Source organism: Gavia stellata, chromosome 14 (assembly GCF_030936135.1).
Source record: "Gavia stellata isolate bGavSte3 chromosome 14, bGavSte3.hap2, whole genome shotgun sequence".
In the NCBI taxonomy this organism is placed as follows: Eukaryota; Metazoa; Chordata; class Aves; order Gaviiformes; family Gaviidae; genus Gavia; species Gavia stellata.
The window spans coordinates 8,240,432-8,312,520 of record NC_082607.1 but is presented as its reverse complement, the minus strand read 5'-3'; positions in this window follow the sequence as shown (position 1 = coordinate 8,312,520).

The following is a 72,089-nucleotide window of genomic DNA, read 5'->3' as shown; positions in this document are numbered from 1 at the left end:
TACCTCAGATGTGGTCTCCTGGTGATTCACTATCACCTGATCTTCCCCAGCAATGAGGGTTTGTCCTATCCTTTGCCCTTACCCCCCAAAGGGTGTGCTATTTGGGCAAAACCCAGGCAACTGCTGTCAAGCCTCAAGCACCAAGTTGTTGTACCATCTGAAACAGAGCTACAGCAAAGCTCCTTTTAGTAATGTGAATTCCTGCTGACCTTGGCAGTAATATCTTATGTCTTGCATGCTTGAGGTGGCTTGGGTAAGTATCCAGTAGGGAAGGCTGTATGTCTTCACAAAGCTTTTTGTCTCAAATCTGAGAGCCAAATACAGAATCTAATATGATCTGGTGTGTCCACTAATGATTCCTGGAGGATTGCTAGAGAGATAACAAACCATTAATGGGCTGCTCTTAATTGTCTCTAACTTGTATAGTCTTCACTTAATAGATGTCTTTTTGTCTGTGCTTAACAGTAGAAAAATATTACGCAATTTAAATGTCTGGTGAGAAAAATAAGCTCCAAAAGAAGCTGCAGCTAAATGGCAATGCATATGTGACGGTAGATAAAATACATATGCTAATAGACCACTGCCAGGCCGTGTAGTATTTCTGCCTTGTAATGCCAAGAAATAGATAATGGCTTTGAGGCAAAGCATTCTGTCTCTGTTTTTTTCAGGTTGCTAAAGCTGAGCACGGTCAGGCTCTGACTCTTGCTGTTTCACGATACAATGCTGACTGCATTGGCTAAATTGGCATATTATCTATATTATCATATAATGGCATGATATCTGGCAGCCTAATGACTGGGAAACCTGTGCTGGCTTAGCTGCCTGACCAGCTTATGGTGTGAAGAGTGCTTCTTGTGTGGTGTGGTACACGGACTGAACATGGGCTGTGGAGCATGATCGCTCTGAATGGGAAAACCTGCTTCTTGTTGGCTCGGGACAGCAAGCTGATAGTGGGCTGCCCTCTGACAGCAGTGCTGGAGCTCAGATTTTGGTGACATGTTTAAAAGCATTGCTGTTTGGGCTTGTGCCTTCTGTAGAAGGGATCATTTTGCTTAACAGTTCTGGTGGCGCCTTTTTGCAAATAAGGAGTTAATGACTAGAGTGGAAAATACTTTAAATTCTTTTTGATAACTTCAAAAATGTTTTCAGTAGCAGCTGAGTTGTCAGAAAATATTTACATAAGTGCATCTGTGAACCTCGCTACAATATCTTAAGATCTGCAGCAGCTTTGTCACTTCCTTACAAATAGCTGTGAGCGATCTATTATGTAAAAAGGTTCAGTTTAATTTACAGGAAGCCTTACATTTTTCTCCAAGTACTATGTTTAGTTTATCTTTTTTTAAACTACTGTGGCTTTTTTTAATGCTTCTCTACAGAAGTCTGAATGATTTGTAGGGAAATGTAATACCTTTTTATTAGGCTGGCTGACTTGGGGAGGGAGGAGAGAAGTGAGCAATCCTTGTGTAGGTGAGCTGTTCTCAAAGCCTCCCTTGGCATTCCTGGCCCAATACTGAAGCGATACTGGCAGCTGGTTAACTCAAAGTTAAAACTTCTGCTGATGAGCTCTGTGGTGATACCAACATCAGCAATGCCCAGAGGAGTGCATGTTTCACCCCGCTCGGTGGAAGCCTTTGGGGCTGCCGATGACTGCTCCTGCTCAGCACCTGGTACAGGCACTTCTGGCTGCTCTGCTGGAAAGAGCAACAACCTGGCAAATTCCTGCTAACTTCAGTGCAGCTTTTGGAGGTTTATTTTATCCAAAAACCTTTAGGTCTTTGTGCAGTGACTTTTTTAAAAGTAATACGAAGTATCTTTGTTCAAAGGCCTGATGTTCATGCCAGCTTAATGCTGTTTTCTAAAACTGCTCTTCCTACTTGAAGTCTGTGTGTGTTTTGATTCTGAAACAAATGGCTGATGTTAATGTAAATTGGCTATTTACATTAGCTAAGCTGACTTTTAATCTCTCCCCCGCTCTTTTAACTTGAAAGATAAAGCTGCCCCTTGGTTGAACTGGTCCGAGACAACAAAATTGTCTTAAACTTGCACCTTACATTGTTCTGAATGTAAGTTTTATATAGACCCAAACCGTTCGATATCTTTAATTGTGTTATGTAAATTTGACCTACCCAACTTGCAAAGCTTCCCTAAACAACTAGAGGCTTGTTGGCATATGTCCTTAATCAGCCAAAAACAATCAGGGACACTTCCTGAGGTTGCTTTGTTCTTCTCCACTGTAATGTGTATTGTGTGTGGTCACGTTCTCTAAGTGTGTGAAGACTTGCTCACACTGTGGGAATTTCTTCTCTATCTATCTGCATTGCTGATGTAACCAGCTATTCAGACATATTTCTCCCTTAAGTGTAAAGCTAGAGACAATTATAATAATGGGACCAATTATTTTTTCCTAGTGTAGTGTCCCAGATCTGACTTTTCCTGAGAGAATACAATGTTTCTCTCTTATTTTATTTTTTCCTCCCAAACACTGGATGATATATCTTACCAAGGAGAAGATTGAGAGAGATGAGTGATCTTTCTCTCAAACTTAGTAATGAAAGAATTACATGTTGCTATCCAGATAATAACTGAGGTAACACAGCAATGAAGGCAGACTTTGAGCTGGTGAAGCATTCCCTGGAGAAAGGGAACGTATTGGCAGAAGTTTCTGTTAATTTTCATGTGTACTTTCATTCAGTGGAGGATTAAGATCACTATATGGCGATGCTGGTACTGGATAGAAGTTTGCATAGGAAGAGTGAGATTTCCAGAACTACTCTCTAGAGTTACTTGAAATTTCTCAGAAAAATGTTTGCTAGTATTTGAAGCCATTTAACAGGAAAATGTTCTATTCTTTGAGGAGGAGAATACAAACCTATATTAGAGGTTGTTTTTTTTTTAATTAAAAAAAAAAAAAGGCCTGTCCAAAGAAAAACTCTGCAAACTTAATTTTCTGAGGTAGTGTTTGAAAATATTTGTTTTAGGGTTTCTTTCTGAAAAGCCAGAAAGCTGTCAGAACTGACCAAGTTGAAATGTCAGACATTAACAGGGAAATTTTCCTGTACAGCTTCAGTAATCCAACATAGTTTTACTCTTCCCAATTTGCCAAATACAGTGTCTGGCACCATTATGTAGCCCTATGTATTTTTTTCTTCCTAAAACCCAAAACTAAATGCACTCTTTCAAGACAGAGAGGCCGTAGGAGTAAATAGAACTCAGTGATTTAAAACTCAGTGATCACAACTGGGCTAGGACAATGACTTAATGCCACCAGTGAAAAAGAGCAGTCCACTTATGTGCACTTTCAAAATGTTCAGTGTAATCTCAGTTTCTGGTGTTGCTTTATTTGGCTCTTACACCACTAGGTCCCAAGAGCTGCAGTGGGAGGCACTTTCCAGTCTGCTCCAGAGGGATGAATAAAAATCAGGTCTCTAAAGAGTTGAATCCAGTGTTTTCTCAAACATGGTTAGCTTTTTGCTCTGATCACTATGGTGACCTCTAGGTTAATGCAGTAGCAGTCTGGTCTGCTGTGAGAACCCTGCTCCCTCCTCCTATACTTCTGACCTTTTATGACTAGTTCTCTTAAAACATGGCCAAAATCGAATCTCTGATTGCATATTGAGAACAAATCAAATTTGATTGCTGTCTCATGAAGGTATGTAAAGCCCATTGGATGGGAGTAAAATTCAGTCTGCAAGTGTTTGCTTTAAAATCATTGGAAGAACTTGCTGCAATTCAGGCAACTCTTGGATTGTGCGAAAGACTGTTTTCCAGCCTAGTAGAGCCATCCAGTTTGGCGAGACTGTATTGCTCTCCCCCCGTCCCAAAGTGTCTGAACTTCATTATGAGTTTTCATTTTCTTTGTCCTGCACAAACTTCATGGTTCCCCAGGGTGCAGCTTCCTGTCTAGCCTTGTTGCTGTGCAAATCTCTTCTTCCACCTCAGTTTTTCTGTTAGGCCCAGGGTTAACTCTTCTAAAGGTCGCAGTTTCAGTGTACATCTCTTCAGCTGCTCTACATTAGTGAGTTTGCTCTCGTGTTACATTTAGGTTTAGAAATTCTAATATCGTTCTGTGCATGTCCACAGAACTTGTATCCCTCCTCACTCTGTTTTAAGTCTTAGAGTACTTTTGTCTCTAATTTCCCAAGAGAAAAAAAACATTTTCAGGACTCTTGAAATATGATTTGGGTTCAGATATTAAATGAACAAATATTTAGGTAGCTTATTAAATGTGTGATTTTACAACTTGTTTCATACTGTGAAATGAAGCAGGAATTTGAAGCTACTGGCTGGGATAGCCATTAGGTTGGGTTTTTTTAGGTACCAAACTTATACTGCCTTGATTTCTCAGAAAACTTTGAGCAACTCAGTTCTTACTGTCACGCTCCTGGGCAACATAATAGTTGCTCCTGTTCTATTTCCAATGGTTGTAGTAATTTTTTTCTAAGTTGTGACCACCTGTGAAGCATAATACTGCTGCTGCATGCACTTGCATGTAATGTTGTTTTTTAAGTGCCTGTTTAAAGATAGATGTCAGTGCTCTCTGAATTTGAATATGTAAGTAATTTGCTTTTAGTAGGCCAGGCCTTTGATTCATCTTTCTCTTTAGCAAAGCCGCCTTTTTTGGGCACACTCATTTCTTGGTGTAGTACGTGCTGTGTAGTCCCGGTCCAGTTCTGTGTGCACTACCAGCATTTTTGCTTGTCCTCACAGCCAGATTGCTTTTGAGCTTTCCTGCCTTAAATAACTTTTCAAATAGTAACACAGAAGTAGAAGCTTTTGTATTTCCTCATCAGGGCTGTCCCGAGACACCCGGCCCCATTGTAGTCCATTATTCTTTACAATTTAGCCTTTCGTTTGGACTCTTCTGGAGAGGGATTCTTTCTCCTTTTGACAGTAATTACATGGTAATAGACAATTAAACCTGGACTTATGGAATGTAAATTATCAACAAGAACTTTCAAGTACTTGTATCCTCGCTTCCCATGCCTTACAAAGCTCAGACCAGGCCTGCTCTGCTCTGCTCTCCTCTCCTCTTCCTCCTGAAGCTGCTGTTGACTGTCCTTTGGGTCTTCTTTCCATCTTCTTTCTCCTTATCCTCCATACCTCTTGCAGTAACTTCCCTTCCGTCACCTATCAAACATCTTCAGATGCTGTTTTGCATTATTTTTTAATCTGCGATATTTTTGAGCCTTCTCCCCTCTTCTCTGTTCCATCAGCTAGAAGCTCTTGCAGTGTCTTATAACCGTGTCCCATGTTTAGAAACAGCATCTTTTCAAAGTAATCCTTTGCACTGGCCTACAAAATTAAATACGAAGGTAGGGCTGAAGTATTCCACTTATGAATGGACTCAGTGTGTCATAGGAATTGACTGTGAAGTGAATACAAATGATTTCTTTGTGGCTGTGTGGCATCTTTTGGACATATACTTAAATATAAATCTTACAGGAATCTAAAATGAATGGGGAAATGAACAATAGATCAAGTATTTTGCTTTCCCATTAAATAAGTAGAAATAATCATGGGTACCATTTTGAAGCTTAGATGTTGCTGCTTAACTAAAAGTGATTTTGAGCAATGATGTGTGGATTAAATCATGGGATGCAGACTTAAATCTGGGTTCAATTCCCAGATCTGCCGTTTCATTGAGTAGCTTGTTCGAGTCACTGAATCTTCTGGTGTCCCACTTCCCCTTTTTATAAAAAGGGGACAACAATACTGCTTTTATCTTAGGTTATGAGGCCTCTGGGGCAGGAACTGCCTGTTACTTTGAGCGTGTGTAGTATTTAGCACAATGGGGTCCTCCTCTTGGAGATAATAACAACAACATGTGCAACATTCACATAACGCAATTTATCTTTCATCTTCCAATGCACTGGAGTTCCCAGATTGCCATAGCATTTTCTTTTTTAGATGCGAGAGATCTTTTTTTTTGTCTTGTAAGAACACAGACATGCTTTTTGTCTTTCTGTCATCTTGCCATCTGAGAGGAGGGAGGTGTGTGGGATAAACATGGCGGTATAGTGCACATTTTTCTGAAAGGTCTCCCTGAGTAGGTGGTCAAGATGACTTACCAGTTTAAAAAAATCCATCAAAGTAAGGGAAAGTACTTGTGATATACAGGGAGAAAAGCTTCTGGATTTCATGCCTTATGATGCACCATATGGTGAAAAGCAATCCAGAAAGAATATCTTCAGCATTGCTGTACTCCAAGGTAAACTACTGAGGTTAGATATAATTTTTTTTCCAGTGTTAGGGACAGCCTCAGAAGATAAAAGGCTTTACAATGAGGAGAAAGAAATGTTTGTCAAAAATCATTCAAACCCAGGAGACTAGTATCTACAGAGTAATATGGCTGTGCAGAGGTGCGATGGGGGGAAATGCCTATTTATTATAAATGGCATTGGGTGGACTGTCAGGAAGAAAAATAATTGTTTAAAAAAAATACTAAATGGCAAAAAGCTGTTCTGGCTATCTGTTATGCTCACAAGAAGTGAGAAGCTTCTTGTGGCATAGCTGACTTGCAAAAAATATTTGGGTTTGTAAGTATCTCACAGTAGGAAGCTGAACTGAGCATTAAAGACTGGGAAATTCAGCTGGTCTGTAGATGTACAACTTCTTTCCACACCCAAATCATGGACCAGCACGTCTAAAGGTTGCAGACAGGCAAAGATCCCTTTCAGTACATCTATTCGTTGCGCTATACAGACTTGTGCTTTGAAACTAAACTCAGCGGACTATGAAAACATCAATGATTTTGTTCTGCATCTCTGCAGGACAATGTAAAATTGTTAGCTTCTCCTTGAAGCTGAAAAGCTTCTCTGAGCATAAGCAAGTGAAGCTTTTGTAAACTCCATGTTTTGAACTGTTTTAGCAACTTATTCCGAGTCATAGGATGACTTCAGATAAGGAAAATGCCAACTGTGTCAAGGAAAGATTCTTCTTAAAGATCTTTCATAGAGGATCAAATGGGAAATGTTTAATTGCTGTGCTAGACCAGGTCTAAGTTGCCACTAGCCAAATGCCTTGTTTCTAGCACTGTCCATTTGAAAGTGCTTCTGAAGCAGATGGAAAACCCCCCGAAAGTTGTGGGGATACTGTCCCTATTTGAGCATCTTCTGTGTTTCAAGTAGTGACAGCACAGTGTGAACTTAAAAACATGAGACGACTTAGTTTTTCAGAATACTTGGTTATATAGGGGTAGAACTGCTTAACATATACATGTTGATCTGTCCTGGAAAACCAGAAGTCACCATTCTGTAGGATGAGAGAATATTGTTAAATATACTCCAAAGAGGAATCTCTCAGATATATTGCTTAACTTCTCTGACTGTTCTCAGAAATTTCTTTGACTAAACTTACTAGCTGTTCTTAAGCTATCCTCTAGATTTGTACCCTGGCTGCTCACAAACAAAGCTGCTGGACTCCTAACTTCTGGAGCAGTGTGTACAAATGGAGATGCCGTGCCTGCATCCTCTTTGAAAACATAGCTGGCATCTGTATGATTTCAGCCCGTGATGAACAATGTGCCACTGTTGAGGTACAACCGCCCTGAGAGATGTGCCTTTGTGCAATATTACTGGAAATGGCTGCAGCAAATACAGACTGTGATGTATTTGTACCATGGCAAAGCAGCGTGGTGTTTTCATGCAGAAAGACAGATTCCATCACAGTCCCAGACCGCAGTCAGCAAGCGTTAGACAGTGTGTTGCTATTGGGTAGAGTCGTTCTAGCCAAGATGCAAGATTTAGCAGATGTTTAGCAAAAGGTTCCATTCTTCTTGCCACAGACACATGTGGAGCTGTCAAGAGCCTAGTAAAGATTTTACAAGTTTTATAAGTCATAGTTTATTGAGCTTGGGAAAGAATTTAATATGGCATTGTGATCTTGGAAGCTGTTTTTTTCTGAAATAATATATTTTAATTTGTTATTTTAAAAGGTAAGCTCTACTTTTGTGATAACTAGTAAGAGGCAGGCTAAGTAGATTTTTTTTAAATGTTGCTTTTCTTCTTCTTTGGAGTGTCCTCCTGTAGTATCTTCTTAGGTTACACAATTGTGTTTTCCTCTGAGCGATAAACTACCAGCAAGCTGAATCAGCATTTTGAAGCAGCTTATATCTGGCTTAACTTTGCTCTGGAGAAAGTTCTTTACCAAGTCTCATAATAACTGTGGAATGGTACAAATAAAGGGAACACAATTTATCAACCATGGTTGGCTATGGAGAGTGATATATTTATATTAGCAGTTTATGTAAGTGAAGGACTTCTTAGGACACAAAACAGTGCTGCACATCACAGGAGGCATTTGTTGGGAGGGATCCACTTTGGGCAGGGAGATGCAGCCATGGAAGTCAGTGCTGTTTCTATCTACTGAGCACCGAGCCTACTAATAAAAGTGAAAAATTAAGTGTGATAATTTTATAATAGCTTGTGAGGTTCAGGCTGTAACTTACGCTACTATTTAAAGCATAGCAACTCTGAAGTGTCTCGCTTCCCATTGAAATTCTGTTGATTTGATTAAGCCCTGGGAAGTTTTCTGCTGGTCTTGCTTGCTGGGGAGAGAGTGCTCTCCATCAGACTCACTGATGTGAGCTGGAGGCACAGGCATTTGGGTGTGAAATAAAAGCAAGGGACTGGAGAGGCATTGTGAGGGATATGAAAAAAGGCCTAGTGTAGATACACAAGGATAACAAGCACTTCTGCTTTTTAAATGCCCTTCAGAAAGACTGGCTACCTTCTTGGCACTCCTCTAAGGGATTGAGAAGTAGTGCAGGTGCTGTTTTGGAGGTTGAAACACCAACGAAAAACGTTTCCTTCCCAACAGGAAAACTGGGTATGGAGCTCAAAGCCCCTGAAGCTACTCCTCTGCTCCAACAGTGACACTACCATCTTCCTCCTCTTGGAGCTCCTGCTGAATTATAAGCAGGAATGAGGCTTGTATAGTACATGGAAATACATTTTCCTCACTGGCATGGCTGAGAACAGCGGTTTGTTCAGTAGTCTACAGTTGTGATGGGGCTGAAGAGATGGAAAAGGAGGGGTTAAGATACCTGCTAGTACTGTCTCAGTGTGATATGGCTGCCACACTTGTGTGGAAAAGCATTAGCACTTCTGCTCTCCTTTGCATATGTCAGTTCTGAAGGCACTAAGACTGCAGAGGAACAGTGACTGATTGACATAACCCTAACAGAAACTGCTGGCAAAACCAGCTAGCTGCAGTGCTGTATTTGTTAGTGGGCACAAAATTTGGAAAGGTCCAAAGTAAAAACTACAATCTAAGAATCTGGATCTGATCTGCTAATTTGAATTTGAGAAACAGGATCCCCAGTAAGTGATGCTCACTCACTCCCAATGTGGAGGGAGTGTGGGTTTGCCTGGTGTAACCCAGAGCAAGACTAGCTCCCAGCTGAGTTGGAGACAGGTGTGCTGTTGAGGAGCATGATGAGCAGCACCACTGCAATGTTTCATAAGGAGTTGGAGGAGCAGTAAGTGGTGAGAAATGCTGAGAATCAGGCATGGCAGTTCAGTGGCTGAATCCTCCTTGATTTAGGGTCTGCCTTTGTTACATTTCAGTTGTTTCCCCAGACAAGGTACGATGAATGCTGAGATTCTCAAGAGATCTACTGTCCATCCTGTATATGTGAGTAGCTCTCATTAATGTTAATGGAAGTTGCATGTGCTCAAAAACTGAAGACTCCCTTGTGATGCCTAGAGAAGGAAGACTAATATCTAAATGATGTGTAATTATTTGTGCAAATGGTGTAATATGTGATGTCTTTGTTAGGTCATTGCTGCTCAAAGAATTGTCCCGATAAATTTTTCTTTAGAAAAATGGCCACACACAAAAAGTAACAGACTGTATTAATTTCTGCTTTGTTTTACTTAAACTCTGTGTGCTCCTTTCTTGTTTTCTAAACAAAAATTAGTGTTCCTGTAGTTCCCCTCCCCCAGCAAAGTATCTTTGAAAATTAGTGTTTGTTAGAGAAGAGTGAAGTGTCTATGTCCTGAACTGCTGGCCTTCAGGGGCTGATTAAGGAAACTGGGAGCTGTGGTGTGTACCTGAGCACAGACTTTAAAGGACAAGATTAATACTTTTTCTGACCTGAGCACTGCAAACAACTACTGAAGTCAGCAGGAGCTGGGGAGGTTCGGGATCATGATTATACTTCTTCCACCTGATGCCTGATAGGAGGAGCACCTTGTTTGTAACCCACTGTGTTACTGGGAAGAGGAGCCAGAGGAAGAGGGAAGGGTCTCTTCTCTGACTTTGTTTTGCTCAGCACAGTGGTGCTCTGCACGTAGCCTATAGCACTGTGGACTTTGAGAGTATGAATGGTAAGTAATTGCGGTTAACATCTGTGTAAATTGGAAAAACAACCTTTGGAAGTTGTATCTTGTGAAAGTACCAAGAAAGACATGAAGAACTTTGCATGGAAGAGGCAGTTTGGTTTTTGAGTATGTAAAATCTTAAAAACATCTGAAGCAAAGGCATGAACTGAAGTTACTGTGCACATTTGCTTTGCTGGGCTTTGGACCAAAGGGTACTCTTCATTTTTAAAGTGCGTCCTCTCGAAGATGCTCTTGAAGTGGGGCATCTCAGTGAAGTTTGGGTAGTAGCTGGTATTGACGGTAGCAAGGTTGCTTCTGGTTAAAACTTTATTCTAACTTCTAAGACTCCTGAGAGAGAAATCTGGCTCTTGAAGAAATAACACAGTAACACACTGGTGATCAGAATTAGCTCCTGGTATAAAACTCTGAGGAAAATAGTACTGTTCTACACAATTGAACATGCAGGGAAAGCCCTCAGCTCTTTGAACTGAGGAAGCTCTGCTGCTTGGCAGCTCTCAGAGCATTTGCTTAGCCTGTTGGGGCAGCATCAAAGTTAGTCCCCAACATTAATCAAGTGTTAGGGTTGCATCAAGTCAACTATTGAAGTTTGCCTATGCAACTGTCAGTGAGTCCCCTTGGGTGTATGAGCAAGACTCGTGTGCCAGGTTTCTTTATCTGATGTGCAGCATTGGTATAAATGGACTCTGTAAGCAGAGCATGCCACACAAACCCTGGGCTGTGGACAGAGTTACTGATTTTTTAAGTGCTTCTGGCTTGTAAACACTTCGCAAATGTAAATCTTCATGACAACACTGAGCTGAGAGGGTGACAGACACCATGGAGAAACTAAGGAGTGGAGATGGCGTTAACTCATGGGGATGGAGATGGTGTTAACTCGTGGGGATGTCCAATTTAGAGAATGTGTATGATTGCAGAGTCATACCAATTTATGCTCAGTATGTTCAGAGCAGAGCCCTTGCTGGTCTCATTTGCCTCCCAGAGTACATAGCACTTCTGCAGATCACTTCATGTCTCAGATGGGGTACACATTCTGGTAGCCTCCAGATAATTTTTTTTTTTTTCTCCCAGATGTTCTGTGGTCAGAAGCCTGTTCTGCTGGCATTGTACAAATCTGTACGGTCATTCTGTTAACATTTTTAGGCCGTTGGTGTTAGACCTTCCCAAGCCCAGAAAAGCATACTTACACTCTTCATTTCCACCTCTCTCTGTTGCTTCAGTTTCCTCAAAATAAGGCAAAGCCCTGCTGGAGGCAAGGGAACTGCCCTGCCTAAAACTGCTCCAGCAGAGGGAGTTGCTCCAAGATTATTACTTTTTTTTTTTCCCTAAATTCAATTAACAAAACCTTATTTTAAAGGCCGACTGCATTGTGGGCAAAGTCGCTCTTTTGGTTGGAGAAAAGGTTTGCTCGGCAGTGTAAGACTGGACTGGAGACAGCTATATGTCTAAACAGTCTTGCATGAAAATTGTTGTAAAGCCAAAAATATATTGGTTGGGTGTTGTGAAGAGAGGTGCTCTGCATTGCCTTCTGGTTGTTGCAAGATGGGTGCTTAGGCACCAGACTACTCCAAATTTCTGATGTCTCGTTAAAAACCCTCAGCCTTGACTCTGTTTCTTGCTCTGTACTTGAATGGAGTTGGATTAGTGAAGAAGTAAGTGATTTAGATTCTCTGCATGGCTAACAACAACTCTAGAAAGCTCTTCATCATACAGCTAGGTTAAACAGCAAGGTTAAAGTAAAACAGGTGAAATATTCCTAATATGAAACCAAACTTTTTTAAAGAATAAAATTTGCTCCCTTTTGGCTGTGGCACTTCTGACTCTGCATGAAGCACATCTTTGCTGATGTGTGCTCTGACTGTGCTCAGGGTGCTGTTAGGCATGTGCCAGTTAGATGAAGCACAAGACAAATGTGACCAGAAGGTACAACACACTTTGCAGGGACGAAACTTCTTGGTTGCATTGCAGCTGTTTGAGGGTAAGACAGGAAGCATGCAGAGAGTGGAATGGCTACTGACCCTCATCCTTGAGGATATAAGCAAAAATCTCATCAAGGATTGTAGGGTGGAAGCTTGTTTGGCAGTGGGATTCCTGACACCTGCACATTCAATCCTGGTTCGTTTCAGAGAAGGGATGCTGAGTAAACCTACTATGGGGGATGGCAAATCCTATAGCCTTTGCCAAAACAGGGCAAGGCAAATGAAGCTGTCATGCTTTGCCTTTTCTTCCTTCTCTTCCACGGAGTAGATAGGTCTTTAGGAGAGTGGTCTTTCCTTTCCACAGTGGTTTCAGCTGGCTGGTGTTGTTAGACTTACAGCTGATGCCCCTTGGCCAATCATGCATTGCTGATCACCGTTCAGGGTAAGAGACAAAAGAAAGAGCTTAGCAGTCAAGAGGATACTGATGAGAGGGGAAATTGCTTATTTGAAAGGCTTTTTAAGCGCTCTTCTCTTTCTTGACAACAACAGAGTTTATCGCTCTCCTTTTATCCCTCTATATAAAGTCAGACACTGTCCATTATGAAGAGCTCTTAAGAAACCCTACTCTCCTCTTTGTTAATCTCTCTCTTCTGGCTTGTGTGTGCCAGCGAGAGGGGACTGGGGCATCTGCGTGGCTGGCTGCAGTATTTGGCAGGGGAATGAGCGGTGGCCAGCACAGACCTTGTCCCTGGCAATGATGTCGGCAGTGTGGGTTTTAAATTTTAATAAAACGGAGATGAGGGTGAAGGAAGGAGAAGAAATACCAAAGAAAGTACACCACTGTGTTTTGAAATATGTTGACTGTCTGTGATATTGGCTTTCTCTTATTACATAAACCATCCTGGACTCTTCAGTTTTACAGCTGCATGGTTAGCTGGAAAATCACAGAATTTCTTGGAAAGTAGCTCAATTGTTCTCTCCCTCCACTTCTGGCTGCCTATTGGTGAAGTTTACTGCCGGCAGTTAACATTGCTTGCATGCCATTTGTCTGATACCAATGGCAAAGTTTAGACTTAAGGTAATGCAGCTGCTTTCATACTTCTGCGCCCTTCCAGAGGTTGCTCACAGTCTTTCACTACTTATATACACAATTTTTATTTGTATCTGTTAACTCCTAAAGGCCACAACCCTAGTGTGAGGCCTTGTGTGCAGTTCTTTTAGCCCGAAGAGCTTGCGGTTGCATAGACAGGTGGGCAGTGTGTAGGACAGGGATAAAGTTGCATTTATTTTACAGGTGAGGATTTGAGGCACAGGGAAACTACCTCTTTAAGGAACGGAGAAGGAACCCTGGGGCCAATCCTTTAGAAATAGGGCTTTGTGGAGGACTTGCAGCTGAACATAATCCATAGTGTAATCTTCTGGCTACTTTCTGCAGGCATGAAGGTGTTGTTTCCAAGTTTCAGATGCTGTCACTTCTGCCTGACTGCTTTGTGACCAGCCTATCTTGATGCACAGAGGTGCTAATTTGTCATATTTTATAGACACCCATGGGTAACCTATACAACTTTTGGCTGTCACAGAATCAGATCCCAAAAGGTTTAATTTAGGTTAACTGTCAGTTCTTGGATTTGAGTACTTTTGTGTTCACTGCCAGCAGTGCCAGTAACTATTATTCTGAATAGCCATGACTCAGTGGAGTCATAGGACTTAATTTTGAAATCTTTGCATTGTTTCATTACACTTTTCGAAGTCAACCTAAAGTGTTTTATTTCTGGGCAGCTCAGCTATTAAGTGGTGCTTCTTGTGGTGCATTACTCCACAGGGACATGAGTTGGGAGACAACTGTCCTTGTTCTTCATGTATGGTGGGGCCCTGGGCCAGACTAGGTCTCCCATGGGGCACCGCGGATCAGTTGGTGGGTGTGTGATTACACAGAGTCTGGCCATGGCCAAGACCAGGGCCTGGATTTGCCTACATTTCTTGAAATACAGTAGTGAGACTGGTAGGAGAAATGCACTTCAATGCATGGACGGTGCCTGAGCAAAGTATCTTGCATTTTCCAAACATCACCTTTTTTAGTGATCTTCTACAGAAACCGCATTTTTCATTGGAAAATATTCTCTGTACTTCTGCATAATCCCTACAGGTTTATGGGGCTTTGTCCCTGGTAGAAGTAAAGATTGTTCCCATTTTGAAAGGAGAAAATCAAGTGTCATAATTGAAATCCTGGTATTGATGTGTTAAGTACAAAAATGTCTTAGGTCAATAAATGTGGGTTCAGAACTGTAACGCTCTCAAACTGTTCCTTGCTGTGCACAGAAAGGATGTGAAATGGCATTTTTATCAGTCAGTGAAAGCTTAGTTTAATTGGCTCCAGTCAAGTTTCTGTATTGTTCTGCGTAATCTGAATTAAACATTGGTTTGACTACATATGTGGCTTTATCTTCCTTGAAGACATAGGGTGCTCAGTCAGACAGTAGCATCAGCTTTGAAGTTAAGTTATTCATAGCTCAAGGATTGATTCTGACATTAACACTGTTTCCCTACACTCCTTGAAAATGCATCCCACCACCCCATTCTTTCAGTTCCTGATTTAGTATTAATTTTAAATATCTGCAATTTCACAGTTTTAAAAAAGCTTCCCTTCCACTCTACAAATAAACAATTGAAAAAGAAAAATTAAAGGGATTAACAGGGAACGTTACTTTGTACAGAATAACTTCTTGCTCATGTTTATAAGCTACAATCATATGCTTTAATGTAGAGTTGTTTTGCTGTTTCTGTTTGTGAACAGGTTCTGTCACGAAACCACAGAGCTGGGGCATGCAGTAGATATACTGAAGGCTTAACCATACTGAAACAAATATTTTGCTTGGACCTTGCAAACCCATTCTTATTAATGACATACATGCCTAATAGCTTAGAATCACTCACTTAAGTAGCCTTTGCTTTTAGCTGGCAGGTACAATTGAGTTAAGTTGAATTTCCTTCCCTCTCTCTTCTTTTTTTTTTTTTTTTTTTTTCTTTTTTTAAAAGGGACATGTGGGGGAGGAAGCATGACTTTATTCTGAACTTTTTTCTTGTTTCTTTAAGGAACTTTTTGTGTGAGAAAGACTTGATGTCAGTGCACAAAAAATGACTTAAGATTTGCATTCTTTTGCCACAGGAATAAATGAACAAAGTTTGCAACTGAAAAGGCATTTTTACACCTTTTGTTGTTTAGGAACATAGAAATCCCATTATGCTTCATGCATAGCCCTAAGGAATGTGCAAACAAGTATTAGATCAATGGCATGTCTCTGCAGCTTCTTTTATCATGAGTATTTAAAACTGAATATTCAAACATTCATTCATATTTCAAACATCTGTCTCAAATAGTGCATTTGTGTTGGAGTATGTTTTATTGCCAATAGATAAGTTAAATGTAAAGCTTTTAAATGTTTTATAACTTGCAGATGCTTAGCTATGGTCTGTAACAGTGTTTGCAGTGTTTTTTTGATGCAACAGTGTGGAAAATCGGCAATAAGCTGGCCTTTAAAAGGTGGCCAGGCCAAAAAAAACAAACCCAAAAAAACCCCACCTGAGAAAAGGTATGTAAAAAGGTTGGTGTGTAATTCAGAGAACCCAGCTCAGCTTTAATCAATAGTAGTGGAGTCTGCATCATTTATGGACACTGTTAGATCACGTTTCTTCCCCGGGTAATCCACACAAGGATCATGCTCCCACTTAAGAGTAATCACCACACACAATTTGACAATAGCCTTATCAGTGCTAAGGTTGTCCAAGATGGATAACCAAGGTCTGATACCATATGGGCTCACCCTTCCCATAACATCCTTTCTCATTGTGCTGGGGGAGGATTTACACGGAGGCTTGGTGGCCCAGCAGCGCGGTTGTGTGCTCCCCCCGTCATTGCTGTGCCTGCCCTCAGCAACAGCGCTTGTGGACCTTGTGTGAAGCTGTCTTTCCCTTTTCAGTATATTGCTTTCTTTTGACTCTGTGCTTAAAATGTCCCTTGGAAAGGACATAGAAACCAGATGTGTTTCACTCAGACTTGTGCAGAACATATTCATAAATGTCACGTTATGGGAAGGTAAGGTAAAGTGGTTGCTTCCCTGTCCAAATTAATCAAATTCAACCTTTTTTTTGTGTGTGTGTGCAAAGACCATCTCTGAGTTTTGAGCTCTACTACCTGCTTTACCTAGACTGATAAAATCACAGGCATGAGAGCCCCTGGTGCAAATACGCTGCACTGCTGTAAGATGAAGCTCTCTTTGGTGGTGTTTCCCCAGTGCTTGTGCAGATGGGGTCACTGTGTGAGCAGTGCATCTGTGCTAAGGGTTCACTCAGAGGCAAACATCCCCATGTTGAAGAGATGTTCAACATTATAATTAAAAATACATTACTTTTTGTGGTAAAAATATTTTCCAATGACAGGAAAGATTTTATTTGTTATTAAAGCGTTCCTGATTTTGGTGAGATTTTTGCTGTCTCTCTGGTGTATAGACTACAGGCTATAGCAGGGAAATACAGGAAGATTCAAGTCTTTTAAAGACTTTTTCATATGTTCATGCTGTGAATTCTGACTTACAGACATAAAAAACTTTTGTAGAGCTACAACTTTAAAAAAAATTTAATATTCAAACAAACCCAATAAAAAGCAAAGGTAATGCATCCCTTTAAAAAAAGGAACCTCTCCTTTTTGTTGAGCACAGTATATCTGGAATTATTGTACTGAATACTTTATAGTTCATTTTGCAAAATTAACAGTGTCTTAACAAGGCTGCTCTTCTGGCAGTAATCTCCTGGGAACTAGATTTCTTTTCTTTTTTTTTTTTGGTCAGGACACTAATAACTGTTTTTGCACCTCCTTATGTTGTCTGCATCTTGTTTGCAGTTAAACTTTAGGAGCTGACTTCCATTTTTGTGGTTGCAAGTACTTCAGCATCTGAGCATCTGGCCTTCTTTACTGAAGTATGCTGGCAAAAACCGTATTGCTTGTGGATTGCCTTCATGTGTCTTTTCACTTTTAAACCAAAAGACAGTGTGGAATGATCCAGCAGAGATATTAAATTTAACCTGTTCCTAATCTGTTTAAGATAGGCCGAAATAAGACTTACTTTAAACAAAACTGTTGTTTGTTTAGGCTTCTGCTTTTGTTGGCTGAACTGATTTAAGATTGCATATTGTGTTAAGCCAGTAAAACTCTGTGTATAAACAAGCCATGCATGTGAAATGCGGTCCTCATTGCCCTGTCCCCTTGTCTGACCAATTGTTCCATCTAGCAGCGGATGTAGCGTAGGCTGGTGTGTAGAAGTGTTCATCTGTGGAGCTCATGGCCACCAGAGCTGGATGGAAGTGAACCCTACCAAGATCTTGCTATTGAATGAAACACCTAGATGAATTTAAAAAAAAAAAAAGAAAAGAAAAAATAAAGTCCATTGTTATTTGTATGGAAGTGAGGAAATGAAGAAATGTCAGTGTTGGAGCTGTCTGTAATACTGGCGTGACCTCTGAACAAGGCACTGCAGTAGTTTTTAGGTGATCAGGCTTTTTTCCCCCAGGGGTCCACTCTTTGATATATTTGCATCAAAGTATCGCAACTTTGTAGTAATCAAGACTTCAGTGTCCTGACAGATTTTATACATGTTTTCTGTAATTGTAATAGAACAAACAGAAAAACATGTAAATGCCTTCATGTGTGAAATGGTAGAGAATGATGGAAACTTTCTAGGAATACTATGTATTTTGTTGATGGAGGAACCTCTGGTTCCATTTCAGTCCCTGCAGTAAAGCGGCCTCATTGCGCTCCCTGTCTTTTTGAGCATGGCATCTTCTTCCTGCGTTTCTTCCAGTTCTTCCCTGTGAGAGTCCCGTCCCATGCTTTCTCCTGTGCTCTTTACATCAGTACCAAGCCCTGCACTTGCTGCTTCTGTCCCTGTCCTCAATCACCTTCAGGGACTTCACCACGCCATGGTGGCTTTTCCAGCCACTGCCTCCCTGCTTCGCTCCCATGAGTGGCATGCCTGAGTCCTCCTCTGACAATGCTCCCATATCCTAGCCCCAGCATCAGTCCCTCATCTGCAGTTATCAGCTTCCAACTTCTCCCACTCAGTGTTTCTCCCCGATTTGTTCTCTCCCAGATGTGTTCTCGCTGCCCATATTTTCTGCAGCCTGTTCATGTTGTGCTGGTACCAGAAGCAGCAGGATCCTGGGAGTGGCAACATCCCAAGCCTCCGCTCTTCTGCCTGCTGCTTTGGGGAGCAGGGGAAGAGTAAAACCAGCTCAGCCCCTGTTGAGCCACGCTGGAGACCGCTTTGTGCATATGGTGTTTTAAGAGAACTATGCTGAGTTTCTCTTCCCCAAAGATTTACAACCTGCCCAAATGTGATATTTTTTTTTTTCTTTATCTTTCTTTTATATTAGCAAAAGTCACAGCAAAATCCCTGTCACCAGCAAAATCCCTCTGCTGAAGTATAAGGGACTATTTTATTGGGAAGCTGTCTGTGCCTTGAAGTGGTCAGCAAGAATTTGTTAGAATATTTATGGAACGATGTATATTCCTCGAGCCATTTTCTTAAAAGTACCTTAATATCTCTTGCAGAAACTGTCAAAAGAGAATGCAAAAATTTTACTCCAAGAAAGGTACCTGGCATGAAACTTTCAGTCCAAAGTTTTGCAAAACTATAAGTAACTGAAAACGGGGCTTGTAAAACATGTAATTGCTAGCTTTGTCTTTAATAATAGTTAATGCAAACAGAAACTGCTGCAATGTTTTTGGAAAGATACTCAACCTTCTGCTTCAGGTTTTAAGGGATTAGGAAGACACCCATGGTGGGAGGCAGATTATCTCACATCTGTCTAATTCAAGGCTTCTTGTGTCTTTCTCTGAAACATCTGGTACAGGCTGTTGTCAGAACAAGAACATAAACTAATCTATATGTGCATGTGTTTTTTATAGCTTGTTAGTATGGGCTGGTACTTTTCAGTGATTTGGTAATTTTTTTTTAGGTGAATCAAAACCAATGGCTTGTGACAGCCCAGAACACTCGAAGTATGTTTCTAACTTTAAAAAGATTTGTCCAAATAACTAATTTTATTTTTTCCTTTGGCAGTTATTTAGCATCTGAAACAAGTAATATCTTTTTTTATAAGATGACCTAGACCAAGAAAAAATTGTCACAGCAAGGAGTTGCAAGCCATTTCATTTTGAAAGAAATAAAAATTATTTTTTTTACTGAGACAAAAGGGTTTAATTTAGCTCTTGAACGTATTTTAAGCGTGAAAATTATAGTAGAAGGAAACTTTAAGAAGTGTAATATATTGATGTATGACTAAGATCCTGAACTTTGTTGTTGTTGGAAAAGCTAATAGTGGGATAAAGTTGATTGTGCTAGCATTTTGATTTTTCTGAAAACCTCTCGGCTCTAATTTTGAACGTTCCATGGCCTTAAGCAGTGACCATTAGAGATGCACCTCTGCTGGATGGCGATAAACCCTTTGTTATGCTGAAGTGGAACCCACCGTCTTCTAAATAAAGAGTCTAATCAGGTAAGGCACAAGGGGCAGCTTCAAGAGACAGAGGTGGCTCAGCACTCTGCAGGGTCCAGTTGTGTGGTTCGGTGCTAGATACACCTGGAATTAAAAATACCATTAACAGACAGGACTCAGTGGAGCCAGAGATGGAGCTGCCCCTTGAGATTCGGAGTCTGCTGCTCCTGAGCCCAGTGGAACCAAATGGCAGCTCTGCAGAAGTAGAGGAAAACAAGCCAGCATCTCAGGTGAAGGCAGAGTTTTCACCTGGGGAGTTTTGTTGCAGATGATAGTGGAAGCACAATATAGGCAGTACTGGGTGGTTTTGAAAACCTAGCCCTTGATGCAGACTGCAACTTAGTGCCAGGCCCTGTTGGCCCAGAAGCTTTGAATACTGGTGCTGTTTTTCTCAAGCATGTGAAAAAACCCCAAAGCCTCAAACTTTTGAATATCTTTAAATATCTTTACTGGTGGGCATCATGACTATGACCAAATGTACAAATCAAATGTAACAAATTGTAAAGTTAATTAATCAGCTACTTTTCCGCTGTTCCTTTGTGCAGAGAAGTGATAAAGACAAATAAGAAAGTACAATCGAAGATCCATGAATATAATAGTAAGAGGTAATTTTTAAAAATAAAGATCCACTCACAGTGATTTTTTTTCTTCAAGCTTTAGTCTCCTATCTGAAAGGCTGACCTCTATGTGGATGAGGGAATCAAACTATTTAGTTAATGTAAACGGATGAGCAGAATTTGAAAGCGATTGAGGAAAGGGATGGAACATCTAAAGGCTACACTGTCATTAGTTTTATTTTAGTTAAAATAATTGTACATGTTTAGTTTAAAATGGAGGGGAAAAGTACTTTGAAATATAATTGCATTTAACAGTCTTGTAGCTTTGTACTTTGTGCTAGAAATTGTGTTCCCAGCTGTTTTTCATCTCCTGTAATTTAAATAAGTAAACCTTTTGTTCTTAAACTCACTTAGTTCCTTCTAATTCTGTTGATGGACATCCATTTCTACTGCTTTATTTTATGTTAATATTTAACAATGGCATGCAGTTACCCCCCTGCCGGCCGCGGCTCCACCTCCTTTGTTTCTGGAAGGCCTCTTTTTGCCTTGGTCTTTAGTTTTATAGAAGAATCCAAACTTCCTGTCCCTGCATCTAGCAGGAGTAAGGTTTCTGCATAAACTGACACAAAATCCCTCGGAAAGGGCGCTAGCCCCCAAGCAGGGAAGGTGGTGCTGGGCTGTCAGGCTCTTTTGTTCCTTGCTCAGATGGAAGTATGAAGTGGGTGATGCTTTGTGGGCCAGAGTAAAGCTGTGCCAAGGGAATGCAAATCTGCTAGGTGTGCCCAGGTAATTTAAAATGCTCACGCTGGCAGCTTTTCTGCATGAGTAAAGCTGTTTAATTAATGCGTTTTCTCCACTTTCTTTTCTTGACAAGTTGATTCGAATTGAAACGGTCTGTAATAAGCTTGTCATGGGTCTTGGGGACAAATAAACCCTCTCCTGGAGGTGGAAAATAAAGAGTCCGTGCATTTTGTATTTCTCTCTGACCAGAATGGTTGGTGGCAGCTATGGCAGACTGACTGACAGCGTTGATCGGACTGCAGCACACACTTACAGCCCGGACCATGGCTTGGCTTCACACTGATGCCTAGAAGGTCAGGTGCAGGACTTAGGTAGGAGAACTGGCATCTGTTGCGGCTTTTCTGCTTCCCCTACTTTTACACAAGGAACTTGAGAGTAGTGTGAATGTAGTGGGCACTGTGTGTAGGCTCAGGCAGTACTTCTCCTGTTTCCCCCCTCCTCCACGCCTCCAGAGAAAGCTTATTTTTAATTTGCTCAGCCATGTGGTTTGACAGAAGTGCAACATGGAGGAGACCTGAGTCCAGGATCAACAAAGGCAGCACTGGGCATTTCAGCCACCGCCTTTGAAATAGGCCTCGACAATAGTGGAGTTGGGAAGCCCCACTGTTCAGCCTTCTTTATAGTGTTAATATACTGTCCAGAAAGAAGAGAAGCAAGAAATTGCTCAGATTTCATCTCTCAGATTTCATCTTGCATCTAGAGTGCCGCAACAAATCAAACTGAAATGGGCCCCTTCGTGGCTTCTGCGCTACCGTGCCGAGCTGCCCTGGGCCTCTTCGCCCCCCGCTTTGCTGTAGGTTATAATGCTGAGTGAGTGCTCAAAGCAGGCTGGTTGGGGGCAAACACATGCGCTTCTGAATTGCACAAGTGTCCAGTTAAGGATGGACTCTGCTCTGAAATGAATTAGTTTATAGTGTTTCAAGTTGCAGGCTGAGGCAGGTAGTAGACCCCTGCTGATACAGAGCAAGGCCAGAAGAGGTGTCTGCTCTGCCTGGTCCCTCACCCTGGCTGTCCCCGGGACCCATCTTGCTTCCCTTGAATGTGCAGGGGCAGTTCTTGCTGAAGGATCAACATGAAAATGAGAGGTGGGCTTGGGGGAGGCAGAGTTCGTGGCTGGCCATCCCTTCTAGCCCAGGCTTTGGGGGAAGAGGGCCCTGCCAGTGACAGAAATATTTGGCCAGTGCTGCTACCAAGAAAATACTGCTTACCGTTTAACATGTGCAAACTCTTCAACACCGTTAACAAGTAATGCTATTTTTTTATGCTTAGTAATATTAGTGGAGTTCAGAGTTGTATGGCTTGTCCTCAGGGATGCATGGGGAAGAGTGCTGAAAGTCCAGGAGGGCAAACACAGGTATCACGTATTGAGTTACACTTTAATACCTGATAAGAGTAGCAGAAATATTTAACTTCAGGAAAAAAACCAACAGTAAAATGCAAAAAGGAGCTCATCAATTTAAAGCGGAACAATGATAATCAAAAGAAGTTACAGCTTTTCATGTTCATTCATCTCAGGTCTACATAGTAGAAATATTCTGGCACCTGCATTAATTTAAAGGCTGCTTGCATTAATAATCTCCACTCTCTCAATACATTGAAGCAGCTGGAATGCATTCTCATGTCGCAATAGACAGTGCGTGGTCTTCAGCAATTTTCTTATTATCTTTCATAATTAGCAGATCAAATTTATGTCTTTAATCCTTTTGCATCCAGGCATATTTCGTGCTCAGAAGGCTGGGAAGTATGTGCTAGCAGTTTGTCTTGCCAGTTGGAATTCTCCAGGGCACTGGGGGAAATGCTGAGGAACAGGGGCTTCTGGCTCCAGGTCTGCCACTAGTTTTGCTGATTGTCTGAGTATTTGGAGCTGCAGCATTGCAGCATCCTTTCCCAAGAAGTGCAGCACGGTGGAGAGAGAACACGTGCTAGTGTGTTCACATCTGGCATTAACATATAAAATTTGAGGCATATAAAGTTTCTTCCCTTACAACTAAATTAAAAACCTGTGGCACAAGGTAAACTGACAAGTGCAAAACTTCTTGGGTGGGAGTTTTTAAATGGTTACAAATGTCTCCTGAAAGCTGCTTCTGGAAGAATGTTACTGAGCATGGCCGTCTCCAGGCTCACTGCCTAACAGTGTCAGGGAGACCTGTCCTGTTGCCATGATTGGTATAATTTTTTGGAGGAAGTGTCACTGAGACAGCACTGCTGTACAGAACGTGGGGCAGAGTCCAGGCTGCAGAGCTGAGTTATGCCATGTAAAATAAGTGCATCTTGGCTTTCGTTGGAGGAGAGGACTGGACAGTCACAGTTCACTGCTGCTCTGCTGGGTAAAGTGGAGCATGCTGATAGCTATTGACTTGCAGACACATTATCTCTGCGTTGGGCAACATGTTTCTAATTTGAATTTGTAGCTCATGGGATGTCTCAGCTGGGGTGATGCACTAGGTTCTCCTCTCTGGAGACCTTGTTTCTGACTTAATTTGATGTACTTATACATATTTCTACTGGAACAGGACCTGGTCTAAATAACATAGGGTCTTTCTGCGTGACTCTGAGGCAGGTCTACAGTAATGCTGCTGGTCATCTGAGCTGCTGTGCTGTCTGTCCTTAGATCAGTTGCGACTATGAGCTCTTATGTTTTGGGTCATACAGACGGTGGAGCAGCATGGAAAAAAAGTAGTGAGGAGCTTGACTTCCAAGGTGCTACCTGCTAACAACATCCCTTCAAAGCAATAGGAGCTGGAGTGCGCAGCACTTCTGCAACAGCAGGTCTCCCGTGAGGTATAAACACCTTGCTTGCTCCAGATCCTGTGGGGGACGTGAACCCTGATTGCTAATGTGGAAAAGCAAAAACGTATGCAGGGTGTTGTGAACTACAGATGAACTTGAAGTAGAACTGCTGGAGCAGAATGAGACCATCTTGGTCTCTCCAGCACTGATACTTCTCTGCTCAGGCAGGGGCAAGTTTGACCAGTCTGTGTCCAGGCTTGGGTTTCTGTTTAGACTGAAATTTGTTTGCAACCTATCTTGTGCTCAAAGACAAATGCAACTTATGTCATAATGACCATACTTGTTCCCTCTTGATGCTGGCCTCTATTGGCCCTTGTCCATGCTGCGTTACTACGCAAGTGTTACATCTCTATTAATATCTTTGTTGATTGCATTAGCAACCCTGCCGTTTAGGGCTATATTTGCAATATAAGTACTATACATGAAGGCACTTAGAAAGATATGTTATGGCTGTAGAGACCCAAGTGATCAATAGCTTTTAGATTACTGTGTCACTGAACAGCAGGCTGAGACATGGAAAGGCACTGTTACTTTAGGGATGAGAGATTTTTAGAAAATAAATCAATAGTGAATACAGGCTGATTGGTTTCCAGTTCAAATAATTCCAAGAAACATGGAGCCCAGGGGAAACCATGCCATTCATACTTGGAAATAAACAACACATGCTTGCTTTCATTTATGTATTTGGGTCAGTACTCTTGAAAATGGAGAGGAAGCCACTGGGCAGGGTATTAGTCTGGAAATGGGGAACCTGGGTTCTGCTTTGAGTGCTCCCAGAGGCCCCTTCCTATCTTCCCCAGGTTCCCTTTGGTGCTAGCAGCCTTCACTCTGGCTCTGCACACACAAAACCTTCAGCACACAGGGACTGCCTGATGTGATTCCCAGTTGGAGCCCTTTTGGGGCTAACAGAAATGTAAGCAATAACAAACATTCAGGAAGGTGATTTTGCTTTCAAAATGCCTTCCTTTTTAATGCTCAAGAGGCCATGGGCTAAATGATGATTAGTAGCTGTCAGGTGCCAGCAGTGTGCTGGATGGCTTATGGAAACGTAGGACATGAAGCTGCCGCGGAAGCGTATGCTGCCGCCTCTCCAGGAGGCTGCTGTGATGTCTTGCACATGAAGGTGTGTTTGCACGTGAAGGTGTGTTTACACGGCGTGGGCTGGCTATGCTGGTGTGCAAGAGTCCCTGGAGCAAACAGTTTCCTGTGGTACTACTGCTCCTCCCTGCTGCCTGGCCCTGTCCTGGCATGCATCCCTGGTGACGTGGGGTGAGACTGTCAGCGAGTGGTGACTGGAGGAGCACGCCTCTCCCTTGGGAGTGGGGACTATGGAAAGGGAGTTTTCTGGTGGTCTTCCAGCACTTCAGGGATTTTGCAGTCTTCACTCCCAGGGGACATTCCTGTGTGAGCTTGAGGCACCTTCAGTTACTTTTTGTTCTAGTCCAGGACTCTGCACTGAATCCTCCCAAAAGGTCTTTTGTGAGTGTGCTTCAAGGACAATTTGGTGACAATGCACTGTTACCTGCTACCTCTGGGACACTGTGGACAGTGAATGAAGGTCCCTGGCATTTTGCTAGAGTGCTGTTTTTATACCTACTGGTCTACTAGAGCACTGCTTTTATCTTGGGATGAGCTACCAAGCTGGGAAGTCCTGGAAAGCTGCCACTGGAGATGTACAAGTTATGCAGGATGATTCCTAGAACTGTAGCACAGCTCAGCAGCCGAGGGCTGACTTCCGTTCATGCAACAGTGGCTGAGGAAGGCCAGTGACATGCTACCTTAAGGGGACCAGTTGGAAAAACTTATTTGAAGGAAGAAGTGAGAGATACTTGAATGTTGTCTTCTCATGCGGTTTTGTTCCTCCTTGTCCAAACAGGAGAAGGAAGCTGGCTGCTCTAATCTCCACTCAGGAAAGGTGGTTTCATGATGGTGACAGGGTGAGGGATAGTAGTTTGGTCTAAGGTTTGGGAGACCTGGTGTTAAGTCCCTTTCCTGGCCTGGATCTGCATATGACACACAACTACGTGACCTGGCCTGGCTGTGTTCTGTCTGCAAAGCGGAGAAAATAGTATTCCCCTGCCTCAAAATAATGAAGGATAATTATTTTGAGGCACTGAGATAAGGGAAGCTGTATAAGCATCTAAGACAAATAGATCTGCTCCCACTGAATTCAGTGGCAGAACTTTTAATAGGAGCAAGATCCAGGCCCCATCTGATAAAGAATTTCATCTGGATTGCATATGGGGGCAGGCATTAAAGGACCCATCTAAGGATCTCCCCTCTGGAGTACATCTATAAAAGACCCTCTGTAGTTGTGTTCAAAGCTCACAGTAATGCCAGTCTCCTCAGGACAATTCACTTAGATCATTCAGAAACTCTTTCTTGTTTAAGCCCTGATGCTCTCCCCCAGTGGAAGAATGTGGTTGAAACTCCCATGCAGGGAAGACTGGAGATTTGTTTTTTATTTGAACCCAAAACATTAACAAATTGGACACACGTGCTTTGAGACTAGAGCCCGCTCTTATTTAAGCCAATGCAAAACTCTTCTTGATCCCAGCAGAATCAAGCTCTTGAATATTGCTTGTACCTTTTTAGAATATCTGCCTCTAAACAAAACAGACAGTGACAAACTCATTCTGGATTTATCCTCCTTGACTGATTTGCAGCTGGAGAGGTTTGCAGACCCTCCCTCTTGGGACAGGGGAGTTCATAGTCTAATTGCTGAATGAAAGACCACGGGCAGGTATCACTGTGCCTTCTCTTGCGGCACACTGTTTAGCATGTGGAAGTCGATGCTGTGCCTTAGCATTTTTTAGTATTTAAACATCTTTAAAGCTCTTGTGAGACTGTTGCTCCAGGCAGCATAGTGCTTCTGCTCACATGTGTGTGGTTTTCTTCCTCTTCATGCTAAAGTACTGACAGGTGAGTATTATATGTGTAGGAAGCTATTCAGCAGAAACATATGCCTTGAATATGTTAAAATTCCTTGTAAGTCACTTGATCAATGTGCAGTATTTGTGTCCCCTCTGTAACTTTGCCCTAAATTCATATTCATCAACAGAGGTTGCTCAGTACTTAATGGGACACTCGGGCACTGAGTGAAGGGAAGGGACAATACGCAAACAGGGTGAAGAATGAGGACAAATGTAGATGAACTTCCTCAAACAGGCACAAAATGCTCATTCCTGAATAAAAAATGTGAAAAGGTCAAGTGCCCCCAGAGGTTTCTATTGTGACAGGCACTTAACCCCTTCACTCCTGGTTATCTGCTTCAGCTGCTGGGCCACTCAGTGCACAAGTGCCATTAGCATCAGTGGAATGTGGGGCCAGGGTGCGATGCAGGATATGGCTGGGCAAGACCCACCTCCCTTCCCGGCAGCGGGCACTGGGTTAGCAGGAAATAATCCTTGTGGACACTGACCCTGTCAGTAGCTGTGTCTAGAGATAATTATTTCCTAACATGTAACCTTTTCATGGTCAATTGCTCCAGTATATTAGACAGAAATGTGATTTCCTTCTATCCTCAGACACACACAAGTTCTTGTCCTTCCTGCTTTAAGGGCGTAACTTAGCAAGTATACAGACAACCCAGTGCTCTCAGACAAATATAATTTCTATTTCGTTTAAACGAAAAAGAGGTTTGCTGCTCTTCCTTGCCCTTGAGCAGAAGGGATGTGGGGTATAACCCCACTCCCATGTTTTTTGGCAGGCATTTCCCTTTAAGAATCTGATACTAATCAGGCAACTGTCAGTGTTTAGCAATCTTCTGCTCCACCAGATTTCTTGCTTGTTGACTGATTTTGGTTTACCTTTTCCTAGCTTGTGACGCTTCAGTGTATGCCCCTTGACACATCACCAAGGCATCTGAAGAGGCAGGATCAGCAGAGTATGTCAGGACAGCCGCTCAGAAGGCATCAGGTTTGATATCGTCAGGAACGTCAAAAGGAGCAGCCAGGGGTGAAGACAGTTCTCTTGCATGACCCCATGAGCCCAGCCTGCTCCTGCCTGAAGTGCACCCCACAAAGGCAGCTTTGGTGGGTGGGACTGGCGTGAAGAGTGTGAGGGAGGACACTGTTCCTCCTCCTTCACCCCAAATACTCCTCCTTGCTTCTCTGTGTTGCAGCCTGTTCAGCAGGGACTTGAGCACACCACCCCGAATCCTTGTGTTTGAGACGGTCTGTTTTGGGAACGACATAAGCAAACTTACTCATCTAACCCCTTGGAGACAGCTTGTGTGGACTGCGCTGAGCAAAACAATGACACAAACCCAGTGAGTGCTGCTGAGCATGATTCATAGCCAATATTTTTACAGCCTGCTTCTTGTTTTGTAACAGTATCTAATTGGTTTAAAAAAAATGCAAAACTAGGTCAATTTGCCATTGGGCCTTGTAAGACTCTTTAGCTAAATCTCCAGACTTTAGCTAGAAGTTAATTTGAGCCAGACTTAGGAAAAATATATATTAATGTACCCGCAGTCTCACGTGAGAAACTTGTAGGCAACGATTTGGGATTCAGAGCCATACTCGTATTCCTAAGACTAAATTCAAAGCCATCGTTTAAAAGCAAGCTTGCACACGCGTATGTCCTGATCTTTAATTAGGCAAAACTCCCACTGACATCAATAGGAGTTTGACTTGAATAAGAACTGCAGGATCAGGTCCATAATTTGGTACCTGGGATTTGATTAAGCAGCTAAATTACTAGAACAGTTTCCCCATGAGTATAATTGCCTAATTAATTTTTAAAATAGCTAAGTTCAGCACTGAATATGGTGTACCTCTTGCCACATGAAATGTATGCTGTTTAATCCAAGTTGATGGAGCTATTTGCAAGAGCCTGTAGAGTTTGTTTTACAGTTAAGTAGTACTGTTTATTTAAAGTTCAAAAATAGCCACCGTTGTGTTAAAATATCATGTTTCAGAAAATATGCTCTTGTAATAGACTTTACTTGTAGCCTAGTCTGGCTATTAGCATTTCAAATGTATTCTAAAGAGTAGTGCTCTACTGCGTCCTAATTCTTGAGTTCTGGCTACTCTGGTTCATTTTGCAGGTGGGAAAACACTCTGGAGGCTGGGGAAGAACTTTAACAGGATTTTTAAATTCAATACTTTTCAAAGTTTTTTGTCTTATCAATGATCTTATTTTTTTGTTTCTGGTGCCCCAATATAATGCCTGTGGTAGATTACATATATATTAAAATAAGTGTATATTGTTTGCTTTTTGCTGAAATTTCGGTCTAAGCCTGTGGGCTGTAGTTGATATATTTGCTCCAGAAGGACTTGCTTTCACAACTGAAAGACTTTTTTGTTTATTTGGGTTTTTTTTTTTGTTTGTTTGTTTTGTTTTGTTTTCTTTTTCCAAACAGAGATCTTGTTACGTAAAAGGAATAGAGAGATCATACATGGGTTTCCTAAGTGGAAAAAATAGCAGAAGGAATTGCAATGCCAAAAAGTAGAAGCTGTTCTCCCTAAATGTATACATGTATGCCTGTGTGTGTTTATATGTGTGTGTGTCTGTGTATATAGACATTAATAATTAGACTTGTAGTTGGCATAATGCATAATGCCTACTCATGCTGTTGACAGTTACTTAATAATGCACGTTCTCCCATTCTCTCCAGCTGAATTCTTAAGGCATTACCATGGGAATTTTCCCTTTCTGGGGATTGTAACAGAGCTCTAGGACTTGCTGTTTTTGTGATGTGCTTCTTGACTGACTGGAGTGGCCCTTATTCAGGAGCTCCATCCAAGCATCTCCTGCAGAGAATGAAACCATCAGCTGTCCTCAAAGAAGTGCTCCATGCTGCAGCAACGCATAACGGTGAGTCTTGCGTATTTGGTGAGTCTTTCAGGGCAATGGGATCTTGGATTTTAACATGGTCAAAGCATGTTTAGGAGTTTAAATTCCAGCATATCACCATGTGAAGTGGGATACAGTCAAATGTACTCTTCGGAGAGGTAGGCTTGAAGCCTTTAGCAACCATTCTGCTCCTTCTTAAGGCTCTAAGAACACTTGATGGGTAAACAAGACGCGACTCTGAAACGGCAGCTGCAGTCTGAAATGGGCTGAGGTCTGCAGCCTTGCTATCTTTCAGAATGACAGCTTTTTTTCTGTTCTGCCAATGTCAGAGCCTTGCCCACAAAATAAGCAGTCCTGTACCCTTGAAAATTAGAAATTGGGTCCACCCAAAATGATGAGATGGTTTTAAAAATGGGAAGATTATCTTTTATGTTTAAATTGGAGTCCTTTTGAAAGCTGTCCTGCTGTCTTGGTTTGCCCATTTTTATTTTGGATTCAGCTCATGGTTTGAAGATTTTCTGTGAGGATTATAGAAAGGAATAGAAGAAATAGAAACTTTCACCTTTTGTTTAAAAAGAAAATAGATAACTGTCTGTCTTGCAGCCTCTAGATTTCTGCAGCTGAAATTCTCTGAAACATCATGATTTAGTGTCATTAGTGATGACTGTTGTCTAGATGTGATGACTGCTGGTTTAGGATCCTCTGGGTTTTAAATAAAATTCGGAGATGTCTTAGGTTCCCCCCCCATTAACTAGTACTGAATCTCAGTAAAATTGAGGAGATTCCTCAGTTACGAAAACGTAAAAGGTAAGAAGGGAGTACAAAGTCTATTTATGATAATTTAGGCTGTAAAGTGTCTCCCAAAGCTTTGGGAACGTTGCACCCCTTCTCTCTGTGGCACTCTGACCTCCTCTAGCGGTGGCTGGGCCACAGAGAGCCTCTGGCAGCTCCTGGCAGGGGGGACTGACTCTCTGGCCCGGGGTGATGTGACTCTGGCATCTGGTGATCTGGAGAGGGATCTCTGCTGTCAGGGATCCGCTGGTGTGAGAGGTTTCCAGTTCCCTCAGATGCAGCTGAGTTTTCACCTTCTGCCTTGATTTTTCCTTTGAACAATGCCAGAAACTCCTTGTCAGTGTGTCACTCAGAGGAGCCAGAGAGACCTGATGGTGGAAGTCTGACAGCTCCTCTTAGCCATGCTTATTTTTAGTCTGGGTTTCTAAAATATGAAACCAGCAAAGAACAAATACCAAGAGGTTTTTTCTTTCTTTCCCCTCTCTCTTTTTTAAGTGCAAACATGGGGAAAAGAGCCAAGTTTCAACTTCTTCTCAAATTTACAGTCATCTTTCTGTAACTGCAGATGCTTGAAAAATCAGGAGTAACACCACAAAGGGGAGATCTCTGTGTATCTCGTTCTCCTTATTGTCTTGGCTCACTTGACCCTGTTGGGGATGTGCCCTTTCATTGTATGCTGCTGTTGGGCCTGTGAGGGCAAACAAAGGGAAATGAGCTCTGTATAAGCCCGCAGCTCAATCAAGGACCAGCTGAATTAGCTGGACCAGCCCTTGACTCAGTGTGGCTGCCTGAGGATGCAGCTCTAACGTGCCAGGGTACTGTTTGCCTTTAGCCAGGAGCGCTGCTTGCCTTCAGTCTGAGTGTTGCATGGAGGGTGCAGCTGGTGGTAGGGATGCCTTCCTCTGAGTGACTGAGGAATGGGCACAGCCTTGCTGGTCTTGAAGGGAGAGAAAAACTGAACTAAAACTTTTAAGAGCTACCGAATCGCATCCCACTACAAGAGGAGGGGCAAGAGATGGTTTCGCCTGTGGTCCCTTTCACTGGGCAGAAAGCAAAAAGGTGCAGTCCAGTGGTCCTCACCCCACAGGCTCTGGCGTGCTGTGTTGTTATTGCTGTTTTACACTCAAGGAAGTGGAGATGGATTTAATCAAAATCGTGCAGAGCAGAAATGTCAGGACTGGATCTGGGGGGGGCTCTGCCTCCCAGCGCACTGGACTCTTACTTTCAAGATTAATAATTAAGGAGCGGCTCTAAGAGGGTGGTACATAGTATCTTTTTCTCTTAAACCCGTAATGCCCTTCCGATTGCTGCCCTGGAGTGGTTTGTTTGTCAAAGATCCCCTTTCTAGCTGGCAGTCCTTTCTCCTGCCTCTTTGTAAAAACTCAATGCTTTCCCTAGTCAGTGAAGGCATCATTGTTTTAACAGCATAAATGTCTCCTGAGGCTTAAGCAACTGTGTGGGGATTTTTTTTTTTTGGCTGAACTTCTTTGGCTAAGCCTAGGTGAAATGTTTGATTTATTACGTTTTAAAAAGTAAGGGTAGCTGCTGGATTTTGCTACTGTCTTTACTTCTACCTCAGATGATTTTTACACTGCAGAAATGCTGGAAATAACAAGAATGCAACAGATTTCAGCTGTATGTGTGACTGTGGGGAAAACAGTTTACTATGGTGCACGAAAATAAGGGCCTCATTCTGCTTTTGCTTCTTTAGCATTGCAACTCAGGAAAAGATTTAATACAATAACAGAAATGAGGTAAAGACCTTGAAAGACCCATGGTGTGTTTATGGCCTGCCCTAAAAATGATCCGTCATGATTTGGTGAGCATGGTGGAGGTGCTTGGATGAAGTCCTGTGCCACCAGCTGAACTCATCCCAGCCAGCTCAGCAGACCCAGGTGGGGGAGGTTACTTGGGTTGGAGTTATATTTTTTGTGATGCACTGCTTGGTTTTTTTTCCCCAAGTTCCAGTTTTTGGGGGGCTTTTAAGAGCTTTGGTGGTCTTACAAAAGTTAAAAAATAAACACTCCCCCCAAAAAAACCAAACCCCACCCCCACCCCCCCCAAGAAAAAAAAACAAACCAAAACAACCCCAAAACAGAGTGAAGATTTGGAGCCAGAATACAGATAGTTGTATTTTTCAGAAAACTCACGGTGGGTTTTGGGTGTGTGAGATTTGGTTATACTGTCAAATGACTTCATGTCTTAAAACTACACTCTTCCTAAGCTTGCATGTTAATGGTAGTTTTGATAGCTTTTAGATAGAGCTGAAAGCTGATACTTTGAGTCCCTGCAGCCAGCATCAAGCAGGCCAAAACTGTGTGGGTTATCTGGTTCCTAAACTAGCCCATCATCCTGTATGGATGTCTGGGAATTTCGGCTTTGCTGCATCAGTCTCTTTGAGGAGAGCAAAAGGGAAGGTTAATTCTCCTAGGAAAAGCTTCCTCTGCATCTGTATCAATTTCAGTGAATTCAGATCTCTTTTCTTTTCTTGGGAGAGTGGAGGTAGTGTTTAGACTGAAGACTTACAGAGCATGGCAGTACAGTTTTCTAAGCCCCAGGCAAAAACTAGATATCAGTATATTTCAGCCTGTCTGGAATATTTGAGGAACTTCATTTTTATCTTAAAGCAGTTTAAGACCCTGGAGAGAAATACAAATCTCATCCTTCTCCCTATGAAATAAACAGGAGCAAATATGTATTGTTGCTGCATTCTAGTATTTTTTGCCATCCTTTACCCCACTATTAAATACTTTTCAATTTGATTAATCCTTGGAGTGCAGAGAAATTTGTTTTTTAATTCTATTGTGATAATCCCTCCAAAACATGCAATAGCATTTTCCTGAAATGAATGAATATGTTTGAACAAGGGTGCTTTTCTAAACAATTTGCATTGTCTTGATTGAAAAACTGTAGTGATGGATCTGTATCGCTGTCACCTGTGGTTGAATGACTTCCAGTTTAGTCAGACTGTGTTTAACTTCAGTTTCTGTTAGGCCTTTGCTAGACTGGGAAACTCTGTTACCACAGTTTGGTTCCCACATAGGTGTGTATGAACCTGTGCTTTGATAAGCTAATTAGACAGAGGTCTCTCACTAAAATGCATCTCCCATCCTTTAATCAGCTGTGTGACTCTGCTCTCAGTTGCTCCAAATTTAAAGAGGTATTTTCTGTTACTACCCCTCTGCCAGTTCCCTCTCCCTTGCTATGCTCTGTGGTTTGCCTTTAAATATGTTTGGGGGTGGGACTATCTGCGTGCTTGTACATTATTGAGGATTCGGGAGGGCCTCTGGGTACTGCCTTAATAAATACATTAAATAATAAAGCCCAGAAGAGATGCTGCTTTAACAGTATCTGGGTGTACCAGTGAAGAAACGGAGAGCAGATCCTCTTAGTCTCTCCCGTTGCTTAGCTAGCTGGGGGCATGGAAGATGCTTTAAAGACCCACTGTGGCAAAATCATCATCATATTTCCTTTATAAATACAGCGATGGCTAGAATCTGTGGCCCTTCAACGTCATGTTTTTTTTTTCCTGAGAAATGCTGCTGCCTTCTTGAAAGCTGTGAGAGATCCCCAAAGCTTGCCAGGCAGAAAGGCTCAGGGAGCTCTCAAAGAATGTTGCTGCTTTTTCCTCTAACCTCTTACAGTCTCTACCTTTCCTCTGTTCTTTTTTCTTTCTTTGCCAGTAAGGCGCTGTGTGCAGTCTTCTGTGAACCTTTGTGGGCCAGATTTCTCCCAGGTGCCTTTTTTTCTCCTCAGTAGCTGCAGAAGAGGCAGTGGATCTGAGGGGGAGATGTGTTTTATGATTTATGACACTTTATAAAGTGCATTTCGCAGCAGGATAGACAGAGCTGCAGCCTGAAGTCCACCCAAGACCGGGGATGCAGAGGCAGGTAGGGGATGGATCTGCCCCCTGTGACTATCCCTGTGCCTCGGAGCCTCCTGTGGCCTGAGTGGGGACACCTCTGCCCAGTCCTTGCTTCCCTGCCGAAACTGCCTGCAGCGAGAGTGGGGGTTCGTGCCAGGTAAGCCCAGGACCTGTCTCTGCTGAGAGCTGTTTTGAGTGCAGCAGTTCATTTTACATCACTGGTATCTCTCCAGAAGCCATGGGAGGGCTTATGCATGTGACTGGGCTCCATTATCCAGCTGTTGATCTAAAGCCAGGCTTATTTTGACAACCCCACCTCTTCCTCCATGGGCTGCCTCCTGATGGCAGGAGCGTCAGCACAGTTTCCCAGTGTGAGGGAGCTGTGCTTTATTCCGCGTTCCCTTGGCACTCGCATGCTCTGTTAAGATACTTCAAACAGGGCTCTTTCCCACGGTTCTCCCACGCTAGTCTCTGCCTCTGCCCCTTTCTTGCCTGTAGCCTCAGGGCTGCAGCTCTCCAGCCATCTATTTATATGGCCCTCATTTGTCTTAGTCTCTTTGGCACTTATATGGCTCCCATTGGCCCAGGACCTGAAAGCCTCCCAATCTTTAATATATTTATCTTCACACATGCAGACACACATGCATACCTGTGAGGTCAGGAAGTACCATTGCTGCTATTGTACAGATGGAGAACATTAAATGGTAATTGGCTAAACTGGGAGCAGGTGGTGGTGGTGATGGAGGAAGGCTGCTTACACATGGTACAGAAAATGGCATCACAAGAAATGGTTCATCAGCCACAGTGTAGCACTGGGAATGCAGGTCTTCCCACTCACATATGAGTCTTGTAGCCAGCGGCGTATGAGGTCCCAGTCATGCCCTATCCCTGTTCTGGCCTCTTCAATCTTGAATCTTGTTTTAAAATATTTTTGTCCCAGTGATACAATTTCACAGGTAAAAGCTCCTGACAAATTGCCCAGCCAGGATGGAGATGGAAGTTGGAGTCCTCTTAGTCTGGCAGTGAAAGCAAAAGATTTTTAATGGCAAGACTTCCCTCTTGCTCACTGGGTTTGCTGTTCTTGGAGGGGGTTTGAACCCCTCTTTTCAGTGGCTCCAAGGTGGGGAAGGGCCTAGCAGTCTAAAACGCAGCCATCAGCTCAGGGTTTGCTTTGTTTTGCTAGAGCACTCTGAACAGACTGTCTGCTGGGGTAGGAATTTTTGGCAGCTCACACACAGCAACACTATTCCTTGGCAGTAGCTTTCCGTTAGCATTTCCCAAAGATGGCAATGCTGCCAAGCATATCTCCAAATGCTTTGCGAACTTGAACAATTAGCAGTGTCTTCAGTATAGAGACAATGCTTGTTGCATTTAAGGAGCTAAATCAAAACCCATTGGGGGTCAGTGGTAATCCCGTTCTTTTGAAGTCAATGGTGTCTTCTCCTATGCTTAAAGTTGAGCGAGTGCAAAGTGTCTGGCTGAGAATGAGCTGAAGCCACATGCCCGGAGCCACTGTGTGTGAATTGCGAGGGGAGAAGTCAGGTGGCTGGTTCCTGGGCCCATGCCTGGCCAATAGACCACGGTGCTTAATTAGTGTGGCAGCTGTTCTCTGTTAGCGATGCTTTCCTTAGGCGCCTGCACTAATGTTCTTGATAGCAGCTAAGGAGAAAAAGGAGGAGGAAATTGCATCTATATTTAATTAATACTGCATTCATATTTTATTGCGGAGAGCCCTTAGGTGCAGGAAGATTCTCGGTGAGAACAATTGCTTTTGAGTGCTGGAGTCATTGTATGGTGCTGAGGAGGTGAACTTTGGTTTTAAAAACAAATCCAAATTCCTTCCAGGGTAACCTGGGAAAGCCCAGAAACCCTCTGCCACTCACCTCCCAGCCTCAGGCTGAAAAGCAAGTGGCAAATTTGCTGATAATTCATATTTGATTAGCTTTAATATCTTCTAATATTGTGAGTGAGAGAGGCTTGGTGGGCTGCAAACAAGCATCGCACTGATTATTTTTTCCTTTTGATAAGCTGCCAGGCTTGGAGAGGTTTCCTTTTCAATTCTCTGAGCTTACTCCCCTCTTCCAGCTGCATTCTGTGTTCCTTCTCTTCTGGCTCCGAATCCCAGCAAGGAGATGCAACGTGTTGTTAAAATGGCCGTCACGTTCCCGTCCTGCACGGTTGGATTGCTGTGGCTGATGGCGGGTCCGAGGTGCCCCGTGAGGCTGGCATGGTTGGCCTTGGCAGCTGGTGGAACTGAGAGCATGTGAAAGATGGCCGTTTGCTGGAGTGGCCTTGGCCACTTTTGAGGCCACCTCGAGGCGTCGCTGGCCGGGTATCTAGGTGCGATGCTGCACAGGGTAAAACTGAGGCAGCTGGTGGTGGTGCGTGGTTAGCTTGAGCGTGGGTGAGCAGGAGGTGCAGCAGCAAAGCCAGCACGTGCCCTCCTCACTGGAGGCCCCGATCCTGCACGCAGACGGGTCGCTGCTGCTGTCTCCTGCCGCAACAGTAAGGCAAAGGCAGAGCGTACTCACTGACCTGCTGTCAGCACTCACCCCTCTCTCCTCATTAGGAGCAGACTTGGGCCAGGAAGGAGACATTTTATAGTCCAGTCAGAGAAACATAAAAAATAGCCTTTGAAAGACTGTGTGTCGTAAGAGCCTGAGCCTCTTAAAAAATTATGTACACACCCTTCATGCACCATTAAGTATCATTGTTTCACTTAGTTAGCATGTGGTATAGTTCTGCTTGTACTTTGCAAAACGCATTACATCTTATTCTCCAAAATGTTGTTATACTCTGTGGTTTGCATTATGATAAAAATATGCAAACAATTATTATCCAAACAAAACTAAATAGAATTTAATTTTTAAATCCTCCTCCTTCTCCTTTCACTGATTCCACAGTTCTTCCTTGGTAGTGTCCAAAATTCGGAGAGAAAGGAAAGCTGAAGTCAGAAGTGTTTACAGAAAGGAGCATTTCTGCCTTCCTACAACTACAAAAGAAACATTTGTTGCCTCAGATAACTCCTAAGCAAACTGCTGTCAAAACAATTAGTGTTATTTTTCTATTATCCTCCTATTTGAGAGTAAATAGCCATTTCATGAATATGTTAATTACCTGGTAGGTGCAGAAGGTAAGTGTATGGTATATCTCCACAAATGATGATAAAGCTTCTATTGTATACAAAAATTTCCAACAATGATTTTTTCCAAGTACTTGGGGTCAGGCGATTGCAGTTAAACTGCTCACAACTGGACCCATTCTGCTTTGATAACTTAAAGCTTTAACAAAAGTAACAACGTTGTGCAAATGAAGATTTTTTTTTTCCCCTTTTTTCTTTTTTTTTTTTTTTTAAGAAAAAGCAGGCGGGTGAGCAGTTAGAACTGAATCCCTACAATAGCTGAACACTTAAATCCCGTTGTATTTCTGTATTAAGTTTTAAAGGCTAACAGAGAGGTTCTGAAAAAAATTCACTGAAGTAATGGAGGGTGGTATGTCTGTGTACTATTAAATACATGGTGTTTTTAAATGTAAAGTAGTACTGGGTTATTCCATTTAAATTGGGCTGTCTGCAGGGCAGAAATATTTGTGAATTTATCTGTCAGTAGGAACTGCAGGCTACTAGGTAGATATGTTTGTTTATTTTTTTAAATCATCCAAATATTTATTTTAGTGAGAGTGTGCTTACTGGGGCTCTGGAGAAGCAGAAAAGTGCTAGTTTTCCTTTTGGAGATGTGTACATTTAGGAAAAAAATTCAATATTCTGCGAAGTTGAATACACCATTGTGCCAGATAATTAAAATGTAAATTTAAGTATCTATGCCTGCTTTGTGATTTTTTTAATACTTTTAAGTTAGTTGTCTTTTAAAACATGTGGTCAGCTGTTGTATTCACATATGGTCAAATGATCAAAGTCTGAACTCCTCTCTAATTGTCCCCTGCTGCTTGTCTGCTCTGTCCATGATCAAGGCCTCAGCAGGTGATAAGAAAGGCATGAGAACAGGCTGGAAGGAGAATGAACTACTGAGGGGCCCAAGCTGAAAGAAATAAAGACTTCCAGTACATCACCCTGACAGTAAAGAACCAAGAAAAAGTGAAGTCTGGTTAGGTCTTATTTTTTTCTTTCTTTCTTGCCTTTTTTCCCCCCTTGCTCACCAATCTGCATATATTTTTTTAAAGGAAAAATGCAAATGGGGTAGTCTCTGTATTCTCAGCTCATATAAAAGACAGAACCAAACAGCCTACTGCAGACATGTTTATTTACTTGTTAGGAGGAGGAAGCTGCTAAGTCACACAGTTTATAGTATTTCACATGTTTGTGGAAATCATTGCAATTCTTTTCACTTGTGCTTGTCATTGTTTGCCTGGAGTTCACTTTGCCAGATGGTTCTTTATTGTCACTGGTGTCCACACCTCGCTCTTGCATCACTTCAAGACCAAATGGTGTGAAGAGCTTTAATACTTAGAGGATTTAGTAAAAGTAAATCCACACTTTGTGGAAGGTTCATTCTCAGCTATTCAAGCAGGTCTAGCACTGATTCAGAGAGGGAGTAGCTGACCCAAGGAATGAAGAAAGGGTGAAATAAATGGATTGTCTTTGCCATTCCTGTTTGTCCCCTGCTCTCTTGCAGTCAAAATGCCAATGGAAAATTAAGGATCAATATTAGATTTAGAATGAGGAGTTAACAGTTAAAGAAAGGAAGGCGCATTGTCAGATCCCTGCCCCTCCTCCTCCCCCCCCACCCCCAGTCAGTGTAGAAAACAGTTGGCTGCATTTCTTAAGCTAAATTTCTTAGGCTTGCAGTAATGTATTTGTATGCATCATGTTTCTGGAACCACGTGAGGATTAATTTTTTACATGAATTTGCATGCAAATAGAGTACTCCCTTTTGGCTTCTGTAAAGTCATTTCTTGATGTTTGCAAACACTGTCACTCAGATGCAAGAAGTGCGATTGCCCCATTTTACAGATGAGGAGGCAGTGGCTGGCTGAGAAAGAAGTGAGTAATGTGCAGACTGTCATTCAAGTATTTGGGGTTGTGGGGCAATTTATATTTAATTATAAAAAATAGGTTTAAGTGCCTGTTTCTCTAATTTTGCAGGTAGCTGAAAACTATTTGTCCAAATGACTACAGCAGTAAGAGTGGACAGAGAGAGCGTGTGTCTCTGCATGCATAGGGAGTACTTTAGCAGGAGGCAGGTGTGAGAGGATTTAGAGGTTGTTATAGAAAAATCCTTGCGGTGATCAGACTATTATATGGCTGCTGTAAAATAGGCAAACAGGTTAATGGGGTATGTCTGCAGAGGAAAGAGCGCACATCACAACTCTGCTGCAGTCCCTACAAAGAGGCAGAGCTGTGTTCAGTGTCATACGTTTTTTCTGCGGACAGTATGGCCAGCTCCAAAGGGTTCTCCTCATGGGCTGTGTGGGTTTTAGGTAGGACATCTCTCGGAGCGGGTTCATGGTAGAAGGGGAGACATCTCATAACTTTGATGCGCGAGGAGGGTGGTAGAGAAAGAGGAATATGATCATGTCTCTGCACTGGGCAAAGGGTGAGAGAGACTTGAAACAAAGGGTTTGGAGCATTTTGACCGTGAAGATTTGTGTAAGGGAGGGCCCCAGTCCTGCCGGGAGCTCTGCTGGAGAGTGTCTGCCTCAGCAGTGACCCACAGAAGTGAAATGCCCCATGGAAATCTCAGCGAAGATTCCTCCTGTGTTCCCTTCTGGGGTGTGAGCTGGTTCCACTTGGTCATGCTCAAGTGACTTCCTGAGCTGGGGTCGGTGGAAGTGCACCGCTGAGGAGGTGAAGTGCCCACCACAAGCTACTTTTAACGTGAGAATCGGTGGAGCTGTTCGCTTCTGAGTGCAGTAAACAGAGAGGCTGCCAAGTGAGGGCAGTGAAGCAGGGTGTATAAATGAACTTAAGAGACAGCTAGAGTTTTTATGAGAGGTTGGGTGGGGAGGTGGAAGGATGTGGTGACAGAAGAGAGAGGAGGGGATAAACAGAGCAGGCAGGCTTGTTAGGCAGAGTGGTCTTTTTCTGCTGCTAATTCTTCATAGGAAAGCTGTGGCATAGCAGACGCAGGGAGGTATATTCCTTATGCTTCATTTGCACATTCAAGCTCTGCTTTTTATATGAGGGGTGATGCCGGGCTATCAGCCTATCCATGTTCCTCTCGCTCGTCCAACCCATGCCCGGTGTAAATGGAGCCTGGAAGGATAATGCTGCATTTCTTGCTATTTGCTTTACAGCCCATAGTGACTGGAGAGTAGGCTGTGGAAGGAGCCCAGACCTGGCTGCTGCACTTCTCCCACTCCACCTTGATGATTACTGAGTAATTGCAGCTTCTGATCTGTGGTGCAAATGTTGAAAGATTTTCTTTTTAAGGGGAATTGTTGTATTTGTTCTGCTCCTTTCCAGCATTCCTACCACATACATTCAGTTCCTTGTTAAATACCCCTGCCCAGTGAAGGCTGCATGACACTGTTTGGTCTGTGAGCTGTTTGTAGGGATTTGAGGTGAGGTGGGGTTTTGTCAGCTGGAACAGTTAGTTCCTGCTTGGTGAGTTTGGGTTTTTCTCCCAAGGTGGGTTTGACTCCAGCTGCTTCTGTCTCATGCTCTTTGAGCACAATTTCAGAAAGGGTGGGATGGGCACACAGTTGCCTTGCCCTTGTGCCGACAATCTGTACAGTAGGTGTGACTTAACAGACCTGAGTATCGGGAATTTGCCCTTGCCTGCTTAGGGTATCTTGCACATCCCGTGTGCTACTAGATCCATCCCTCTGTGTGGTGCTGCTGGCTGAGGGATGATATATAACCCTTCTGTCAGGATTTGCCATGCCCTAATGACCTTCCTATAAATATTTATTGTCCAGAACATCTAGACGTAGGAAGGAAGATCTACCGTGATGGCGGACACCCAATGGGAACAGAGGCAGCCAAATTTAACCCGCTTACAAATTTTATCTTCTGCCGTTTGGTCCTCTGTTTCCTTGGGAATAAAATTGGCAGTGTCCAAAGAGAGCTGTTGAGAGTTACCTTTGCATCTGGAACTTTCTAAGCTGGTGTGATCTGTCTACCTTCAACACAGCTGAGAGGTTTATTTTTCTCAGAGAAAACACAGCCTTGGTCGTAGACACTAATGGGAAGGTAGAAGTGAATTCTGCTTCTCTAATGGTAATTTTTGTAGAACACATCGATTTGTTAACATATATAATAATAGCATACAGTAATACATTGAAAATCCTGAAACTGTGGTGGGAATGTTGAGAAGCAACGGATGGAAGTATTTCGTATGTAATACTGCATTAGCCTTGCAGACTTAAATAGTTCAGTGAGGAGTTACTGGTCACAGTAACTGTGAATAAGCTCACATATTCTTATTTTTGTATTGGTTCAGGTTCCTTTACTGGCAGAAGCGAGTCTTTCTGCCAGCCTGTGGAAAGTTCCTGAGCAAAGAGCTGTCCACACCTGCTGCTGATGGTAGTTAGTGTCGTGCTGTTTTCTTGGAAAATGTGTTTGGATGCTATTTTCTAGAATAAACAAGTTAAAGTGGTCAGCAAACAAAATAGATTCCTCCCACTTCTCTCCTTCCCCCATGTGCTCATAATAAATGGCTGAGGAAAAAAAAAAAAAGATAAATGGTTGGGTCTCACTCCTGCAAATGGTCAAGAAAATTACAGAGCCAACAAAATCAATTTCCAGCTTTAATAGTCCACAAGCCCAAGGAGTTCTGCACAGTACTCCCTGGGGTCAAAGTAGACTTTTAATCTCTGAAGTTCTATACAGAGGAGGCGTGTTGAAAACCAGAGTTTTTTAGCAGAGTCACGTGCTTCAGGAGGTTTGGGATCAACAGGAGGTGCGTGGTTTGTTTTCTCTCACAGCGGTTTCGGATGGGAGCTGTGAGCAGTGGGTTTGGTGGGAGGAGGCGAGGTGCCAGGCTCTCCTTCACACCTCCTGCTGCGTTGTACCTCCTGTGATGTGGTGGGCTGTGACGCGGCCATCCCACCACTGCCTTCCAGCCCTGTGGGTCCCAGTCCCAGCACCCCGTTGGAAGGCGGTCACTCCTGAGGCTGATTTTATGTTGCTTTATGGGTAACCGAAGGGGGCAGGTCCCAGCCTCGCTTCCTTGGCATCCTTGTGTAGGAAGCGGAGTTTGGTTTATTACTTTGCCAACCTCCCAAGGACTGTTGTGAGAGCTCTTTGCGATAACAGATTATTGAGGGAGCACCTTTGGGCTAAGCAGGGCAGGCCCTGTGTGCTGTGGGATTTATTTCTTGTAGGACCCAATCCTGTAAGGTTCTCCTCCTGGCTGGACTTGGGTGGGAGGCAGTGTGGGCCCACCCTGTCCATGCTCAGGGCCTCCAACTGACCAAAAAGAAAGGGGTGAACAGAGTGGTGTGGATTGTGAGGCAGAAGGGAAACAGGAGGCTTCAGCAGGGACTCCCCGGGGGGGATTTTGGTTGACGGAGGAAGGAAGGTACTTTCTCTGCGCTGTAGGTCAAGTGGTAGGGTAATGAAGAGAATAGCCCTAATGTGCATGAATGCTGCCTGTCAAAATGACTCCTTCTCCTCTGCAAATCTACTTAAAAATAATTGCCCATGTGCCACCCTGAAACGTATCTAGCAATTAAATGATAAGGTTAATATGTTACATGCATGGAGGCTAGGAAATTTGGAGGCAGCGTTGCCATAGCAACTGCATCTCTGCCCTCCTGGGCATAGGCATTCCTATGGGGTCGGCCAGGGCAGGGTTGTGGGGGTGGGAAATGCCGCCAGCGTGGTAGCAAAGGGGTGGGAAAAGTCATAAAAATGTAAAAATAAACCCAACTCTTTCATCTCATTTTGTGGTGTCAGTGGAAGAGTGGTAAAAGGTGAAGCTCCTCTCCATTATGCGTGTTAGAGGGAGCGCTGCAGTGCTCGCTGTCAGGACGTGCCAGAGACCTTGCGCCTTCGGGAGGGCAGAGTTAACTTCACTGGTTTTAGCCTCGACAGATTTCAGCTGCTCTCAGCTCTCCGGGGACACTGTATTAAGTAGGGAAAGGATGTCTTCAAAATCATACCGGTATTCTTCTTTGGCTCCTACAGCTACAATCCTAGTCCATAAAGGAGATGTCTGCTCCAAAGAATTGGCTCCTACAGCTACAATCCTAGTCCATAAAGGAGATGTCTGCTCCAAAGAATTGTGCTTCTGAAAATGCTGCTTGGGCCTGGCCCACTGAGGAGAACATACATTCAAATAATACGTACCATTAAGAGCAGGATTTTGACTCCAAAAGGCTTCTCCTGCTCTTCCTCAAACTTTGAAGCCATCTAATTTTGGTCTGAGAATTACAGAATGTTTGCTTTGGTGCACGTGCCTGTTTGTGAGCGCTTGTATTGGTGCCAAGTGGCTGCTCGTTCCTTCCTTCAGGAGCTGGCAGCTGAAGCTCTGCCCTCACCTCTGGGCATGTTGAGCCTGTGACTAGAAGTGATGGGGTGCCATCACCCTTTGTGCTGATGAGTCCCCCTTCCTCGTGTCTGCAGCGTCACTGCCTGTGACTCTACCACTTCCAGGTTTTGTTAGTGCAGATGATTTTAGGCTAACAGAAACCCCAGTTGTGAATGATGTGGCTTCTCTTGCCTACAAAATATAAAAGGAATTTGGTGAGGAAATCGGAGATGATGGCTTGGCTTTCTCTGCTTTAATAAACTGAGCACTTAAACCTCAGTAGTTTTGCAGAGATGATGATTCTTGTTTCAGTATCCAGGCCTCACTCCTCAGTAAGCTCTGAATCTGTTGTTTTGCCTTGGTGAAATAGTTTAGTTTTCTGTTGCTATCTTCTCAGAATAGATCTGTGCTTAGGTATTACTGCAAAAAACAGGTTATTTTTTTAAATGGAAAAATGTCAGCTGGTTGCTGGCAGATACCTCTCATCTGTAAAAGACTCTTGGCTCATATGCTGGTTATCCCTGCTGAGATAAAGTGAGCAACTGGAGCAAATGAAGCACTTGTGAAGTGTGCAGCAGCTTCTCCCCGTAGTATGCAAACGAACTGCAAATCATCTCTGTTCCTGCAGGAAGTCCTTTATGAAAAGCAATGGGATAGAGAAGGAAATGGAGGGCCTGGGCACTGTCGAGATTATTTTCGGTGAAGGGCAACATGCATTTGCTCTATGGTTGGGGTACAATAATAGATGTCTGCTTTCCGTGGAATGCTGTGGCTCTCGGAGGCAGGAGATGAAAGACATCGAATGATAAAGTGGTACATATCAGGGCATTTTATTTTATATTAAAACTTTTTTTTTTAGCAAATGCATACCAAATGTGAGAGAGAAAGCCTATTGTGTTACTAGACTTTAAAATTAAAACATGCACAGAGATCATGCGATTGTTTTTATTGTACTGAGACGTCATCCTAATATCACTTTGGTTTATTTGAATAAATTACATGTATTTGGCAATCGTGTAGTAGGAATTTGACACGAGAAAGTCAGCAAAGGTACATGATGACAATACCATGAAAGGCAATGTTTATGGAGAAGATATTTTCTATATACCATTGTTCAATGTTGAAACATGTTTCTTCAATTTACATTCCTTTTTTTTTAAGGGTGCATAATAACTTAGTGTAGCATTGGGAACTTGGGACACATATAACTTAAGCAGATTTATCTAACTACACAAAGTACTTTGTTGTTCGACACACAAGCAGCTGCCATAGCAACTGCAAGATCACAAACTGTTATGGTACCTCCGAGAAACGGGTTGTCTTTTAAAAGAAGCACAACCGTGTGAATTTGCATGTCAACTTTATTCGACAGTAGCCATGACTTTTGGGGAGAAATATTATCTCCAAATGCATGCTTCTCTCCCTGTGGGATCTTTGTGGTTTATTTCGATGACGATGTTTTTTCACTTTGCCTTAATTTTTTTCATTATCATGTAATTTTTTGCTGAGCTAAATGAATAGAATGTATCTTAAACTGCTTTATTATTATTTCTGTATACCATGGTAGTGTCTAATGACCCTTACAAGCTTTGAGATCATCTTCCTGCCTCCAGTTAAAAAGAGAGAGAAGCGAGTCCTGTCCCACGTAGCTTAGGACTGAAAAAGATGGAAATGGAACTGGTGGCACAGAGAAGCAAAATTGTTTGTCCCAGCCACACAGCGGGTTGGTGGCAGAGCTGGCAGAGAGCCTGCTGAGAACAGGGACGGCTGTCCTGTCACATGCGTAGCTGGGACTGCTAACTGGCCATTAGGCAGACAGTGTTGTGGGCTTGTTTCAGGTGTCCAGCGTGCCACTTCCTGAATGCAACTAAATATGTTACTTTGTTAGATAAGATGGAAACAGGTCAAAAAAACAGGGAGAGGGGCGGTGGCAGGCTTTTCCCCTCCTGTTGTTTTGTCATCAAATAACATATCCAAATGGAGGTGAACTTACCTTTGCAACAGCCATGAGCGAGGTATTGTCCCTGCTTCACAGGTAGATAAACTGCTCCACTGAGGAGTTAACAGACACCTATGAGACCTAAGATGAATCAGTTGAGAGGTGGGAATAGGTCTCATGAGTGGTTAGGAAAATAGTGACCTAAGTCCCTGCAAGGAAAATTTTCCATGGTAGGTGACAAAATAAAAACATGGAGTATTTTGCAGCCATGTCCTGGTCCTGCAGACAAGCCAGTATCAAAACCAGCTGTATCAGTGGTTGTTCACTTGTGTATAGCACTTGTCCCATTAGACACCCAAATGGTTTAATTTTGTGACTCCAGCTTTATTCTCTTCTGTTTGTTTTGAAAAGGTCATGGTGATGTGTCCCAAGTCATGTTATGTATCAGTTGGGGAACTACCACGTGTCTGTGAAAATAAGAGCAAATCAAGAGACTTTCCCAGTTTTTATTAGTAACACATGCGGAGAGTCTACAGACATTCATAGATCACTCTTAATGGGTGCATTTTCTTAGAATTTGTTACTTGCTTTGTGAGGCCAACGAGTCATAGTCATGGTCCAGGATGTCAGGGAATGCATTGAAACAGAACAAAATGGTCCTATCCTCAGACCACTTCCAAAGTAAGCCCAGAACAAGAGGTAACAGAAATAGTCAGACGGGGGTGTGTAAGGAGTTGATGAGAACATTGGTCTATGGACCTCTCTCAGGAAAACAGCTATTTAAGTGATGACAAGCTGTTTGTTTGCATGACGGTTCGGGAGACTTTGAAGGCTGGTTTGAAGGCAAACAATGAAGTCACTTTGTAGATGGTTGTTGGGAGCTCTTCCTAGCAGGAGGGGCAGCAGAGGGAAAAGCACAAAAGGGATTTTGTTTGAAAACATAAGATAATAGGCTGTGGATTTGTTGGGGAGCAGAAGCCAATGTTGCAGATTCATCACACTGTGTGTAAAACAAACCTTTATCAACTGTTCCTCTTATTCGTCAAACTTGCTGCGAGGAGGAATCTATGGGTCTCTCCCAAAGGTGACTGCATTTTGAAACAGTCAGAAATATGGTATTGCTGACTTCAGGGCTGTTTTCCCAGTCTTGCTCCCTACTAAACCCCTGTCGTCTTATGTGAATGGCCAGCTCCTTTCCTCCTCCAGGAAAAGGGCTGTGATGCATGTTACAGAGAACTGCCGTGCGCTCCTGGGGATGTATCAACCAGAGACCTGTATCTGGGCCTACGCCATCAACAAGCAGCTTGACAGAAGTGGGAAAGAGGTGTGGAAAGAAGCATGAAGAAAAGCAGCCATTTTCTTGTTGTTGGAGCCCGAGTGGTATCTGTGACTTGGGAATTCTGAGGCATACTTGCTGTGCACTTTTACAAGGCGTTTGTACATCTTTGCCAGCCTTAAGTGCTCAAAATTAATGAGTTACACCTCAGAAAGTTCATGAGGATGGGGTTTTTTGCTTGTTTTTTTTCAAAATTGTTGGATGTGTTGTGACGTTTATGAGCTTTTAGGTCCATGTGTGTTGCCTATTCCAAGGTTTTCTTTGCAACTGAGAATTAGAAACTTATTTTTATGGTGCATGTTCTTTTTTTATACAGAACCTAGATTTGGGTGAGTCACATGCCTGCAGGTTCTGAGGCTTCCTGAAAAGCACCAGCTGGTGCAACACTTGGGATGGAATGGCGAGAGCGTGCAGTGCTGCTGGTACAATGAGGCCTTTTTATACAGCATCCTTTATGGATTGCTTGCATATAAAATGTGGCTGAATTGTGTTTTTTTTTTTCCCCTTGCGTTTGGGCTGGGTCGGAAGCTGATTTCTGATAGGTTTTAATATGATGTTTGGTAACATGATTTTCTCTGAGCTTTTACATATGATCTGCCCATATTATTGCTACATTTTTATTCCCCTTGTGGCCGCAGTGGATATAGCACAGAAGTCTTCAGGATACGTTTAATATTTATGGTGGGAAATGGGCTGTTTGCAAACTAGTAACAAACTATAATAATTACTTTGCTTTCCACTTGAAACGCTGATCTGAAGCTCTGACTGCCACAAAGTTCCCGTGTAAAACCACATAGATCTTCAGCTGCATTTGTTGGATCTATTTAGATCCCTGCTTGGTTTCTAAAGTGGGAATAAAGTCTGTGAACATCTAGCCACTTCCTCCCACACATTGCCTGGTGTGAGCTACTGTCTGCTTGGGTATCTATATACAGCATAACTGTAGGTGTGACTTTCTGTGGTTTGACCAATTTCCATAAGTTAAAGTTACTAAAGATGACCGCAATGATAATTTAATATGAAATGCTGTAAGGAAATGCTGAGCTAGCAGTCAATTTTCTAGAAAGATCTGCAAAGAAAATAGTGAGCATTTGAAAATTCAGAGGGAAAAATACACGTTTTCGAGGACTAGAAGCCATGAGAGGAAAACCAGTTCGTAAACTCTTACTAATATTAGTGAGTGTTGTAGAAATATAAGTTTAATCATGATCAAAAAGTTTGTGGTAATGTGAAAACTCTTGATGGACAAATTTTTTTTTGACGTGATTTGGAATCAAATTGGGGGCCTTCATTGTAACTTTCTTGGGTTTGCTTCAATTTTTCTACAAAAATTGTACTTTTATTTTTCTATATTGGATAATATTTTATCACAATCAAAAAACCCCAGTTTAATTAGGTTGTTTTGGTTGTTTTGAAATGCACTCTTGATTTTTGAGGTTTTCAGAAGGATTTGTGGACAAGGAAGTGTAATTAACTTGGCTTGTACAAACAGAAGCAACATGGTAGAAGTATTTGGATAGCAGAAGGCAGTGGCTTCAACCAGGTCTAAAGCAACTCGGATGGCCTCAAATGTACTCAATTCTTTTCCTCTGTGCAGCACTAGCAACTGAATCAGTAGGCATTAACTGCAGCAAGACTTTGTCAAAATGTCTTCAGACAACAAGAAGCTTACACCCATCTTGCCTTCCTGTTCCATCCTGTCCACTGTAGGTCTAAACCTCTGTTTAATTCTTCCTCATAGACTACCCTGGTGTCACTTCTAGAAAGCAACTGGAAGACCTCAGGTCCAACTCTGTCTCACAGCACTTCCAAAGCTTTTCTCGTCCTCTGATCTGAAAGCACAATACCAATACAAGTCTAAGGCATACTTCTGAGCAGTCACCAGCCCTTTTCTATGAGGTGGAGGAAATGCAAGTGAAATGTAATGAGATGACTTCTGCAGAAGCATGTAAGGCATGCTGGGTATGTGATTCTCCTCTCCTGACCCTGACTTTTGCAGTTGGTGACTGGATTGTCTTTGCTTTCTCTTAATCCCTGTGAAAAATTTGAATAGATTTTCTTTTGACAGCCACTGCTGCTGCTTGTTCTCTAATAGAAAGCCATTTAAATATCCCTTTTGTTGTTTTTTGACTCTGCCAGCTAGGTGGAATGGATGGAAAAGGCATAACCGGGATCTCCGTTGGAACGAAGGAGGTGTCAGCAAGGGAGCAAAAGGAGAATGCTCATGAGGAAAACCATGTTGTCCTGCAACCTCCATCGTCCTTGGCATGCTTTGGCTGAGGTTAAGCAAGTTGCAAGAACCACATGGGAGAGGGCGGTTGCTCACATAAACATTACTGTGCCAGGGGTTTTCACCCTTCCCTCTGTATTTAGCATCTGCTAGAAGGAGAAACAGTTGAGAGGATGGAGATCCTGATCTCCTATGAGCCAGTACAAAGGAGCCATGGGGGTGGGGATGCTCTGGTATCGGTTACGGCTGGAGTCAACCTCGGAGGAAAGCAAACAGTGGGAATGAAGGTCACAGAGTAAAGCGAGGCTATCATCTTAAAGAAAGCCTCTGCTGCACAGGATTGCCATGTGCAGTGCTGCTGAGCATCTTGAAAAGCAAACCAATAGCATTAGGGTGGGAATTCCCACTGCATCCCCCTCCTCTAGCCCCCTCACCTCTGTCTCAAGATCAAAAAGGCAGCAGCAGCGCAGCCTTCTGTCTGCGTGAGAACAGAGCCTGCGGAAGGGAGCTGCCGCATGGGAAAGCTGCTCTGTGAAGATGCTTGAAAAATAAACAATGGAGCATCAGCGCAGTGTGAGGCAGCTACCTGGCACTCCCAGAGAAGGGGGAAAGGAGAAACCATTTGTGCTTGGGATAGGCAAGAGCCTGTCTTCCCCTCTCTTTTGAATGGTGCACTCTTAATTTCCATGTACTTATCAGACCCAGGGTGGTGTTTACAGGGAAGGCAGTTTGGTAGAGGTGGATGCTGCAGGCAATATAGCGCTTGGGGGAATACATTTTGTCAGATTGCGCTTCCTGCTTACTGAAGGCTAAACCCCCTAGCACAAACCATCTTGCAGTTTGCACTGGGGAGCAGGACGTTAATGGGATGTGCCAGCAGTGTTTCCTCATCTTGAACAAATGATGGAAAAGATCAGGAGAACTTGAGGTTTTTCTGTCCCCAAATTCTTGGCATTAGCCTGATCTCTTGCTGCACCTGACAAAAACTTTCCCAGTGGTATGGTTTTAATGTAACAAGGTGATAGTTAAGGAGATGACCAAAGTGGTGAACCGTTCCTGAAAGACACACTGATGTCGGCTCCCTGTAAGGATGTGCACGGGCTGGTTTTTCCTCTCTCTCTGTCTAGGTTTCCCGGGAAGCTGTTTTGCTGTATGTCTGGTGTTCCTGACCCACCTCATGGGAAGCCTTGAGTAATCCCACACTGCACTGAGCATGTTTGAGAAGTTTTGTATGACAAGATTGCTAAGTGTCCTGCCCTTTGCTCTGCCCCCTCTCGTGTTTGTCACATCTAATAATGGGCAGAAATGTGGTGTGTGCCACTGAACACGGGGAATTTGTTTGTATTCCGTGTTTGCCACAGCCTTTTAATTTCAGGAGGGAGCGTGGGAGCAGGGAATGGCTAAAACCGCTTCTCTTTGGTAGCACTCTACCATAGGCCACATACAGCTCTTAGGGAGTGATGTGAACTTCAGCTGAAGCTTTGGGCTTTAGAGTGGCAGTCATGTCTCAAAGGGCAGTCTTAAGTGCTATAAAATGCTGTGTGTATTTCAGTGGATGGCAACGGATGTGTAAGATACACTGCTGTCTGTGCTCTGTTATCTGCAGTAGGGATACTGGGCACTGTAATTTCCAATGAGGGTGTTGCTACGTTTTATATTGTACGGGAACTGCTGTAGAAAGATCAGGCGTGCTGTCTTCAGCCCTTAGCATATGTGGGGTGCTCATACACTTTTTGTGATTTGTGCTTGTGTTACTGTCAGGTACGGGACTGTATTGCTGCAATCAAAGTGGGCTTTTGTCTTTAATACCAATGTGGGTACGTTTGGAACCTGTTCCTTGTAGAGAACCCATCTAGTCAGATGATAATAATAAGGTGTAAAAGTGCAGGAGAAACCTTACTTGTGAATTCCTGATGATTTTTCCATGCTTACATATTTCACTGGTTGTTGAACGTGTGTGTCTGAGAAGAGAGCCAGCCTAAGGGCTTTCCTAGTCTCTGGTACACTTGCTCTCTGTTCCTAGATGTAGCAGGTTCACTTGTTCCCACAGCCGCCTCCCATCTTTTCTCCCTTCTTTTTATTTCCTCCTTGCGTGTTCAAAACACGGTGAGTGAATACATGCAGCACAGCAAGTCTTCTGGGAATGTGAATATTTGAGGGCTTTTTCCTCAAGACATGTGAAACAAAAAACAGAAAAGAAAGAGGCCTTTAAACTAGTTCTGAAGTCACAGAGGGAAGTTACTAAAAATATTGGTGGGGTTTTTATGAGGAGGAGGGGAGAAATTAAGACCTACTTGGAAAGGATGGAAAAGATACAGCGGGAGGTAATTTGTGGCCAGCTTCAATATTAGCCATTTTGGGAGGGTGAGATCAAGATTAGGTTTAAAGCTGCCATTGTCTTTATTGCCTAGTCCAAAGGAGAATGGGGCTGGTTTAGCTGGGATGTTGGCAGGAAAGGAAAACATACATAAGAAATTATTTCTCATGTGAGGCCTTCGTTCCCTCCTTAGTCAGTATAAATGGGGACAAGGTCTACTTTTGGATACATATGGGTATTCAGCAGTCAGCAGGGAAGCTTCTGCAAGGCAAATAAAGTCCCTGACAAATCAGAAAGGCATCTGCCTTGTTCTATAGACTATGTAAGAAGCATGGGATCTTAAATGAGACATGGAAATTAGGCGGATTGTGCCAGTAGGATAACATTTTTGAGAAGCATCTGGTTCAGCATTGTACAATGTCTAGCATGGGTGCTTTCTGGGACAATTCCCCATCCAAGGCTCGGTTCCATTTGCTTTATGTCTAGCCCCTTCCAGGAGCATACTGTGGAGATCTCTGAAATGATGGCAATCAGACAAGAGTGAGATTCTGGAGCATGAGTGCTTTGTCAGCGTGATATTGCACCCAAGTGGGGGAGCCCTGCTGACAAGATAATTTCACTGCTTCTGGGCCCTGGCTAGCATTTCCAAAGGAAGTTTTGTGTACGTACGGGCCCTGTGCACAGGAGGAATGTCCTCTGAGATGGCTGAAGGCAGGAGATGTACCAGGATTAGTGCTGCTCTTGGGTAAAGCCTGATGGTTGCCTGTTATCCAGAATATTTTAATAATGTCTTCAGGGTATTTCCTCTGAGACACAGATTTTTGGATGACTGTTCTTATCTTTATTTATGTTTTCGTAAGCTTTCTCGATATCTCTTTCACTTCCAGCTGTGAAATCGAAATACAACATTCTTTTTTTTTATTTTGCCTTACCTGGTTGTTGTGGGCTGACTTTGTTATCTCTGCTGCTCTTTGTGTGGCAATGACATTTGATATCGAGCAATTTAATTGCAAAAATGGAGAAACAGAAAAACACCAGACAAAACCACCAAAAACACAACAAACCCAATTTTGCTGTGCTTACGAGTACGTGATAATGCAGTAAAGACAGCATTTGCCAAATGGGTGGGAAAATTGGTAGGGAACGGACTGTCATTTCATGGTCCAAGCTGGGCATTACAAATAGCTTCCCTTTCAGCTTTATACCTTTCATCATCAGAGCTTCACTTATTATGAGCTTCTGCAGCAGGCCAGCCTTACTCATGGATAAACTGGCTTCATATCAAATTGAGATTCCCTTTTTTTCTGGATGATGCAGAATTTTTTTTTTTCTTCACAAATTGGATAATTATTTTGGATATTAAGACCTTTCCAATAAAGGGGGTGTGTTGGAACCTTAAAAGCCATGAAATGCTTCATAAACTTAAGCAAATCGACCATGGCACATGAGCATAAAGTATCAGTACCCTCTGCTAGAGCCTGGGAGCAGGTATGATTCTGAACTGGCGGTACTCTACATCATGGACCAAATCCCCAAAGTCGGCTGCATCCCCGTGAAGTTAGCGGAGTTCTGCTGGCACCCACCAGCTGAGAGTCTGGCACGCTGAGCACTTGTTCTAGGAGAGTGATGAAGACAAGGTCAGTAGACAGCAGAAAGGCCACATATCGGTGTGTTTAGATCAGAGAAAAAAACCCCTGCTTTTAGCCCAAAATGCATTTTGCTCAGGTATTTAGGAGATTTCAACAGCAGCTTTCTGCTGGAGGGTTAGTGTGCTGTGACTCAACAGTGAATATATGCTGTAGCCTCTACAGAGCTAAGCCCTGTGTAACACAAGTCATTTTGGAGGGGAGGATAAAGGTGGTGCCAAATCTGCTGTCTGGTTTCAGTTGCGTGTTGTCCAGTTCTTATAGTAATATCTGATAACACTCTTTTTCTTGGCTTTGGTATTATCAGCAAAATGTGTCAGGCATTTTGTGGTAAAATAACTTTGTGGTAAGATAATATTGGTTTGATAAAATCTGTGGGGATTTTTTCAAACTGTGCTCTTTCTGCTGAATGTTTCTGTATCCTGTGGATGCACGTGGATTATACTCTGTAAAATTATTCTGAAGTTCAGTAGAATGTGAATGGGATGAGGAAAGGAAAACTTTGAAGCAATGTGTTTTAAGCTCATCAAAAGCTTGAAGCCTGATAAAGTTATCCATTTTTAAAAATAGGATGAATACTAGACTTTTTATTCAAATTTGGGATGAAACTGTGTATCAACATCTTAATGTTTCCCATGGCAGCTGGGAAATCTTGTTGACCAAAGAAAATGGCCTAAGTAATATGGCACTGTTATTTTGGTAGAAAGGGAAAGAAAATCAGCATTAGATCAAAATCATTGATACTGCAATTAGTATTGCTGCAAAAACCTGATGAGCCGGTGCATCATCAAAGGAAACTTGGAAGAAGACCTCTTACTTACAATTAACTGTCTCTTACCAGTAGCTTAGGGAAGGAAAGCAAGTACGTGAGGGTGGCTGTTAGGCAGCTGATTCTAACAGCACTGGTTTGATTGCCTTGGTAATCGGGGTGCAAGAATGGGGAGGCCCTTCCCAGGGAGTTGCATGTGAGACCTTAGTGCACCATTACCCCTTTTTTATAATATGCTTCATCCTTTTGAAAATTAGTTATGTTTTTTGAGAGGTAGTACGGATTTTTGGTTTGCATTTTGTGACTCGTCTTCTCTTCCAAAGGAAAACTTGGCACTCTGAACTTGCTAACTCCAGCAGGCATCCAACACGTGCTTTTGAGAAGGTGATTATTCTCTGTCACTGGGGCAGGTGTCTTTTCCTGTGAAGATTTCTGCTGCCATTAAGGAGTGATGTCCTAAAGGGGTTTGTATTTTTAGCAGCTGTGATTTATGTCCTGTGGGCTCTGTCTTTAAACCATGCCTCAAAGAGGGATAGCTTATTTTACAGAGAAACCCATAAAGTAATATATGCTTCTGGTGTGACTTGCTTTAAAGCTGTGCATTAATTCTTGAGAACTGAGGTCAGCCTGCCTGTGCTGAGATCTGCACAATGACATTTCCATGCTGTGGCTCATTTCATGCTGATGTGAGAGGCAGGAAGTAATATTTACTGTATGAAGATATATAGTGCTATTAATTATAGTAACTAATAAATACTAATGCAGTGCATTTTTTTAAATTATTCTTTTTATCCTTAAGTCTCAAAATACTTAATAAGATTTTCCCCAATTTACAGAAAAAGTAATGGGAGTGCTAATGAGAATCCAGGTTTTGTAGGAGTCAGTATCAGACTCTGGTACAGATGCAAACCCCCGGTTGCAACTTGGTGGAAAGCTGCTATATTGCTTTGGAGTTTTTGCTTTTGAGCTGGAAACATACTTGCTCTGCTGGTCTGGAGACACCTTCTCTGCAGGGTGGTGAACCATCTGGTCTTCCCCCGCTCCCCTGCTTCTGTAAGTAGCAATGCCAATCAAAATGAGAATGAAGGGAAGGTAGCCTATCTTTGACTCCAGTTAGCAAATGGTATTGATTTAGAGAAAGCCTCAGCCTGGACTGGGCTTTCAGTGCAAGCTGAAATCATCATCAAAATTCAAAAAGCAATCTTGCCACTACTTCTAACCCAAGTGCCTTGGGTTTGTCAACCCAGTGAGAAGTCCTCCTATTCCCAGCTCTCACTCTCTTGAATTTCCAGGAATTTAATGTACTTCCTGTATAAGGTATCATCATAAAAAAGCAGGAGCCAGAAATATTCAGAAGAGTTGAAGGTGATGATAGGTTCCAGGCATAGGAAAATGTCTCCTTTGCTTGGTGTTAGGCTTTAAACAAATTTATCATAACCCATGTACTTTATCATGGAGAAACATCAGGAGGCAGAAAATGTGACTTTATCCATTTCACATACGGAGGGAGAATTCTTCTTGGGAAGCCATAGTCCCTTGTCCATGGCGGACGAAGTAGGAATTAGTCAGGACCACAACAAGAGCAAATACACTTAATCTCAATACCTTTAAGCTTCTAAATAATCTTATGCATAATAGTCCAGCTGAGAAAGAGGTATTACTGTTGTTGATATTGGTTACACCATTGTAGTATTTCCTCCACTCCTCAGTGCTCCATACAGTAAGTCATAATTCACAGCTCCTCATAGTCTGAGCAGGACATTAACCTACTTCTATGGTGAAGGTTTATAGGTAAGTTGTAGATACCAAAGCTTGGTGCTGTGTACTTTTCAATGATGGTTATGGTTCACTGGTGGTTATGATTCAACAAACAGAATGTGGTTCATTATGGATTTAAGAAAATGGTGATGTGTCTCTGATGTGTAAGACAAATACGGAGGAATATAAGAAGGCTGTAATTTTTCTCATGTGTAACTATGGAGGCATACTTTGGTATCAGAGAATTGCTTTATAAATGAAATTGTAAGAAGCATTTAAATGTCAAGTATCCTTCGTCTTGTTGATTGAAACACAGAATATTTATGAGGATACTGTTAATAAAGCCTCTCTGACAGAGACTGGACTTAGTCAGGGTGTTTAACAGCGGAAAGGACTAAAAAAGTGAGAAAAGGATGTTTTCAATGAATTACTTTTTGAATTTCTCTTGCATGCCCTTTTCTTTTAAGGGTTTTGTGAATTGCTACAGCAATTTGCTAGGTATTAAAGGGAACAAATGAACAGGGCCCTCTTTTTTGCAAGACAAAGAAACAAATGTTTTAAGATTTTCAGATTACTTCAAAAATAGCTTGATGAAGATGGACATTATAACAAATGAAATATTTAACTAGAGTGACCCTCACTGAAGTGATGTCAAGGGTAATAAGTAATACAATTGTCACATTGTGTGTAATCACTCCTTTGTAAACTACTGAGGCACAATTATTTTAAGTAATTGAAATGTCTAATAGGGACAATGCTGTTTTTCTTTAGCTAAAAATAATATATCAAGTCCTTATTTAATCTTTTAAATGTTGCAGACTTAACATCAAGGCTGGAGAATTTAATTCTTTTGGGTTTATTCTTTCTAGCTAATATCTTTGCTCTGAAGCTTTCTTATGATACAAGTATTTACCAGTTTCAGCTCAAATGACAAAGAATAGTTATCCACTTAAGTTGATTTTCCTACTGAAAAGATTAAAGAGGTTTCATTTTTTGAATGGCACTCTTGAGACTTGGCTGAAGTGTTTGTGATTTGGAGTAGCTGCAAAATTGTTATAAGAAATGTGATTCAAGAAAAAGCTTCTAAATTACCCAGACATCCAGGAAGCAGCTTTGGATCCTGAGTTGTTCCTGCTGATGCAGACAGCAAATATTGCACCCCTTGACCTGGCGTGGCAGCATGGTCTTTTGCGTGGCCTGTGGGTTCTCCTTGCCATCTCCAGTGATATGCCAGGAAAAAGGTCAGGCAGATGCCACATGAGTGTTCAGCGCAGTCAGAGGTTGCTGTGAGAGTCACTGAGATAATGGTAGTGTTACGGTCTCCCCCTACATTTCTTTTCTTCTTCATAGGCTGCTCTGTCTGGAGGCTCTTTGGATGGGATTTGCAGGAGCTGAGCATAAACGCCTCTTCTTTCAGAACTCTGGGCTTTCCTTTTATGTGTGGCCTTCCAAATCCTTCATCTTTAGCCCCCTTACCTGATGTTCCACTGGATTATTGTGTTTCTGCCTTTGAAAAGTTTCCTTCTTTTCATCAAACATGCACAAAAATATTGGAGGAAGTGCCATGCAGTGTCAGGGCTATTGGTGCTTCTAGCTCATTGCCAGGGCTGCAACACAGAACTGTTTTAGATGCATCAAGGAAGATGCCCAATTACTAGTTCATTTTCTCTTTAGATGGTTGGAGTGGAGTCCTCTTGTACTCTCTCCGCATAATTTTTAAAATATCACCCTTAATTATTAATTATTCTAAAGCTTTGTTTGCTTATGAAGCTGTTGTACCCTTTTGAATCAGATTATTCATAAGCAACACATTTAGCCCATGTTCTGGAGGGAAACTGGTACCATTGTTTTCAAGATACCAGGGGCAGTGGCTAGCAGCCACTTCTGTCACCAAGCCCTCTAAGTCAGGCACTGACCCATGTTTTGGGATTGGTCTAACGTCCAGTGTCAATGACTGCAAAATTGCCTGAAAACTCTTACCGTAAATTTCCTGAGCATATCCACAGCGAGCTGGAAAACAACGTTGTTTCACAGATGAATTTACCATGGACTAACTCAGCATACTGCCCTGCTCCCTTTGGCAGCAGGAATCAGAACTTCGACCTTTGACTGGAAAAGAAAGAAACATCACTGCTCGAGCTTGAAAAAAAGAAAAAATCTTAGCAACAACCTTCATAGCATTAGATAGTGTCTTTTCTCAGAGGCCCCATCACCAGTAGAGAGGCGCAGTGACATCTACGGAGCAAGCTCTATTACCACAGTAGAGTACCTTGATGTCATTCTGGGGGACTCCATCTGAAGGAAGGACAGTAGCTGGTACAATAGATGAGACTTCCCTTTAAGAATCATGGGGCGTATGTGGACCAGCAGCTATTCCTGAACCTTTGCCCTTGTCTCGCTCGTAGTTCAACAGGACCTTTTATGATTCCTGTTTTCAAGTTAGCAGGAAATATGCACTGAAAACACCGCGCCTCAGCTGGAAAGTCTCTTCCCTGATGAGTACTGAGCTGGCAGCTTCTGAGCTTCCAGTATCAGAAGCAAAGTTGATGCTGAATGACCAAACTTGGAGTGTGTCCTCTTTAGCTGTGCATCGCCACTGCCTTTGAAAGCCCACACAGAAGAGTCTGTGGGTCTTCAGGTGACACCAGCTACAAAGGCACGTGCCTGACCTTGATGAGCTTAACATACCCAGATCCTCTGGTATCTTAGCATGACCCTGAGTTAGCAGGGCCCTTCTAAGCCCTGCCAGCCTGAGCCTTGCAATGTCCTAACTAATCAGATTAATCCGAAAAACTGAAGCTTGTTCTTTCTCCTCCCAGGTAAAGAATACCGTTTTTCCTGAGATACATTATTTCTGAATACCCATTTATGAGCATGAGTTGTAATAACTAAAAAACATTCATATTCTCACCAGACAGAGAGTTGAGCTATTAAGATGAAAATTGTTAGTTCTAGTATCATTTAATTGAAGGGCAGTATATGCTGCTAGGTTCTGAGTTTTTCCAAAGGAGTTGAAAATGTGTCAGATCTCTGCCTGGATCTTTATTTGTCCAGATGGAAGTCTCCAGCCCTGTGTTACCAAAGCTTTTGCAAGCTTTTCTTACAAGCGTATTAAAACCTAGTGTTGCCATATGAAATATGGCAATAATTATGTCCTTTGCCTCTGTTCTGGATAATGTTTGGCATCATCATCATTACTATTACTATTACTATTATTATTATTATTATTATTTACTGTTCTGCTAGGAACACTAGTTTGCATTTAATTATGGATCACTTGCAAATAACCTTTACGGCCCTGATTCAGCAAACATTTCTGGCAGGTGTGTCATTTTAAAGCAAGTGAATGAGCCCCATTTAAGCCTGTGTAGCTCAGATCCTCAGTTATATTTTGTGCCTAGCATCCACTGATTTCATGAACCCTAGATCTGAAAAATGCCTGCATGCAGGTTGGAACTGCGCATATTGTTCTTTCATGAACACGGGTCCATGACCTACTTAGTAGGTGTGACACTGAGGCCTAAAATTGCCAAGCATGTCATTTCTTAAGTCAGCAACTTAAATGAGACTGGAGCTGCATCTGGCAATCCATTAGCATTATATAGGACTCTAAGACTTTGAGACTTCTTAGGAGAAACAGCTATGCTTTTTGTCTACTTTGCACAAAGTAGGACCCCCTATGTTGCGTGCTTTTCTTGGCTCAGTATAAATTTTAGTAAGAAGCATCTATACCAGACGTAAAACTTGGCTAAATTACATACCGTGGAGTAGGATATGCCAGGCACATTCAGAATATTGTATAATTTAATTGGCTGGTTGGAAATGCATAATAAAATACAGGGTGTTTGAGTTATTAGTTAGCTGCCTATGTAATTACTTCTGTTTAATATTTAATTGTGTTGAACTTTCTGTCTTGTCTTTGTTCCACACAGAAAATAGATCCTTCTTTTTGTCTATTCACAGGCATTGGGCTACTGGGTAGCGGGCTTTGCGGCTAATCTTTCTGATTGTTCAAATGTCACCATAAAATATTTAGCATCTTGATAACTCTAAAGCTATCACAACAGATTGGATGGTAACAATTAAAATTATGCTAACATCACTAAAACAGATATAACGGAGTGATGCTTGTTAAGCACTTAATGATCCCTTTCTCCAAGGAATTCCATTTCAATTTCTTTATGCTGCCTGATTGCTTTGCTGCGTCCTGCAGGTTTTTGTGCACTACCGCTCTGTGTAATACATATTCAAACCCTTCTCTGCAGCTCTCATCATGCCAATCAAGGATGCAAATGGAGGTCTGTATGACTGTGTGATCAGAATTTCTTGCTTGTTTGCAAGCCCATAAATAATGGAGTGAATAAGGATCTGATGTGTAACAGTATAAAAGTAATCAGACCTTGTATCTGGCTTCTAGTAAACATCAGTATGGCCCTGATCCAACTGCTACTGTAATCAATGGGAGGCTTTTATTGACTTTAATGGAAGTTGAATTAGGCCTTGTCTGTGGTTTGAGAATTCAGCTGTAGGTATTGGGGCTGATCCTTGGCTGGTGTAACCTGGCTTTGGGCTCCTGGAATCAGACAGCCCTTCTGACATACCCCGCTGAGGATGTGGCAAGCAGTACCCTATCCTGAACTCCTGCTCTAGTCCCGCGCGTGCTTCAGCAGTGCTTTCTATTCAGGGGGGAGCTCTGGGTTTTGCTTCATTCAGCTATTCACTTAGGAGCTTAAATTGCTCCGTGAACAGTGTTTAAAATGTATAATTATCTTTGGAAAAAATGTTTCACTTGAAAGGGATTCTAATAATCATTATTTTGAACTTTAGTAGTTTGACATTTTCATTGTTTATAAAGGAACAATATCTTTTTCCTTTTACTTTATTTTGGCTGCAAGGCAAAAATGAGCCTAATTAGCAAAAATAAAAATAAACGAAGTTGATAGAAAAAGCAGTTCTTGCAAATTTGCAGACCTTTTCCTGCAAATACCGATATGAAAACTATAAAGGTTTTATGAAGTGTCCCTGTTTTGGGGTTTTGTTGGGTTGAATGGGCAGAGAAGATGGTAACTCTGTGTGGATGGAAGGCTTTTTGAATGTAATTTTGTGGATCATTTATATTATGAACCACTTAGAGCTGTGATACCCTTCCTGTTTCTTCAGTATGACAATGAGTATAGAAGACCCTGTAAAATTCTTTGAGCTGAGACTTATTCTGGCTTCTCTGCTTTGAAAGGATATAGAAAATACATCCTTTGGGAAGTCTTCTGGCCAGCTGAGCTCTCCAAGGACAGGCATGAAAGCATGCTAGATTGATGTTCTGGAGCAGCTCCAAGAATGCTTGGCCAGTGTGTGACGGCAACCGTACCTACCCTGAAAATCAGGGAGGCAAATGTGTACCTACTTATGAGTTGTGTATTTGTTTGTAGGCTTACTCCCCAACAGTGAAAATCAACATAGTGCTGTTTGTTTCAACATGGTGATGCTGATTTAAGCGATCTGAAAATCTGAGTCTCTACCTCCTTATGTATGCACAGGTACAATTGGTTGGTTTTTATTCTTTTTTTTCTCACTTCAGTGTTATTTCCAACAAAGACAGTGGAAGCAAGCTGGATGCAGTTATTTCAGTGAGAAGTCTGTCCTGCATGTAGGGAAGTACTTGGCTGTGTTGGGAAGCAGGATACCATGTCATCTCTCAGCAGATTGGGTAGTGGCAGTACTGTGTCTTGGCTCTCAGCAAGTGGGTCTTTTGCTCAGCCTGGGAGTCAGCTGGGACAAGTGCTTGGCCAGGTGAACGTCTGCCCGAAGAAGGACATCTGTCCTGGTGTGCTCTGGATCCCACATACCTCCTGTGCCTCCTGCTAGCTTTCTCCCCGCTCCCAACTGACCTGTTTTCCTCTACATGAGATAGAGGAATTGGTGAAGTTCAGGTGCATTTATGGGTCCTGCTGTGGTCATGGCAGTTCTGGTACAGACTTGTTTAAAAGTGATCTCCTTCCAGAAGGTCTGAAAATGCTTCAGAGCTTTAGGATTCATGTGAGAAATCCCCCTTCGATCTGGCCATTGAATGTTGCTATAAATAAATTCTCTGTTGCTCCAGTTTTCAACAGGAAGGCTTGTTTGCCTGGCACTACCAGGCTTATTCTGCTTTTCAGACCTAAGCTGGGAAACAAGAGGCTCTGCTGTGCTTTACAGGAGACTTCTATTTCTCTTTTGTTCTGTAAAATCCTGTCTCTGGAGATAAGTTCCATGAGGTTGATGACGATAACCCCCTTATAAAAATGGCGTTTGCCACTTAGCTGTTTTCTAAGTTCTGGCAAACTTAGTAAATTAAAGCAAGTAAATTAAAGCAAGAAGATAAAGTGTTTTTTATTTTCCTACTTTCCTCTGTTCTGTATTCATAGGCTTTAACATCTGCCCTCCATCCCCTTCCTGTGTTCATTCAGTATCAAACCATGCAGCAATAGGCACGGATGTCGTGGCTCGTCTTTCTGCCATGGTATGCTCCTCTGGAGCATTTGACTGCAAAGTATTTGGTAACCATTGTTTGTAGGTGAAAATTGTCACTGCTTTTTCTTTTTTCCATGATGACTTTGGAATTGCACCTTTTCTCTTTTGTTTAAGGATTTCGGTTCATGGCGATATTGGATGAGTCTCAGCCAAAACACGGAGGAGGATTGAAGAGGCCTAGAGAACAGTCATCAGAGAAAAAGAGTGTAGCCTGACAGGTCTGCAGAGCAAGTAAGGTGGTAGATGTATGTTACTTTATTTCAACTAAACAGCTGTGCATTCTCACCCACTCATGTTCTGTTACTGTGCTGGTGAGTAGAAGGATTTCTTCAATGATGCTGTTTACTTTTGTTCATTAGTATTTGAGCTTATGAATTGTTTGAAAGCAATTTAACTTTTCACATAGAAATTTCATACAGGTGGAAGCTTCTCTGTGCTAGGGAAAACATGAACAGAATTTACACTGCAATGTTGATTTTAAGTGTGGAAGCCTCCATTGCTAACATGTGTGGAGCAGTTCTTCCACCTGTTTACCTCCTCATTTTCCACATTACTTTTTTACCAGCCAGATATTTTGTTGGCTTCTGTCTATTTCCTGGAGAAGAGTTCATTCTCTTTCCCATCAGCTCCCAGTGATTGTTGGTCTTTCATTTCCTTGTGGATCTCTGTTAGTACCTCTCCCTGACCCAGTCTGTTTGGTCTTACTTTATCACTGTTAAAAGTTCATGCCACAAAGATTTTGCCCTTGTCGTTTTCATGTGCAATTAGCACAGACTGTTAGACAGTAGATGTAAATTCTACTGCTGCTAAGGGCGCTGGGAGCCTGGCCATTGAGTTCAGTGGGGTTAGTGTTTGGGCACATGAAAGTCTTTCAGTGCAGTGTAGCTTAGCTTACAAGTAATTTAGAATATTAGATGGAATCATATTGATAATTATTATTAACAAATGCATCATGATTAAGTCCTTACGAGCCTTTAAGAAGCTGTTTTTACACAACCGTTCCTGGTGTGTTGAGATTAAATGTCCTGTCAAGCTGGACATGTGTATACTTACAGGCATGAGCTGAGATCTCCAGTAGCTGTAATTAGAAACAATTTTCAGATTTACGTGATGCGTTTTATTTCTTAGTGTGCACATACACACAATCTGCCCAGAGAAGAAAAAAACCTGTTCTCCTCGAATACAACTACATCTCCAGCTGTCTTCAGAATAGTCTGCAGTGTCTCTAAGTGCCATAAAGTAATTGCAAGCTTATAAATTTACTTTTTTCAGTTATTAAATGTGCTTTGCTCATTCCAGCCTGTTGCTGTGGAGATAGGTACAATATAGGAACCTTGGCAGTATGACAGGCAATTAAAATACCAAGACGTTTAACCATGTATGAGTATTTTCACACAGTGAGACCTCTAAGCTTAGCCTGCTACTGACATTGTTAGTTATTGAATCAATTGCACAAGATGAGGTTGACAGGTGTAATTATATATTTCTATGGTGATTATGTATGGCCTGTCATAGAGACCAACATGTCTGTAACTTTGCACTCATTTAATAGTCATTTATTGAGTGAAGTATTGAAGTTGGCATGCCATTTACAAGGGAAGGAAATGTAAAACAAAACAGAAGTCCATTTTGAAATATAATTGATTCATTAAAACATTGACCATTACTTGCTTTTAGTACACTGAAATATGTCTCTCCATGTTTCCTACAGATCTCTCAGTTATTTAAGCATGTTCTTGCACCCTGACTTTAACAAAAAGATAAAACTCATGCAATGAGTTAGTGGGAACCTGGGTCAGGTTTGTAGCTGCCATATACTGGGACAAGTTATGGAGCTGGCTGGAACCAGCTGAAGATGGGGCCATTTTTAAGTATCTGGCTTACTAGTTAAAACAGCCTTTGTTATGTCTCAAAATCTTTTAAAATAAGCTTCTCTCTATATATATACACTTCTGTACAATTTTCTTCTTTTTTGTAATAAGTGTTCTTGAAAATGTCCTTAAAATTATACAGTATTTTTGGAATACATTGAGGTGAGACAAGGGCTGTTGCTGAAATTTCTCATTCACCTTTCTAGATAAAAATTTCTCTGTGTAGTGACGTCATCCAAAATTTTACTATATTATTCCCATATAGTTCCCTCTGGCCTTTTGTGACACCCTGATGATATGAAAGAAAAGTCTCTGTTTCTCAAAATGAGAGGAGACAGAAAGGGAGAAAGTAAACATTGGTCTCAGTTTATTAAGACGTCCTCTAACATGGCTGAAGTCAAGCAACCAATTTGACTCATTTTCCTTAGCCATATCTCTCTGTAATACAACTGTTACCTTATTCACAGCAGTTTTGATGTCTGGGATAAGTATCTGAGATGTAGTAGGGTTTTTTTTTGTGGGCTTTTTTGGTTTGTTTTGTTTTTTTTAAGTAAAAGAGCTATTTTCAGTGACTGTTTTAACAAGAAGACCCCATTGTCTTTTGTAAAAAAAACAGGATCCATGTTTTCCCTTGTCACCTAGGACTGGCTGAAAATATGATAAGACTTTGGGGGGGTGGGGGGGGAAGGTTTTCCTCCCCATCGCACAGGATGTGAAAAGAACCTTTTTCCTATGTTTAACACAAAATTTCCATTATGTTATTAATTAAACATTTTAATTTTTAAACTTTTTTTTACCGAAAACCAGTTTTTCAGTAAGTGTGTGCAATGTTCCGTGGGGAAACCACCAAAACTTTTGGGAAACATTTTCATTGTGTTTCATAATTTTTAAAAAAGTAATTTTATAAAGAATATTATATTTTATTTTTTAGCACAAAGTTTAATTTTTCAAGTAAAATTCTGCTCTTAAATGCAAGAAAAGAAAATGGTTTGATGTGCTCTTTATTTCAGGTCAGAGAGCAAGTCCTGAAGGAATAACCATTAATCTACAACAATTAGAAAAATGTCATGCCTTGTAAAACCTCTTTTTTTACAGAAGCTCCTTATGATGCATATCAGATGACATTCATATCTGAAAATAAAATGAAATTTAAGTTCCATCATTGGGAAGAAAAAAAGTGGGTTTATGTAATTTAAGTCCTCAGCTGATTTGAATGGCATTTCTTGCTGGCTCTTCAGCCATCCAGCTGATGAAAAGGATAGAGGTCATGCTGGAAGGTGGCTCCCAGAAAGAGAATTTTTTTGATAGCTAAGCAATTCCAAAGGCCCTAAATCCTATTTGGAAGGAACAGGGATTGACTTGTCATTTAGGGGTAACCAGGTGAGGCATGGGAAAAAGGCTGAGGTTATTTTTGTGCTAAAGGTCTGAAAGTTGGAAAGAACACTGTGTGTGAAAGAGCACTGACAATCTAAAAAAAAAAATGTGTCAGTTTGGTTTTAAACTGAAAACCACTCAACCAACCATAACAAAAACCAGCCTTCTGAAACTCAGGAATAGTATTTGTGTTTGTATAAAGGCCCACTGCTATCCTTTTCCTTTTCAGAGTTGTGGGTTTTGTTTTTTCTTTTTTTTCTTTTTGGTGGCATGGTCAGCCTCCCGCCCTTGGCCAACCTCACATCTTGGAAGCTGGTCCCGTAATAACAAATTTGGGCCAGTACCATCTTCTCCCTCATTTTGAAGACCAGATTGTCAGCGTTTTTTACAATAGCAGTAGGTATGAAAATAGCTGCCGCTTCAAGATGGGAGTCTCATTTTCTGCATTATCACTGCTGTTCCCTGGTGTGAATTTAGCTGAATGATGAAGATTCAGAAAACTGTCACTTGGAATCAGTAGCTAAACTATGTTCAAGCTCCAAAAAGTGGATGCAAATCTAAACTTGGAAAGTTTCATCCCAAAGTTTAGAAGAATTTGTTTCCCCAGTCTCATCTGCCTCGCATGCCTTGGCAGTAAGTTTTCCAGTAGGAAGCATTTGGGTTAATATTTGGCTTTCTAATCACGTGCTTGGAAGGACAGCTTTTGTTGGTGTTCCAGAAAACTTCCCAAGCATGCAGCAAAATGCATGATGGTCCAAAAAAAAAAAAAAAAAAAATCCTGAATAAAGAATGGTGAATTGCATTTTTTTTTTTTTTTTTATAGCTAAGCTTGAATTTGGGGGGCTTTTTTCAGTCTTGCAACTGAAATTGTATTCAAGCAGTACATTAAAATCACAGAATATTTGATATTGGAAGGGATATCTGGAGATCATCTAGTTCAACCCCCCTGCTCAAAGGAGGGTAAATTGGAGCAGGTTGCTCAGGGCCATGTACAACTGGATTTTGAGTATCTCCAAGGATGGAGATGCCACTTCTCTAGGTATCCTATTCCAGTATTCAATCACCCTTATGTAAAAATTTCTTACATTTAAATGAAATTTCCTGTATTTCAGTTTGTGCCCATTATAGAATCATAGAATCATTTGGGTTGGAAAAGACCTTTAAGATCATCGAGTCCAACTAAGTCCAGCCTCTCTTCCTTTCACTGGACACCACTGAGAAGAGTCTGTCTCTGTTGCCTTTACTCCATTTATACATGTGGGTAAGACCCCCACCCTGAACCTTCTCTTCTCCGGGTTGAACAATCCCAGCTCTCTCAGCTTCTTGTATGTCAGATGTTCCCTTAAGCACCTTCTGGGGAGCACAGAGCTGGACCCAGCACCCCAAATGTGGCCTCACCAGTGCTGAACAGAGGGGAAGGATCACCTGCTGGAAAGGCTCTTCTTCATGTAGTCCAGGGGGCTGTGGGTCTCTTTGTCACAAGGGTGCATTGTTGCTCATGTGCAACCTGGTGTCCACCAGCACATTATGTGCTGTTCTTAGTACCTTTTCAGCAGTGGAACTACTGCATCCAGAGGGCATTGATCAGCAGGGGGTTGATCAGAGAAGCGGCAAGGGTTGGTTTTGATGTAGGAAAACACTCCCTGTGATGAATCCCATCTTCCGAGGTGTGGGGTATAGCGTCATTCTTACAGTAGGCTTGCTGTACGGTTCTCAGATGTTTTATGGCCTCCAAAGCTGCTCTGGCCTATGCTCAATGGAATACCAGTGCAAGGCTCATGAGCATGCATTGCTGGAATATTTGAGCCAAAACTAGATTCTATGGGAAATAATACCAATGAGGGGTATGCTTGAACACATGCTCTTTGGCAAACCCCGTCTGATTCGGAACTGATAAATTGTTACGGGAAATTATTTTCTGATCTATAAAGTCCAATGAAAGTGTTAAAACCAAGAAGTAAGTTCACTTTCAATACTCCATAGTAGGTATTTTGAAGAACAGTCTGTTCCATCAGTCCATATGTTTCCAACACACTTTCCTCTCTGGTTTGGAACTTGGGAGAAGACACTTCTGAAAAACCTCTGTTGGCTTGATAAATATTGTGTACGGCCAAATCAATGTCAGAAGCTCCCATTGATTTCAGTGTGGCTACATGTTAGCTTTCCATTACCCTTCATCCTCCCTTTTACGTTTTGGGACCCCAGGTAAACACCACTCGCAACTTTGAGTGTGATCTGGTGATTTCGTATTGGTCTTGATTCCATCATAGTCCTGCATAAATGACCGTGATACTGATGTTTTGATGCTGATCTCCACGTTAGCTGGGCTTTCTGCTGCATTTTTCCTAGATGTATCTTGTCTAGAGAGGCTAGATGTTGCAGAAGACTGACTGTAAGAGTAGTCTGTGACATATGTACAGTTGTTGGTTCAAGGTCCTTTCATAGGAAAGGTTAGTGGGACTTACTGTTATTTTTAAGTGATAGGCCTTTATTTTAATGTAATTAAAGGTAAGTAACACTTCTTCTGAGAGTATGTAGAAGAAAAATACTTCTTTTATATGTTGTTGAGAGATCTCCTGTTATTCAGTTGAATCATGTTGAGGAGTCTTTCCTTAGAGTGTCCATGAGGGAGCCTAGTCGTAGCAATGGGATTTTATGAACGCTTCGGAATTGGAAACCAGCTGCGATGGTGGTGCTGGGTCAGAGTGCAGCTGCAGTGGCTTAATTTCCAGCCCACGTGCACTTGCAAATCCCAGAATCTTTTTGCCTCCCCTAGTTTTGCAATGCAGCACTCATGCACCAGTCCATCTCACCTGTACAGCAGAGGATTGCGGTGCTGCTCTTTTCCTTTCAGATCTTGCCCTCCTGCTAGAAGTTCTTCTAAACAATGGGAGGAAATGGGATTACTGTGAGGAGTTCGTGTGTTTTGCAAATTGCAAGCTGTCTGTGTGTTTCTTCTCATTGCCTTATCCTCCTGACCACCCTGGTAGCTCTGTGTTTTTTTTAAGGCTTATTGCCCCTGAAGCTGATGTTTCCCTTCTTAGTGTTGTCTCAACACTGCAGTCCCCAGGTGTCCTCGTGTTCTTGTCTTGAGTTAGCTGATGGTACAAATGGCTCAGCAAATACATATTTTGGATCGGTATAAAGACAACCAGATGGTTGGCTTCTTGAGCAGCAGTTGCAGGAGGAGACTTACAGTGCCTGGAAACAATTGTAATGAGCTTTCCTTTGCATGGTGACTTGTTCTGGTTTCTTTCCTAGCTTTGCCCTCCTCTGCCTCATCTTAACCGTCTGAAGTTTTAATTATGTGATTTCTATTTTCAAATTATGTTCCGAGAATTTAACATCTGATAGACTACACTCATCCCTCATTAAATTCAATGAACTTTTATCACAGCTGAGTGTAGTCCAATGTATAATGCTACTCTTTGCCCAGGATCTCCCTAGCAAAAGTACTTTGCAACTCTGGGAAAAGAGATTCCATCATAATCGGTCTAGTTTTTGTCTTCTACCTACAGGATTTGCTTGCAAGAACCACTCCTGTTTCCCTGTCTGACACCAAGTTACTATGTGGGTCCTTCATGCATTGTTTTAACGGATAGATGCTCAGCAGACAGGAATTGCAAACTCGTGAGTTTTCTTTAAAAATCAAGGACCATATTCATTCTTTCATCTTAGTGGTAAGTATGAGATTATCAGTGAAGGAAAGGGACAGAATTCAGTAAACAGGTTTGCCAAAGGCAGTGTGTTGAGAAGGGGTAGTGCAACAGCTGCTGTTTGGAATTTCCAAGTCATAGAGTTAGCTGTGGCAAAATGAATTTAGGGCCAAATCATGCTCAGCAACAGGGGACTGAATCCTCATCTTTAGGTTATGTTAGGGAGAAGGGAGCGGTAAGGACCTCTCTAAGGTGAGGAGCAGGCCCCAAGGAGAAAAGAAAAGGGAAATGGAGTTGTGAATGCAGGCAGGCTCAGAGGTAGGTATTTTGAGTTCAGGCTCCACCAACAGGGCAAGTAGGACATTGTTTTCTGTATCAATGTGGTGCTCATTTATTCCCTCCCAAATTATGTTCCTATAGCGCTTACAAAAAAACATTCGGGGGCTAAAGCATGTGATGAAGAAAGCCTTCATAAAAGTTACTAGACTAAACTCTGAGCCCAACAACCTAAAGACGTTTGTGGGCCAAGCTTTCATTTCCTCTCTGGAGTACGTGTGCAGCACATGGGGGCTGAGTAGAGGAGCAGGTTAAAGATACTGTGACAGAGTAGATGGTGGTGGGGGAGCTCCTCATGGGTTTCAGTGGAGCCCTTTTGAGGTGGGCTGGGCCTGCCAAGTGCTTGCAAGCCTTTAGCAGGGTGGACTCGGTCTTCTTTTGAACGGAGATGAGTGCAGCTCCCCTGGGAGCTCAGGGGCTGATGAATACCAATGGCCTAAGGCACATCTGAAAATATATAATAGAGAACTAAAATGAGCATGGGGAAAAAGGAGGGGTGCGTCTAACAGAGCTTCCTGAATCTAGGCATTGCTTGTCCCGCTCATTTCATTTGCTCCAGCAACGTGCCTCCCTGGTGTTACGGCAAAACGCTTCCCATGAGCAGCTTGGGTGCCTCTTCCCAGATGGACTGCACACCTCATTACCAAAGAGGGGGCAATGTATTTTCCTAATCTGCAGCTTCAATGCCCCCCTGGATAGCCCTAAAACCAATCAAGCTCTGCGTGGAGGGCAGGAAATAGAGCAAAAGCTTTCACAGGCCAGTCAGGACTGCACATCCAATTATTGTCATCGGAATACGGCCAGCTCGGAAGCAGCAGTGAAATGTAATTGGGATAGGATATGAGCAAGGGGAGAACTTGCTTTTCCCATGTACACTCACTTTTTTGTTTTGGTATAGTATTTATTTCTGACTTTAAAGCAATTCTTTGTGTTTTGTTCCTGTCTTGACCACGTGGCTCCAACAGCTCCCATAACTCCTGTTGCTGATGTTCTAACATGATGTAGCTGTAAACCCAATCTTTTTTTTTCTTTTAATGTACCCTTTTTAATTGGTCTAAAGGCTAAACTTTTGAATGCCATTACTCATTTGCAGACTCAACTTGATGGTAGAAAGCAAGTTTGCTTATTTAATATTTGCTTTGATTTGGTGATTACTCATTGCTCTTAATTATTTTTTACCATTTCCACATGAGTGATCAGGAAATGAACTGCTGTCTCACACTTTCAGCAAGTTAAAAAGAGCCTAACTATGGTATTTCCTTATTGACTTTTTACTTGCCCCTGTGCAGAATGTTTTAAGATGTTGCTCCTCTTGAGTCACCCACCTCACAGCTTGAGTAATGCCACAGCTTTTAAAAATGTTTCCCTTCTGACTTGCTGAGGTGATGAAGACAAGTAAAGTCATCCAGCATAAAAGGTATACACGAACAAAACATGAATTGAAGGTGCGGGTCAAGTTACAATCCAAACAAGAAAAATATTAGAACCAGTTTTGGAGACTGAGGAGACCAGTCTTGTGGTACACATCTGCAAGGAGAAATAATACCATCCTGGGATCCTGTGTGATGTTTATACACTGATAGCAAATCCTCTTAAAAAAATAAAAATAAATGGCTTACTCTGCCCCTTTTTCTGCTGATGTTTTTCTTTCATCTTTTCATTCCTTTTCAAACCAGTAATGATTGTAAATCGCTCCTTGCCACAGAAAGTGCTGTTTTCGAAGAGCAGTGATTTGATTCTTGTAATCTTATTTATTAGTTTTATTCAATAAGTGCCCAACCTATGCTCTAAATGCCTTTAAAAAATACACTAATAAACAGACCTTGATTGCTCTTTGATTGAATTGCAGATAACCCACTGATGATATAAATATCATTAAGTTAATCAACCTTCCTACAGAGGCGCTTCCAGTGCAGACACCGAGCTCCATAGCATATCTGTCTTCTTGCAAACGTTAGAGAAGATGAAGATGAGCTGGATGGTGGCCTTCCTTGCAAACTTGGGCTTTCTGGGCTTTAACAGATTGGCTGGCTTCACTGCAATTATTTGACTGATATGAGAGTGTTGTGGAGATTTATTTGTGCAAATAGTAAGGTTTGCCAGAGTTGGACCAGAAACTGCTAGGGCTGGTTTAATTTGTGGTGCTGAGCAAAGAAAAATGGTATTCAGATTTTTTCACTAAATGTAGTTTTTCTGTGTGTTTTTAGACGTGAATCCTGGTTTCTTTGAAGTCGTGGGCATTTTGTCTTTAAGGGTTAGGATTTGGGCATGGCAAAGCTGAATTGGAGTCATCGCTAGATATAACATGGCTGATTTTGCAGCACCTATATGTGTACCTCATTTTTGGTGGGTTTGAAGAGAGGCTACTAAAGAAGTGAATGTAACTATGATTCTCCTGGCAGGGGTAGGAAAATGCCTGAGGAATATCCTCCAAGACTTTTTGCAAAGCCAGCTGTAAAGTGACACAGCAAGAGGGAGGACGCAGGAATTCCTCCGTATTATACC